This window comes from Lithobates pipiens, unplaced genomic scaffold (assembly GCF_037356315.1).
Source record: "Lithobates pipiens isolate NorthernLeopardFrog02 unplaced genomic scaffold, aLitPip1_a1.2 Scaffold_10, whole genome shotgun sequence".
Lineage (NCBI taxonomy): Eukaryota > Metazoa > Chordata > Amphibia > Anura > Ranidae > Lithobates > Lithobates pipiens.
The window spans coordinates 72,288,864-72,339,547 of record NW_027507686.1 but is presented as its reverse complement, the minus strand read 5'-3'; the positions used below and the strand labels follow the sequence as shown (position 1 = coordinate 72,339,547).

The following is a 50,684-nucleotide window of genomic DNA, read 5'->3' as shown; positions in this document are numbered from 1 at the left end:
TGAAAACCTACTGAGGGGAAAAAAAAGCAATATTTTTTTCCTCAGTTTAGGCCGATATGTATTCTTCATATTTTTGGTAATAAAAATCGCAAAAAGCTTATATTGATTGGTTTGTGCAAAAGTTATAGCGTCTACAAAATGGGGATAGATTTATAGCAATATTCGTATTACTTTTTTTATTTTTTTATTTTTTTTTTTTATTTTTTATTTTTTTTTACTAGTAATGGCGATCTGCGATTTTTATCGGGACTGCGACATTATGACGGACACATCGGACACTTTTGACACATTTTTGGGACAATTGACAATTTTATACAGCGATCAGTACTATAAAAATGCACTGCTTACTGTGTAAATGTCACTGGCAGGGAAGGGGTTAACGCTAGGAAGCGATTAAGGAGTTAACTGTGTTCCCTAGTGTGTATTCCAACTGTGGGGGGAGGGGACTGACTATAGGAGATGACAGATCAAGGTTCCTAGCTATTTACACACGACGTACAGCAACGACGGCTTGCGGGATCATGCCGACCTGCCGCAGTATGATGACGGCGGCTGGTCAGCAAGCGGTTAAGGTAAAAAATTTCCTGCCTTTAGGACCCCTTTTAAGGCTGGCTATATACTAGTAGAATTTTATTCAAAAGTTTTAATTTTAAGAAAGTTTATTTGATTTTCTAATGGCTAGTGGGGTCAAATTTGATGCCTGTTTTCAACCACGACAAGAATATTGGAAAGAGCAGGATGGAAGATTGTTCTCGGACAAACAGACTTCTAATAGTGCATATAGTTTTCATTTGGGAAAGTACATTCATTCCAAAAACGAATGTTGAAAGAAAATGAAAATTTGAAGTACTTTTGAACAACATTCGTCCAATCATCAAACATACAAAATTTTGGTAAGAACGCTTATTCAAAAATCTGATGTATCGCCAGTTTTAAGCCTCATACACACGATCGGATTTTCAGCAGGGAAATGTGTGATGACAGACTGTTGGCCTAGAATCCTACCGTTAGTACGCTCCATCAGACAATTGTCCAACTTTCCGCCAACAAATATTGGATGGCAGGCTAGTAAATTTTCGGCGGACAGCGGTCTGTCAGATTTTCCTATCATGTGTACACTAGACCGTCACACAAATGTTGAAAGTATAAACATCCATGCTCACCAAACAGAACATTAGCAGAAGGTGCCCAAAGGGTGGTGCTCAAGAGCTGAACTTCCTCATAGTACGTCACTACGTTCACGTTTGTTGGCCGACAATTGTGTACCGTTTGTATGCAAGACAAGTTCCTGTCACACGCCCTGCGGACAAAAGTCTGACGCTTTGTTGGCCAACAATCAGATCATGTGTACCAGGCTTTAGTCCCTAACCTGGAACAATCATGTTCATTTCACATTTTCAGCATGCCTCATATGTAAAGACTTGCCAGTGACTTTCCAAGCAGGAAAGAAAAGAATAACATCCCTGAAAGCCGCACCTTTATAATCCAAGTGAGTAGTGGCAGCTTCAACATTTTTATTCTGTCGAGCTTTTTTAAAGGCAATATATTTGCTGTATGTAGTTTAATATATTTCATGGGTTGTTTCTCATAGAAAGTCTAATATTCAAGCAAACGGAAAAGCCATAACTACCTTCCTGGAATTCTGTGCCATCCTCTTAGCTACATTATAAACGTGGCAGCTGTAATGTGATTGGTTGTGGTGGATGACACCTCTACCTTCTGCTCCAGTTTTTATTAATGGGGCCCACTTTATTTATAAAGGATATACTGGCCAAAATATTGTTCTATTTAACTTGTCTTCATTATTTATTTGGAAAGAGTCAGTCCTTTTAGGAAACTGAAATTGTGGACTTTGTGTGCTGACTCCTTGAATAAACAATTTACAATATGCAAACTTGTAGCTTTTCTTTATTTCAAGCTTGCATGCTATCATGCAAATTTCTCGTAGTAGTTTACTTTCTTGAAATGTATTTTTCTGTGTTAAATATGCTGGTCTTCATTATGTGTCACATACATTGCTTACGCCTATAATCTGAAGGAAAGTACATACTTTGTAGCACATGGTAATATATATATAAAGGATCAGCTCACAATGCCAAAATTGTGTATTTTTTTTCCAATGCAAAAACCTACAATATCAGCAGAGTAGTGAATTTGTTTATAAACAATATAAGGAAAAAATAATCACATTAAAATATGATTTTTTTTTTTTTTATTATTTATTAATACACATAAAAAAAAAAATACAAGGAAAAAATATCCAATATAAACCTACAGTGAGACCCCACTTATTCTGTTAACAATTGAAACTTCATCAAATTCTATAAGTTTTAATATGCTGTGTTCTGCTATAAAATATACTACAATATTCCTAATGTAGTATATGACTATTATTGGTTTGATACATCCAAGATTTTAGTATTTCCACCGCAGTGGGGTCCCATTGTTGGACTATATATTTATTTTTTTCACACTTTTTAGATGGGTATCAATAAAGATTTTTCATATTTTATGTGTTGGTTTGTTTTTCCTTACATTGCTTTTGAGCAAATTTCCCTAACCTGATATTGCTGAACCTAGTTTTGCTGCCACAGTAACCGGATTCCGTCTGCCATTTTTCTAGTATGAATTAGAATTCGGAAGGGAGATTATAGTCATTAGGAGATGCAGGGACACATCCCCTTTCCTCAAGATTTCATACACAATGTCTGTATTTGTAGCATTGGTGGGGGATTTACTAAAAGTGGTGCACACAGAAATTGGTGAATCTGTGCATAGTAACCAATCAGCTTCTAGGTTTTAGCCCACCCAACCCATCGGGCTGATTTGACATGTCAAATTGCATGCCAAATCGGCGGCTATTGCCAGCAATGACAGCGTCCGAATCGGTGCGACACCGACTGTGTGGCTCTGCACGATTGCCAAAAGTAGTTCCTGTACTACTTTTGGTGACTTTGGGGGCGATTTGAATAGACCTCTGTATAGGAACCCGCACATATGTCTATATAAGCGCCCCCGAAGTCTTACTGCATTGCCTGTTTGAAATTGTGTGTGTTCAGCTGAACTCGCACGATTTATAACCTGTAGTCAGTGTGAACCTAGGCTCAGGCTGGGTTCACACTGGTACGACACGACAGTCGTACCACTTTGGATCCAGTTTTGCCCTGTGACTTGAAGTTCAACATGCGTCCGACTTCAATGAACAGGGATCCAACTTTGATCCCGACAATACCAGGCACTGTCTGGTTTGAATCTTTAGGGGGAACTCCACGCACAATGTAAAAAAAAAAAAAAAAACATGTGTTCCCCCATCCAAAAGCATACCGAGCCCCAACGCCAAAAAAACTGCGTGGGGGTCCCCTCAAAATCCATACCAGACCCTTATCCAAGCACACAGCCCAGCAGGCCAAGAAAAGGGATGGGGATGAGCGAGGGGGGGCCCCCCTCCTGAACCACATCAGGCCGCATGCCCCCTCATGGGGGGTGGGTGCTTTGGGACGGTGCCCTGCGCCCCCCCACCCCAAAAGTACCTTGTCCCTATGTTGATGAGGGCAAGGGCCTCTTCCCGACAACCCTGGCCATCGGTTGTTGGGGTCTGCAGGCAGGAGGCTTATTGGGATCTGGAAGCCCCCTTTAACAAGGGGGGCCCCCAGATCCTGGCCCCCCCACCCTATGTGAATGAGTATGGGGTACATTGTACCCCTACCCATTCACCTAAAAAAAAAAAAGTTTCAAAAATAAAACACATTACACAGGTTTTTAAAGTAATTTATTAAGGCAGCTCCGTCGTCTCTTCAGATCTGTTCCCCCCTCTCTGACTCTTCTGTGTCCTCCGCTGACGTCTTCTGCCTCTGCCGGTTCTTCTCCCCTCTCCAGTTCTTCTCCCTCAGTCTGCTGTCTTCTGCCGGGTCTCTGCCCCCATCTTCTCGCTCTTTTGCTGGGTCTTCTCTGCTGTCTTCTCCCTCTGTTCTTCTTCCGATGTTGACTCGATTTCTCTCCCGCTCTAATGCCGGGTGTGCAGTGTGCCACTACTTATATTGGCATGGGGCGGGGTCACCGTCTGACATTCGTAGGCCCCGCCACTTATTACATCACTGCCTGGGGCATGATGGGCAGTGAAGTCATAAGAGGCGTGCCTCCGGTGACCCTGCCCTATGCCAATATAAGTAGTGCCACACCGTGCACCCAGCATTAGAGCAGAAGAGAGCGCGCGTCAACAGAGGGAGAAGACCCAGCAAAAGAGTGAGCCGATAACAGAGGAGAACCGGCAGAAGACAGCAGACAGGGAGAAGAACCACAGAGGCAGAAGACGTCAGCGGACACAGAAGAGCCAGAGAGTGGAGAACAGATTGGAAGAGACGACGGAGTTGCCTTAATAAATTACTTTAAAAATATGTGTAATATGTTTTATTTTTGACACTTTTTTTAGGTGAATGGGTAGGGGTACAATGTACTCTATACTCATTCACATAGGGTGGGGGGGACCCGGCATCTGGGGGCCCCCTAGTTAAAGGGGGCTTCCAGATTACAATAAGCCCCCCGCCCGCAGACCCTGACAACCAATGGCCAGGGTTGTCGGGAAGAGGCCCTTGTCCTCATCAACATGGGGACAAGGTGCTTTGGGGCCCCAAAGCACCCACCCCCCCATGTTGAGGGCATGTGGCCCAGTACGGTTGGGGGGGCGGGGCGGCATTCGCTCATCCCCACCCCCTTTCCTGACCTGGCAGGCTGTGCGCTCCGATAAGGGTCTGGTATAGGCTTTGGGGGGGAACCTCAAGCTGTTTTTTTTGGCATGGGGGGGGGGGGGGTTCCCCTTAAAATCCATACCAGACCGAAGGGCCTGGTATAGTCTTGGAGGGGGAACCCATGCCATTTTTTTTTTTTTTTTTTAGTTTATTTGGCGTGGAGTTTCCCTTCAAGACCATCAAAACACAAGTCGCATGCCAAAGTTGGATTAGTCAAGACAGCGATCCGACTTCAGTGATATTCAATGGGCTGAAGTAGGATCAAAGTAGTGTAGGGAGCATTTTCAAAGTCGAACCGACTTGTTTCGCAAAAGTTAACACAGCTCTCATATGGAAACATTGATTTTCATACGTCATGCGACATGTGCTCCCAATGTCGGAGCATTTTTTTGTACCAGTGTGAACCCAGCCTCGTTGTCAAAGCTTAATTTAAGCAGCTGAAGTTAAAAGCTGATTGGTTACTATGCAAAGCTGAACACAATTCTGTGTCCACCAGTTTTAGTAAATCCCCCCTCATTGTGTCTTATTTGTGTATGTCATATTGTCCCTCCCCATAGCACAAGACATCGGATTGCAGTCTTTTCTTTATTTTCGCTCTGCGGGATCTACATTTTGGCAGCTACAGCTGGAAGGAGACTGCCGCTCCTGAAATTACCCCACTCTCCTCACTTCACTGGGCAGCTGCAAACACAAGCAGGACCTCAGGGTCTTCCATACAGAGGGCAGTATACAACAAGCAGCCTTGGACTACCTCTACAGACTATATACAAATGAATCTCTAGACTGTGTCTCAATCTCCCCAATCTGTGATGTGCTTAGCTAGCAGGGCCCTCCTCCCCCCCACCCCCGGTTTCCCCAACACTGGACTTGAAGAGGGCTTTTGTTTTCTCTAGATTACTGCTAATGGTCTCCACTACACCCTTCTCCAGCAGGAATCCTTCGGAATCAGTCTCAACATCTTCAACACCAGTAATCTTGTCCATTGAAGTCTGGAGAAAGCGCATGCTCACTAGAACTGAGGCCTGCAAAGAAAAAAAAAAAGACATATTTGCATATAAGACTTACATTTGGAAAAGTGGAAACCCATGTAAAATTAAAGGAGAAGTATGGCCAGATCTATTTTGGCTCTACTTCTATGGACCACAGGAGTGCAGTTAGTGGGCTAAATTCTGCTGTCGGCTCACGTCACTCAGCGTGTCCAGGTGCTTACAGTTGGGATCCACCCAGATACCTGGACCGGCAGCTAGCTCAGCCTCTCAGTGAGCTGCTGGAGGAGTGAACCAGCCACTGCCACCCCCTCTACAGCCCAGCACTCCAATGAGCTCTGGAGGGATAGAACCGGTGATATACAGTCATCACTCAGGGCAGAGGATAAAACTGAACAAGCTGTAAAGGCATTACATAGGGGTGTTGCAAAAATGAATGCCCTTTGTTGTTTTTGTATACTGAATGAGGCCACGCAGCAACCTAGGCAATGCACATGGTTGGGGCACAGATTTTTACAATGCCTGTCAAATGCCCTCTACAGAACAATCTGTGGTGGATCACTCTTCAGAGGGCTGATGCAAATGTAATCAAGGACTAAAAGTAAGGTGGAATATTAATGGAACACAAATTAAATGCTGACATTAAAAAATACGTATGGGGTTGGGAATACTCACCCTGGTGGATGCAGCATAGCCTCTGCCTAGGGGGAGAGCGTAGTTCCCATGCTCCCCACCTGTGTGTCTACAGAGCCGAGCTCCATAGACTTACACAGCGGGACTTAAGCCCATCCCCCTGCTTCCTCCTCACTGCATTTGAATGACAGCAGCAAGAGCCAATGGCTCCTACTGATGTTCAAATGCCTTGTAAAGAGGAAGGAAGGGGAGAAAAGATGCAGCCGTACACAGTGCTGATCTATTCTCCCCTCTATTCCCCTTCACATGGGAAAGGAGAGGGCACAGGGACACTGAATTTTTTTTTACTTTAAACAATGCATTAAGGAAAAAACATTTTTTTAGGTTTTAGGTTCAGTAACACTTTAATGGGGAGTGGCTGGGGTGTTAAAACCATGGCTCAGCCCCATGTCGTCACCTCCCCTAATATTTTGGGATTGCATATAGGGATTCTTCAAGAAATAGTGTTGGGGGACAAAAAAGAGAAAAAGGTTTAAACAGGCACTGTGCAAAAAAAAAATAGGCATTGTACACTTTCAAATGTTTTGTTAAAACTGGGTACTAGTGTGGTTATGTTGCCTGTGTCATTTACTTGCCTTTCTTGTAATGATGGGCTCACATTTTGTGACTGCAGTTTGTAGTGTTGTGGGTGGTTGATTTTCTTATGTCCATGTATTCATTCGCCTAGCTTGTCTCTATTTGCATAAGGGGCAGGCAACGTTTTGTTCTGGGTCATACAGCATCCAATCAATGCCTTGACATTTCTTTAAGTTGCATCTCAAATATGGGAGTTCTAATGTGATAAAAACACATCTCTTCCCTTCATTGCTCTACTGTACCTGCTTGTTGCTGTTTTAGGTCTAATTACCGTTACGTTGCCACCTGTATAACACTAGACTGAGAGACCCAGGGATTGTGGGATATATAGTTTCTTCACAGGAAGTGTCTTTTTAAAAAAAATATAGACAGACGTCACACATTAACCTGTGCAGTGCCATGCTGTATGGGTCATGTTTGAACACAAAGAGGAATTGCTGACAAAAGAACGATTTACTCTAAGTTATGTGCACAGGTCAAAAAGTGACACCTTGAAATGACATGACCAATGCACATGTTACGTGGGTGAAAAGCACAAGGTGCCGGTAAGAAGGTTATAAATTAATTTATTAATATTTACCAGTGTGGCTAAAATTTTTTTATATATATATATTTTAAACGCATTTTGGTTTTACCTCTCAGCCACTCCATCAATATTGTAATGCCCTGTACACACGGTCGGACTTTCCGACGACAAAATCGGTCTGATTTTTTCCAATGGATTTTGGCCCAAACTTGTCTAGCATACACATGGTCGCACAAATTTGTCGGAAAATCAGATCGTTCTGAACGCGGTGACGTAAAGCACGTACAACGGGACTAAAAACGGGCCTGTAGCCAATAGCTTTCATCTCGTAATTTATTCTGAGCATGCGTGGCACTTTGTCCATCAGAATTGTCTACACACGATCAGAATTTAAACCATTGGATTTGGTTGTCGGAAAATTTTAGATCCTGCTCTCAAACTTTGTGTTTCGGAAATTCCGATGGAAAAAGTCTGATGTAGCCCACACACGATCGGATTTTCCTACAACGCGATCCGATCGCACATTTTCCAGACCGCATGTACAGGGCATATCCTGTAGTGAAATAGCTCCTAGCAGGTGGAACCAAATCACCCAGAAGTATGTTGAATGCTGAAGATTCTATGGGTGTCATAGTTCTGCAAGAAAGCGAGGAATCCCAGCCAGCTGGACTAGTAAGTATCATTAATTAAAGTGATAATAAACCTTTGCATAAGCCCACCAATGTGATTACAACCCTCTCACCTCTACAGCTGTTTAAAGTGCACAGATTACGCAGAATTTCAGAATTTCAGGTGGCAGAGAATGGTGGTCAAACACACTGCACAGCACAGAGCCGAGTGTAATCTGAGACCTGAGTGGAGGGAAAAAGACACCCTCCCTCTTCTATACAGTCTCACAGGAAATATACACATCTGAAGCTGTCATTCACTTCTTTGTGCTAAAGGAGGGAAGGTAGAGCGGCTGTCATCATGGATTGTCTGGTGTCAAGGAAAAGAGAAGTGAGTCATGGAGATAACTGAAGAAAGACAGAGCAGTCAGTACACACTACAGAGCAGTGATGGTGAACCTTGGCACTCCAGATGTTTTGGAACTACATTTCCCACGATGCTTATGCACTCTGCAGTGTAGTTGAGCATCATGGGAAATGTAGTTACAAAACATATGGGTTGCAAAGGTTCGCCATCAATGCTATAGAGAATACAGTAGCTTTTTTTCTAGGGTTTGGTTAAAGACACTATCAATTAAAAAAAATAAAGCTGCTGGTAGGTATATACTGTGCTAACACTTACAGATGCATGCGTATACCTGCAGCAGGTTTCACTACAGTTAGAGTAAAGCCGCGTACACACGGGCGGACTGTCTGGCCAACTTAGTCCGCCGAAACACATTTCAGCGGACAGTCCGCTCGTGTGTGGGCTTCAGCGGACTTTTTCAGCGTGCAGTCTGGCGGACTAAGTATTTCGGAATTTCCGTAATACTGTCCGTCGGACTCGCATTTCGGCGGACAATCCGCCCGTGTGTATGCCAGTCCGCTGTACTTTTGAAATGAGCGGACTTTTCCCACCCGGAGAAAAGTCCGCTCATTTCGAGCGGGTATCCAGGTAGGCGGGGCCCGCGAAGGAGACGTCGCTGGCCCCGCTGCCTGGTATGGACTTAAAGGGGAACCCCAACGGCGAAAAAAATCGGCGTGGGGGTCCCCCCCAAGTCCACAACAGACCCTTGTCCGAGCACGCTACCCGGCCGGCCAGGAAAGGGGGGCGAGCGAGCGCCCCCCCCTCCTGAGCCGTACCAGGCCGCGTGCCCTCAACATGGGGGGGTGCGGGTGGGGGGCTTATCGGAATCCGGGAGCCCCCTTTAATAAGGGGGCCCCCGGATACCGGCCCCCCACCCTATGTGAATGAGTATGGGGTACAATGTACCCCTACCCATTCACCTGTAAAATAAAAGTACAAAAAAAAACACAACACACGAGATAAAATACTTTATTGCACAGCTCCGGGTGTCTTCCGTCTTCGGGGTCTTCTCGCCGGACTCCTCCGCTATCGAAGAACCGAAGAGGGGGACAAGACCCCCGAAGTCGGGAGAAGAGGCCGGCGGCGAGGAAGAAAGCCGGACTCCTCCGCTAGCAAAAGAGCTACAAGAAGATAGCGGAGGAGTCCGGCGAGAAGACCCCCGAAGACGGAAGACCCCCGGAGCTGTGCAATAAAGTATTTTATCTCGTGTGTTGTGTTTTTTTTTGTACTTTTATTTTACAGGTGAATGGGTAGGGGTACATTGTACCCCATACTCATTCACATAGGGTGGGGGTCGGTATCCGGGGGCCCCCTTATTAAAGGGGGCTCCCGGATTCCGATAAGCCCCCCGCCCGCAGACCCCGACAACCAAGGCCAGGGTTGTCGGGAAGAGGCCCTTGTCCTCATCAACATGGGGACAAGGTGCTTTGGGGTGGGGGGGCCGCTCGCTCGCCCCCCTTTCCTTTCCGGCCGGGTAGCGTGCTCGGACAAGGGTCTGTTGTGGACTTGGGGGGGACCCCCACGCCGATTTTTTTCGGCGTTGGGGTTCCCCTTTAAGTCCATACCAGGCGGCGGGGTCAGCGACGTCTCCTTCGCGGGCCCCGCCTACCTGGAGACGCGCTCGAAATGAGCGGACTTTCCTCCGCGTGTGTGGGCGAGTCCATTCATTTCAAAAGTAGGGCGGATAGTATGGCGGACTTAGTACGCCTTATTAGTCCGCTCAAAAAGTGGTGTGTGTGGTCAAGTCCGTTCATTCGAAAGTATGACGGACTGTCCGTCGGATTGTCTGACGGACTAAGTTGGCCAGACAGTCCGCCCGTGTGTACGCGGCTTAAGGGTAAATTAAACACTGATCATAATGGGAGTTTAAACAAGCTTCTAACAGGCTTTAAACACACTTCAAATAGTGCCGAAGCCTGCTTATAGCTTGATTAACGGGTTTGTAAACCTTTGATTTTTTTTTTTTTAAATAACATACATGTCATACTTGCCTCCACTGTGCAGTTCCTTTTGCACAGACTGGCCCCGATCCACCTCTTCTGGGGTCACCCGGCGGCGCTGGCAGCTCCTCTCCACCTCGGGTGTTCACGTTGGAGAATCGCTCTCGTTGCTGGCACGCTCCGAGGACCTGCTTCTGTGTGTATTCAAACAGAAAGCCGGACTCGGCACGTCCCCCGGCGTCCACGTCATTGGATTTGATTTACAGCAGTGGGAGCCAATGGCTGCGCTGCTAGTAATCTATCCAATCAAGAGCCGAGACAACAGGCAGAGAGGTAGAGCGTGTCTCCGCCAAGGGAACGAACGGGATCAGGTGAGTTTTCACCTTAATGTATAGGATGCAATAGGGTGAAAAAACACAACGGTTTACAACCTCTTTAAACTGGCAGTCAGCAAATCCTCTAAAATCTATCATTGACCTCCTCATACTGGAGCTGAAACGTGCATTAAAGGCTTCGACAAAGCTGCTCAAAGCATACTGACAGCTTTGCACAGGCCCTGGTCCTATATAAGCTGCAGCCCAAAGCAGTATAAAACCCAAAAGGAAATATTTATTATATTGCAGCTTGCCAATTCTTAGAAGTGGTGGGTGCATTTATTTATTTATTTTTTCTTAGGTTTTCTGTCCTTTATTTTCACCCAAGCTGTCCTGTAGCAGTAAGGCCTGGTTCACACCTATACAGGTTGCAGTTTTCATATTTCAGGTGCATTTTGTGTTTTTCAATACACGTTTTTGATCCATTGAAGTCTATGGAACCAGAAACCAGAAATAAAAGTCCCTGGCCCTTTCCATAAAATGTACAGATGTGAATGTGATCCATAGGAAACCATGATAAATGGACTGTAGTGTGTTTCTGCAAAACAAAGCACACTAAAAAGTGCATAGGTGTGAACCAGGCCTAAGAGGGTTGAGACAGACCATTTACCACCGACAAGGGTGTTTATAATGATCAGTTTTAGGCTGAATTCACACCTATGCAGTTTTAGTGCTTTTTGCATTTTGCAGATTTGCACTTCAGTCCATTTACCATTCCTATAGAACACTATCTGCAGTGCAAATCTGCAAAATGCAAAAAGCACAAAAAATGCATAGGTGTGAATCCAGCCTTAGTTGTGTAAAACCCTTATCCTGGAAGGATAAAAAAAAAAAAAAACAGGTGCTGTAACTGCTGCCAGGGCATTAGCTGGAGTTTGACTTTAATTTGTTTAGTGTATTTAAATCTACTAGTGCATCTGACACTCCCCTCCTCAGACTGACGATGCTGCTGTCCAAGGTGTCTCTGTTGCTCCTTCATCCAGAGTGTAGGCACTTTAATACAAGAGGTATGTTACTGGCCAGATCACCAGGTGAAAACTGAGGATAGAAAGCTTAAAAACAAAAATTAATGCAGCCATCACATCCTTCCAACCTGTTGTAATGCCTGCCTTGAGAGGCAGCAAATTACATTTTGTGCAACTGCCTACTCTCAATCCAAGCTGTTATTGACAGTCATTACCCAATAAGAGTGGTTGCTGATCATGTGATCCCCATGTTAGCTATGACATAAATATCACTTGCAGGGTGCAGGCTTATTTGATAACGTAAGCCTGCAGATGAGCATTGATGCCTTTAAGCAGGTATACCATCAATTTAATAGTGTAATTGTAAGATGCAATTACATTACAAAAATTCATTAATTAAAACCACTCTCCAGTTTTTTGCTCTCTATGTCTCATTGAATAGATTTCCTTTAATTAGACGCAATAGGAAGTGATTGATGCAGTTGCTATCAGAACTGTATAAAGTTTATTTAGCATCAGCTGCATACAGAAGACAGTGCTGTGTTCTGACAGCGGTACAGGGACTTCCCATCTGCTGCTGAAACAAAATCAAGTGCTGCTCATCCTTTCTCAAGAAACTTTGTATTTTTTATCAGTGAATACAAGGCTTCCTCTAATTGGCTGAGGTTGAAATCCTGATGTCATCCCGCCCACTTCTCCACCTCAGCCAATCAAAGAAAGCTCTGAATTCATTGATAAAAATACTTAACATGAATCTTTTTCATTAAATATGCTTTTCAGCCTTAATTATGGAAAAACTATTTAAAATAGTCACAACTAGGCAGTAAGGCAGTGACAACAAATCAGCCTTTACATTAGGAGTTCCCCCTTACATCAGAGTCTGCTTTTACATCAGATCCCCCCGTTAATTCAGAGTCCCCTCTTAACAATAAAATCCCCCATTCATATCTGAGTCTCCTTTCAAAACAGATCCCCCTTCACATCAGAGTCCCACATAACATCAGAATCCTTCCCTTCACATTAGAGCATCATATCTGAGTACCCCCATCATATCAGAGCCTCCCTTCACATCAGAGTCAGCCCCATCGCATCAGAATCCCTCTTCACTTCATGGTCCACCTCTCACATCAGAGCCCCCTTACTTTACAGTACCCCCTTCATATCAGAATTCCCCCCTTGCATCAGAGTCAGCCCCCATCACATTGGGGCCCCCCCCCCAACATCAGAATCACCACCTTCATATTGAATTCCCTCATCACGTCAGGGTGCCTAAATCACACCAGAGCCCCCTTCACCTTACAGTCTGCCAATCAGTCAGTCAGCCCCCCCCTCTTCACATTTCAGTCCCCATTCATATCAAAGCCCCCATCCATCCCCCCTTATCATCACAGTTATTCCCCTTCACATTAAAGCCCCAATCACACCCCTTCAACTGAGAATCCCCCTATCACACTAGAGCCTCCCCTTTACTTTACAGTCACTCTACCACAACAGAACTTCCCTTTCACATTCCCATCACACGAGAGTGCCCCCTTTGCGTTGATTCCTCCAATCACACCAGAGCCCTCCCCTTTACAGCACAGTCCCCTTTCTGCATCAGAATATCCCCCTCCCATTAGAGTCCCACTTTATATCAGAGTCAGCACCTATAACATCAATGAGAATGTTTTTTTTTTTAAACAATAACTTGTTTTTAGCTGTGAAAATAAGCAGGCAAAAATGTTTACTTTTCCCTCCATAGACTTCAATGGGTGCCAGGTTTGGGTTTTTGGACTTCATGCTGGATTTTCCAAACCTTCCAAGAACTGAACCAAGTTACACTCATCCATAGCCCATAGCAGCTATAATAACAGTGCATTGATTGAGCTCCGGTGGGCGGAGTGAAACCCAATAGGGGTGCAGCCTGGCGGGGGTTCAGGCTGAGACGGTCATTCACTATCACACAGAAGGCTTTGACTTGATGTGCGGCTCCCGGGACACCTATCACTCTCTAATGCCCTGTACACATGGTCGGACTTTCCGAGGACAAAATCCGTCAGATTTTTTCTGATGGATTTTGGCCCAAACTTGTCTAGCATAGACAAGGTCGCACAAAGTTGTCGGAAAATCCAATCGCTCTGAACGCGGTGACGTATAACACGTACAACGGGACTATAAATGGGCCAGTAGCCAATAGCTTTCGTCTCGTAATTTATTCTGAGCATGCGTGACACTTTGTCCGTCGGAATTGTCTACACACGATCGGAATTTAAACAATCAGATTTTGTTGTTGGAATATTTTAGATACAGCTCTCGAACTTTGTGTGTCTGAAATTCCAACGGAAAAAGTCCGATGGAGCCCACACACAATCGGATTTTCGAACTACACGATCCGATCGCACATTTTCCATTTGAAAGTCCGACCGTGTGTACAGGGTATTACAATGCATAGTTACTTTATTTAAATTGTCATTCCATTAAGAAACAATTTCACAGTAATATATTATTTCTTTACCTGAATTACTAGTCCCTATGTGGGAGACAGGCAAGCAATACCAGATTTAATTCATATCAGAGAAGGCCAGGTGATAGGAAAGCACCTGAAATGCCCACTTTGGAGCAGCATCAGAGGTTGCTGTATGGTCTGGATATCTTCCTTATTTCCCAATGCAGAATTAAATATGGGCATTTGAGTCCCGTCTCATACCCCTCTACTGGCAGATTTATTTACATCATATAAACAGGGATTATCATGCCTCACATCATTGCTCAGAATCACATTTTAAGCCAAACGGATTTTGTTTGTTGCCTACCTGAATGGGCAATTAAACCTTGACGGCTTGAACTAGATGTCTACAGGGCAGAGGCACTCCAGAGGAAACTTATAATCTTCGCTTCTCATCAATATTTTGTTGTTTTATGCCAATCATTGGTCAGCTGATCAAGCAAGCAGATAAATTCATATCTGTTCTGACAATTCAAAGAACTTTGCCAGGAACTCACAAGATGTTAGGTTACAAATCTGGATTTATTACTTAAAACTCATCAATGGAGTTAAAATAGAGCAGATTTTGTACACTAACACATTTCAGAGCCATGCAAGCATACTCTGTTTTAAGATCTTCAACATTTCAGTCCATTGTGGCCTACCACCTGGTAGACCTCATGGACTCCATCGAAAAGTTCTAAGTTTACAATCTTTATTCTAGAGTTACTCTAATTTGGAAAAGACATAAGATAAGGCAGCCAGCGAACAACAGAGAGAGAAAAAATATTTCACCCCGAGTGAAACCTATTTGGATGTAGTGTTAGAGAATGCAATTCATGGAAACCAGGTTTGGTCAAAATGCTTTTATCAAGATATGCTTGTTATTTTATTTTTTAAACACTAAAACACTATATCCAGTTTGGTTTAGGCATCTTGTATTCAAGTTCGATGACTGGAAGGATGCAGATTCATGTTAATGCATTTTTGGTGACCACAAATATGAAGAATTCACCTTGTAGGATCATTTAGTGGTTTCCTGGAAAGAGCCTCAGCTGATTGTTGAGTAAATCAGGTGGTACAGTCTTATCTAGAATCTCCTCTCCTTCAGGCATATGTACACATAAACTTATAGTCAGGATTCAACAGCTTAACATGGCACTGTACAATGTATTAGCAGTGAATAGTGCTGCTTCAGTCCAGTCTTAAATACTCAGGGATCCCCTAAGGCAGGGATATGCAATTAGCGGACCTCCAGCTGTTGCAGAACTACAAGTCACATGAGGCATAGCAAGACTCTGGCAGCCACAAGCATGACACCCAGAGGCAGAGGCATGATGGGACTTGTAGTTTTGCAACAGCTGGAGGTCCACTAATTGCATATCCCTGCCCTAAGGCCTACTTTCCAATCTGTCATATTACTAGAATAGGCTAAAAAGAGTTGGTTAATATAAAAACTCCTTTACCACCCAAAACCTCTTAAATGAATAATGATAATTGATACAGTCAAAAAAGAGAGTAGAGGTGCTCATAATATGCTAAATGTCAACATCATCAAGATTCAGATGGAATTTAAGTGATACCGCACTGATTTAAAAAGAAAAATCTATCTATCTAGGTATGTATTCCTAACTCTTCTTAAAAAAAAAAATACATCCTATTACTCTGTGCCTCATCCAAATCTTCTTATTCCTTTTTTTTTTTTTTTTTTTTTTTGCTTCTGTGATCCAATTTCCTGTAGGGTTACTACATTCGTTCACCATGGTCCCACTTTATGTAGACTTATAGCCACCCTCTCTTGCTTGGTCCCGGCATAGATTAAGAACTATGGCCTGTGGACTATGGGGTTTGTAGTGTGCAAAGAGCAGTGGCACATTACCACAATGACTCACACTGCTTGTTCTAAAACACCTTTCTGTTTTATAAGCAATTGGTCTTGTCTATGCCTCTCATTACTCACTGTTAGAATCAAGGTACTTATAATCCTGAAGAAAATGTGTCTTTCATTGAAGTTCAATTTTTTTTAGATAGTCTAGTCATGAACTAAAGGGGATTGTGAGAGCATTAGGCAGAGGATTGTTGGTCTATCTTTACCATGTAATCACATCAGTTCCTCTTGGGGTGCAAAAGGTAGCTACTAGCTTCTATCTGAACCACCTGTGTTTTGGGTACTAACAAAGATGTGAAGGTGGTAGTAGTAGGAAAGGTTAGTCATTCATTGACTGCCTTATGCCTTAGTGGTGTAGAAGATTGTTTTTATTTATTGCTTTTCCCTCGAATTAAACTTTAGAAGTTGCTATTGAAAATATTTCAGATTTGTACACGACTGCTGGCATGGAAATCAGAGCAACCTTGCAGCACCTACTGTATGTGACTAATGTTTTCCTTCCATTTAAACATGACGAGCATGATTCAAGTAGCTTACAGTCAGTCCCAGGTCTTCTCCATACCATGTTTCCAGTTCATCTAAACAATCACTGAGATGCTCACTATTTGATCAAGCCATCCAAAATACGTCTACCTCCATGTAGCTTTATTTGAATCCTCCTCTTGCTTTGTCAACACTTGAGCTTCCCACTTTGCAAAAGTTAAAAATCTTGTCACGTCTTCCTGGTTGTCAGTTATGGTGAAATTCAGATGTGAGATCAATATCCTTCAAAAGGGGTTTATAGCCTTTCATGTCGAAAAAAAAAAAATTGACTTTACTTTTTTTTTTTTCAAAACTGGTGGACAGAATAGACATTAATAAGGGAGCTGCCGAAGGTGGTTATCACTTACACCCATACACACGGGGTGAATAACGTCCGAAATCAGCCGCTGGGTTGAAATTTAAAAAAAATTATCGTGTGTACCCGGTTTTATTATTTCCTATCTTCCACATCATAAGGAAGAACTGGTGCAAAAAATTTAATTTCAGGACAGCCATGTCTCGTTCCTACGTCAAGTTTTAGTTGATGGCTGGACAGAGAATTACCATCACTTACAAATCCAAGAAAGCACAATCTTCTTTGACAGGCCATACCCATTCTACATAGGCAAGTGCAACATCATAGACCAACACAATATAGACTAGATGGAAAAAAAATAGGCATGTGCTACCCTTTCTAATAACTGTTATGGCCACCAATCTGTTTTCAGGAAAACCTCATAATTTTCATAAAAGTAAAGGCTTCTCCAGGAACTGGGAATATTAGCATTTCACCCTCCCCCCCCCCCCCCCACCCCATGATACAATGACGTGGTAAAACAAACTAAAATAATTCCAGCAATAACTACATTCTTATAAATATTTAAAGCATATCTGTGTCAATATTAATTAAGTACATTGCCACCAGGGCTATTATACAAGTGCTGTATATGTTTAGAAGTCTTCTTGGGTACCTCAAGTGATCTGAATCGCAGGGCTTTATATTATACAAATGTCAACACTTTCTGGCTGTGCTTAAAGCTGGCCTACCCCATCTGCCTCCTGGATGTTTCTGATAATCAGTAAGGTACCCATCACAGTAATGGGCCAATAAGAAAATGCAAGTGTTAGACCAACTCTACCGGGAAGTATTACAATTTAAAGAGTGCTCTGGGATTTTGGGGCACCTTAAAGCAGGTTTATTTCCACTGCAGGAGCGGCTATTATAACAATATGGCTTGTGTTAAATGCACGTTGCTTCTGAGAACAATTAGACTTCATTGCAGGTGTAGTTGTCATTCTTTTGACCTGCCTCCAGTGCTCTGGCATACTCATAGACTTGTATGGGGAGGGAAGCAGAAGTCTGTGGACCCTGGACCTTAGCCAGCAAATAGGTAATCTAGGCTGTTTAGGCTTAAAACCGGCCACATTATAGCATGATTGTATAATCTCCTTTGGATTTACCAACACCTATGTAGTATGAGAGCCTACTTGACCAGATATAAATTGAACTGATGTTTAGGTAGGCCCTCACACTACATGGTTGTTGGTAAATCTGGAGGAGAACATTTAGAACATTTAGAAAATGCATAATCTGTGTTTCCAGCTTTAGATCAATTAAAGCAGAATGTTTTATTCATGAAAAGAAAAGGTTAGTATTTGTTATTTAAAATAATGTGATTTAGTAATGCTGACGTGCCCCGCCATGAAATATTACTTTTCCAGTCAGGTCCACTTTAAAAGCGCTCCATTTCATGATATAAATATAAAGAGCCAAAAGTCTCTTGGAGTGCTGGAAGCATAGCAGAAGCTATAGAATGTGCAGCATCCCAGGTAATATACACCTCATTACACGTAACTATTTGTAACGCTGTGCAACCCACATTTGTGGGTGTTTGCAAGGCAATGGGGGTTACGTTTTTGTTTTTTTAAATTATTTTTTAAATTTAACTTTATTGTTATCACAAGGGACTTAGCAAACCCTCATATGATAGCATTGGACAGGTACTTTTTGTGGGAGGCATTGGGGTCTAATAATCAGGACTAAGTGCAGGCCAGACAAGTTCCCCCCCACTCCAAACTCGCTCATCTGTGTCTTTATGGACCTTGTTTTGTGCACTGGTGCGAAGTTAAGTTGGAACAGGAAGGGACCACCCCCAAACTATTCCCACAAAGTTGGGAGCATGAAATTGTCCAAAATATCTTGGTATGTTGACACCTTAAGAGTTCCCCAACATTGTGCTATATTCATGATTGTATGGATGTTTTAACTTTGTATGAGTAAAGAAATATATGAAATTTTTCTATATTGTATTACTATATGGGTTTGCCTTAAAAGTCCCATTGGAGGAGTAGCTACTTTGCATAATGCCAAACTACATAGTAATTTAGACATTTCTGTTACTGGCATTGCCGTTTAATAACATAGAGTTAGCATGGATAGGTGCTAGTTTCTCCATCTCATTCCACTAATCTATTTTTTATTTTTTTTTTAACAGAACTCATTCCACTAATCTTTAATCCATTTGGTAATATTTTGGAATACTAGACCACCTTAGTTCACACGAGCCTAATATCGGATGGCATTGGCCGGTTCAATAAACACATGATCAGAAATCTCAATGGCTGAGAGTGCTAACCCTTCTGTTCTGGCGGGTGGGCTGTCCCCCTGTCAGAACATAATAGTTCAGCGATGGAGATCGCTGTACTTACATTGCATAGTTAGTACAGTGGCTTCTCCTGAGAGCTTCCTTTTTTTTTTCATTCAGCCTGCTGGGTTGAAAGAAAAAAAAAATAATGGTCTTCCTGCTCAGTGGGGGATCTCTCCGCTGATCCCCACTGAGTAGGCGGATGGCAGGTCCTGTCCACTCCACTATGCAGAGCGGACAAGGACAGAGCCCGCTCCCCTCTATTGGGCGGTCAGAATGTCATCCAACCCACTGGACGGATATCGAACATAGCGCCATTCGTCTGTTCTCAGTGGATTTTGTCTGATCGGATGCCAGGCATGTGTCAGCGGACTCATGTCCGCTGACATTTGCCTCCCCTTAGATGATAATGGGTGGCCCGATCGGGTCCATCTGAAAAATGGACAGGCGGACTTGATCGATCTGATCGTGTGAAAGGGGCCTGATTTGGATACTCTATGTGTATAGCTCCAGAAAAAATTCAGAAGATCATTTTGGATCTGTCTAAAATGGGAATGGGGACAATGTCTAATGCCGTGTACACACGATCGTAATTCTCGTCAGAAAAAGCTCTGATGGTTTTCCCGACGGAATTCAGGCGGAATTCGGCTCAAGCTGTCTTGCCTACACACGGTCACATCAAATTCCAATCATTTATAACGCGGTGACGTACAACACATACGACGTGACTAGAAAAAGGAAGTTCAATAGCCAGTAGCCAATAGCTTCTGTCTCGTAGTTGAATCTGAGCATGCGTGATTTTTGGCATGTTGGAATTGCATACACACGATCGGAATTACCGATAGAAAGTTTTTTCGTCGGGAAAATTGAGAACATGCTATCAATTTTTGTCTGGCGGAAATTCGGACAGCTAAATTCCGATGGAGCATACACATGGTCTCATTTTCCGATGAAAAGCTCTCATCGGTCTTTTTCTGGCCGGAATTCAGATCGTGTGTACGCGGCATAAAAGAGATATAATAGTTTTAATAGACTGGTCATTCTGAAAATGTGGTAGGTTTTCCAAGTTGAGAGTAAGTTTCTAATGTCAAGATACTGTGGTAGGAAGTTTTCTTTGTAGAGTGCGGCATGGGTTAGTTTCACTCCCAGGAATTTCAGTAAGTTAGTCTTCCAAGTAGATAAATGTTTGCTTGTGCATATTGAGGGAAAAAGCCTCCATCTTAAAGTTGGTATATTATAGCCTGAGCCTGATGCCGCGTACACATGACCGGACTTTCCGGCAGACTAGGTACGCCGGTCTTCCCGACGGACTTTCAGTGGAGTTCTGACGGACTTTACGAACGAACGAACTTGGCCACACATGAATGGACTAAGTCTGTTCGAAAGTCCGATTCTTTTTGAACGTGATGACGTAAGACGGGACTAAAAAAGAAAGTTCAATAGTCAGTAGCCAATAGCTTCCCTTGTGTCGTATTTGGTCCGTTGGACCAGCATACAGACAAACAGTTTTCCTGATAGCAATTGAGCCCGTCGGACATATTTGAAACATGTTCTATTTCTAGGTCCGTCTGATTTTTAAGATGAAAAATGATCGGATTAGCCCACATACAATCGGATAGTTTGACGGACTAATTCTGTTGGACCTAGTCTGCCGGAAAGTCCGGTCGTGTGTATGCGGCATGAGAGTGAACCATATTGGTCCAATGATTTGTGGAGGTTGAGGAAGAAGTTTTCAGTTTAAATTCAGGCGTATGTCATCCATAAATAAAGATGTCTCAAATTCTCTGTCTTTAACTAGGATTCTGTGAGTATTGAGGCTTTTCCTAATGTGGGTCGCTAGGGATTCTATACGTAGGAAAAATAAATGAGGAAAGAAGGGACATCCTTGTCTTGTGCCATTAGAGATGACAAAGGACCCCGAGGTTGCATATGGGTTCCTCATGAGGACTGTGAGAGAGGTGTACAGATGAGTGATGGCCTGCAGGAAGAACACTTTAATTCTCTATCTAAGGGCATAGAGTGGTGTCCTGCAGGAAGGGGATCCACTTGAGCTTTGTGGATTAATGAGGGCAGGATCATGTTCAAGCTAAGATCTAGTAAGTTACTAAATATGTTTAAGCCGGAGCTCAATAAAGTTATTGACCTGTAGTCTTTATTTGGTTCAAAATGACCATGATGAAGGATGTTGGCATGTCCCTTGGTAGTTGGTACATATGTCTTACTAACAATCTCGCTGTATAACTTGATCATATGTAGCAATAAGGTTGGTAGAAATGTTACAATAAGAGGAAAAAAGTATTTGCTGATTTTGTATGTTTGCCTAAAGAAATGATCAGTCTATCATTTTAATGGTAGGTTTATTTTAACAGTGAGAGTCAGAATAAGAATAAAAAAGTTCAGATAAACTCATTTCAAAAAAGTTATAAATTGATTTTCATTTTAATGAGTGAAATACCATATTTATCGGCGTACAACATGCACCTTAATTTTAAGAGGAGTTTCAGGGGAAAAAAAATAGATTTTAACCACTTCCCGACTGGCGCACGCCGATGTACGTTGGCAGAATGGCACAGGCAGGCAAATGGGCGTACCTGTACGTCCCTTTAAATTTGCCGCCCTGCCATCGTGAGCACGTTGCGGGCGGCGCTCTCGCGCGTCAGTCGGGAACTCCTGTGAGTCCGGTCGTGGGTCCCGCGGACTCGATCACCGCGGGCATACCCGAGATCGCCTCACGGGGCGGCTGAACTAGGAAATGCCGTTGTAAACAGCATCTCCCAGTTCTGCCTAGCAACAAGTGTTGCTGATCTCTGCTCCATGTGATTGGAGCAGAGATCAGTGTTCACTAAAAGAAAGCCCAACCCCCAACAGTTAATAACACACCCCTAGGAACCCTTAACCCCCTACACTGCCATCCACTGGTTAACCCCTTCACTGCCAGTGTCATTTACACAGGAATCACTGCCTTTGTATAGCAGTGATTGCTGCATAAATGACAATGGTCCCAAAAATGTGTCACAAATGTCCGATGTGTCCGCCATAATGTCGCAGTCACAATAAAAATCGCTGATCGCCGCCATTACTAGTAAAAAAAATTATTAATAAAAATGCCATAAAACTATCCCCTATTTTGTAAACGCTATAACTTTTGCGCAAACCAATCAATAATCGCTTATTGCGATTTTTTTACCAAAAATATGTAGAAGAATACGTATCGGCCTCAACTGAGGGAAAAAAATTTTTCTTTATGTATTTTGGGGATATTTATTATAACAAAAAGTCAAATATAATGCGTTTTTTTCAAAATTGTCGCTTTATTTTTGTTTATAGCGCAAAAATAAAAACCGCAGGGGTGATCAAATACCACCAAAAGAAAGCTCTATTTGTGGGAAAAAAAGGACGTCAATTTTGTTTGGGAGCCACGTCGCACGACCGCGCAATTGCCAGTTAAAGCGCTGCAGTGCCGAATCACAAAAAGTGGTCTGGTCTTAAGCCAGCAAAATGGTCTGGGGCTGAAGTGGTTAAATAATGAACTTTGAAGCAAAATAGGGATCAGTACCCATCAATGCAGCCTTATCAGTGCCCATCAATGCAGCCTCACCATTGCCCATCATTGCAGCCTGATCAGTGCCCATCTTCAGCCTCGCCTTTGCCCATCAATGCAGCCTTCTCAGTTGCCCATCTGCAGCCTCACCATTGCCCATTATTGCAGCTCGCTCAGTGCACATCAGCAGCCTCGCCAGGGCTGCTGTAGAGATTAGTGAAGAGATTAGTGGAGAAATCACTGGAAATTGGGGCTATTTGAGAGGGGTGGGAATGAAGAGTGCCTGTTTTACCCTGTGGTGTGGTCTTACTTATATTCCCTTTCGGTTTCCTCATCAGGACTGTATGCACCTTATTCATACCTTCCAACCTTGTAACCTAAGAATAAGGGACACCTTGGGATTGTGCAAACATGTGGCACCCGGAGCACGCCATGACAAAAATGGATATGGCTAAAAATTTGATTATTCCCCCAAGGCTATACCATCCATCCAGTCCACCACATATAAATATGCAGACCAGACTTGGTTCCATAAGGCTCTGAGGAAGAGGAAAAATCCTCGAAACTTGTCAGCCAGCCACTCCACCTTATTACACCATGGGATATGGGTATTATATGACCTTCTAGAGGAATGATGTGATTTTATTCCAGTTACCAAATGTGAGTATGCTACTTACTTCTGTTTTTTAATAAAACTTTTTACCAAGGATAATTCACTAGGCCACGTGCCTTTTATTCTTTCTTTCCTTACATATGTACACATAGATTGAGAGTGAGAGAGTACAGTGCATGCCCCGCCACGTGTTTATACACAGATACAGTCAACATCTGAGGAACATTTGCCATTAATAGTGTGTAAAGCTTGCTCACTTCCCCATCTGTCCTTGCATTCTGTGCCTCCTCCTCCCCCAGTTCTTTCTCTCATCAGGTTTGCAGGGATGTTGTGTTTAGTCTGCAGCTGTTTCCATGAATCAGTTAAATAGTACAAAGCCAGCTGTTTAGTAATTGTACTCCATTATTCTAACTTGCATCCATTCAGAAGTCATGGAACTGCAGCCAACCAGGAAAGAGCTTTCACTGCCACACGGCAGTATCAGAACCTCCTGATTGACTGCAGTTCCAAACTTCTGAATTGTGTTTTGCTAATTTTTTTAATTAGACCGACACAAGGGATAAAAAAAATAACTAGAGTTCTATTTTATAGCAGAACTCTAGCTTTTAGGATTTAATTTAGTGGATTATGAGGGTGTCCCATCCATGAGCTAATCACTTCTCCTTTATATAACCCATGCACCAATGCTTACAATTCCTCACTATAGCAATGCCACTAATGACGCTTCTGGATGTGCAACAACAGCATCACACAGCAATCTTCGATCTTATCACCATGTCATTTACATACCCTTTGCAGTCCTCCAGGATATAGGGGAGAAAATGTTAGTATCACAAGACAACAATACAAACAAGAGCAATGTGTTATGGGACCTGTGGTCCCAATGCAGGTACACACCTCAATGACGCAAGCGCAACTGCTCTCCATACATACTCTAAAACGTAAAGAAATTATGATCTGAGCAGTCATGTTATTGCATCCATAAAAGCTAAAAAAGGTATTATAGTGGGGTAAACTACATGTAGAGGTCTGATATCCTCTACTGTCTGTAATTGTAAAAGCTGCTTATCATAATTATGCTTAGTACTTCCTGTCTCTGGGTGGTTGGGTTGAAAACCCCCATAAGGTGGAAGTAAAGAGAGAGAGAAAGTATGAGATACATGTCCTGTCCATTGGAAAGCTGCTGCTAAATCCAGACTAGATAGGATTATTAGGCAAATGCTCCTATGTTTAATAGTTTGCCCATAACTTTAACTGCAACTGAACTTTGCTACAACATTTATCTGGAGGTATATTTATTAATAACTATATATACCTGGGCAGTGGCGTACTAAGTGTGGGGCAGGGGGTGCGGGCCGCCCCGGGTGCCACACCCTGGGGGGGGTGCCAGGCCAGCGCCCTCCCCCTCCGACTGAAGAGGAGACAGCGCCGCGGGTTAGACTGACCACAGAGAGAGAGCTGCGGGCGGCATTGCAGGGGGAGGTGCGAGCAGCACCCGAGTGGAGTGACATCTGCCGGCAGTGATCCAGGACCCGGCGCAATAATCCCCTTCTCTCTGTGGTTGCGTCGCGCCGTTCTGATCAGTCTCGGGCAGCGGCTGTCACTCACAGCCGAGCAGAGTGAAACCGCCTCCCCCTCCTCCTCCATGCACAGCACTGTGTAGACATACAGGAGGAGGGGGAGGCGGCTTCACTCTGCTCGGCAGACTGATCAGAACGGCGCGACGCAACCACAGAGAAGGGGATTGTTGCACCGGGTCCCGGATCACTGCCGACAGGTGTCACTGGCTCTGTGTCCTCCTGGTACAGGTCAGTGCTGGTCATACAGAGAGAGACCAAGGGGGGGGGGGGGTGTGAAGAGATTCTCTGCAGCTCTTATTATGTAACCTCAACATCCCAAACTGCAAGATGTAGCTGAGGAGGACTACAAGTCCCAACATACCGGGCTGTATGGGCTTACAGTTCTCCTCTGCTGAGCATAGCAGCTTTGTATGCTTGGACTTGTAGTCCTCCATAGTGCAGCCTTGCATGCTGGGACTTGTAGGCCTCCTCTGTAGTACAGTGCAGCCTTCCATGCTGGGACTTGTAGGCCTCCTCTGTAGTACAGTGCAACCTTGCATGCTGGGACTTGTAGGCCTCTGTAATGCAGTGCAGCCTTGCTTGCTGGGACTTGTAGTCCTCTTCTGTAGCGCAGTGCAGCTCTGCATGCTGGGACTTGTAGTCCTCTTCTGTAGTGCAGTGCAGCCTTACATGCTGGGAGGTGTGGTCCTCCTCAGTAGTACAGTGCATGCTGGGACTTGTAGTCCTCCTCTGTAATGCAGTGCAGCCTTGCATACTGGGACTTGTAGTCCCATTCTATAGTGCAGTGCAGCCTTGCATGCTGGGATATGTAGTCCTCTTATTTGGTGGGGTCTACACTGAAGATGGGGGGTCTGTACGGTAGGGAGGGGGGTCTGTACTGTAGGGGGTCTGTGTAACATGCAGGCGTGAGGGGCTGTGTGATGTAAAGGGATGCAGAGGTGCAGGGTGCTGTGTAATGTAAAGGGGTCCAGAGGTGCAGTTGTGGAGAGGGGGGGTACAAAGTAGTGACAAAAATATATTGAAGGATGCAGGTGGCAAAGTGAGGTGTTTTTACATTTTAAGGTGGGGGGGTGCCAGGCATAGGATCCGCCCCGGGTGCCAAATGCTCTAGGTACGCCCCTGTACCTGGGTATATGTGCATAATTCCACCAGGATTCTTGTTGTTCCCTTTGCTGATAATACCTGTTTGTACAATGGACGCATTTGTTAATATTAATCTTTTCTTATGTATAGCTAGTAGTATTTCCATATTGGTGTGCATCTGTAAACTTATGGTTAATGTTATATATTGGTTCATTTCTGAGAAAGGGAAATCCCTCTGTTTACAGAGGCCCTGTCTTGGGTGAAGTCACTGCCAACTTTATTATCAAACCTACTATCCTAATTTAACTGGCCATTTATGATTCGAATCTTAGCCAGCTCAGCAGGGACCAGACAAGATTTGAACAATGTATGGGTTCCTGCTCATACAATTAACTTTCTTAATTTGGGAAATAAACGCAAATTTATAGATGTAATTTTACGCTATTGTGGTATTTTCTATCTTGCTGCCAAATGAGCAAATGGCTTATGGGTGTCCTTATTCTTACGGAAACTAATACTACTGTTTGGAATTACATGACTTGTCTCAGTATGTTTGAATACCTTTCTTAGTTTGTTCTGTGTAGTGTGCTGCTCAAGTGGCAGTGTGTTAATGATTAAAATTCAATATAAAAGATACCTGACTTAAATTGATGGGCTGGCTAATTGTACCCATGTCAATCCATCAATCAACTTAAGAACAACCAGCATGTCAGATTTCTAGCATGCAATTATTGCCAGCAGTTATAGCCACTAGGAAAAATAACTGTGTTCCTTGGCAGAGATGGCTCCCCGCACCCATAACCCCCCCTAAAGTTGGGAGAACACAATAGCTCTACAGCAGGGATTCATCCATCAACACTGACTGTACATACTCCTTCCACGTTATTGACTCAAAATGTATTAAAAACAGTGGATCAACATACTGTAACAGCCAGACAACTAGAATTTCTAAAACGTCAGCAAATGGCAGCCCCCTAGGGAAGGATTATTTTATATTAAATGAACATACAAAATATTAAAAGAAATTACAGTAGTAGATAGCGGATGTCTTAGTATATTTATGGGTAAAAAAGGGAGCCTGGTAATATTTAAAGGTAATATTTAGACCCCTTTCACACCAGGGCATTTTGCAGGCGCTATAGCGTTAGAAATAGCGCCTGCAATTCGCCCTAAAGAAGCTGCACCATTGTGTGCAGTGTGAAAGCCCCGAGGGCTTTCACACTGGAGCGGTGCCCTGGCAGGACGTCAGAAAAAAGTCCTGCCAGCAGCTTCTTTGGAGCTCCTCCACCGCTGCTCCCCATTGAAATCAATGGGGCATCGCTGTAAGGCCGCCGGCAAAACGCCGCTATTGCGGCGTATTGCCAGCGGTTTTAACCCTTTTGCGGGGGTAAAAGCGCCCTGCTAGCGGCCGAAATGCGCCACAAATCCGGCGCAAATCCGGTGGTAAAACGCCGCTAAAAATAGCAGCGTTTTACCGCCGACGCTATCAGCGGTGTGGTGTGAAAGGGGTCTTAAAGGCCCATGAAAGTCTCACTCCTTTATTGTTATGTAACTCACAAGCAGCTGGTCTCATACATCTAAGCAAGAACATTTTTACAGAACATTTTTTAGCAATTACACAGTTAATGGGGCAGAGCCATTGCGTTCCAGTGAGCTATGGAGGAGCAGAGCAGGGTGCACTGATTGACATTCACTGTTCTCTGCTGACAGCAGACCACATTAGTGGTCAAGTGATCTGTCAGCTCTGGTGTCATGGGGATGTGCAGCATGGTGGCGAGTATGTAGGTTTCTTTTTTTGATACCTCATAATTCTCCTTAAATGCAAACCTACAGTATCTCACACAAGTGAGTACACCCCTCCCATTTTTGTAAATATTTTATTTTATTTTTTATTTTATATAACAAACTTGGGCATGAAGTTCACCAGAGCTTCACAGGTTGCCACTGGAGTCCTCTTCCACTCCTCCATGTCGACATCACAGAGCTGGTGGATGTTAGAGACTTTGTGCTCCTCCACCTTCCAATTTGAAGATGCCCCAGAGATGCTCAATAGGGTTTAGGTCTGGAGACATACTTGGCCAAGGCAGTGGTCGTCTTGGAGGTATGTTTGGGGTCATTATCATGTTGAAATACTGCCCTACAGCCCAGTCTTCGAAGGGAGTGGATCATGCTCTGCTTCAGTATTACAGTTCATGTTGTCATTCATGGTTCCCTCAATGAACTGTAGCTTCCCAGTGGCGGCAGCACTCAAGCAGTCAAAGACCATTACACTCCCACCACCATGCTTGACACACTTGTCATGGAAGACCATGAAAGACACACTTGTCTTTCTACTCCTCACCTGGTTGCTGCCACACACGCTTGATACCATCTGAACCAAATATATTTGTCTTGGTCTCATCAGACCACAGGACATGGTTCCAGTAATCCATGTCCTTAGTCTGCTTGTCTTCAACAAACTGTTTGTGTTCTTTCTTGTGCATCATCTTTAAAAGAGGCTTACTTCTGGGATGACAGTCATGCAGACCAATTTGATGCAGTATGTTGCTTATGGTCTGAGCACTGACACGCTGACCCCCACCCCTTCAACCTCTGCAACAATGCTGGCAGCACACATATGTCTATTTCCCAAAGACAACCTCTGATTATGACGCTGAGCACGTGCACTCAACTTCTTTGGTCGACCATTACAAGGCCTATTCTGAGTGGAACCTGACCTGTTAAACCAATGTATGGTCTTGGCCACCTTGCTGCAGCTCAGTTTCAGGGTCTTGGTAATCTTCTTATAGGTCGACCATTGCAAGGCCTATTCTGAGTGGAACCTGACCTGTTAAACCAATGTATGGTCTTGGCCACCTTGCTGCAGCTCAGTTTCAGGGTCTTGGTAATCTTCTTATAGCCTAGGCCATCTTTATGTAGCTCAACAATTCTTTTTTTCAGATCTTCAGAGAGTTCTTTGCCATGAGGTGCCATGTTGAACTTCCAGTGACCAGTATGAGAGAGTGAGAGTGATAGCACCAAATTTAACACACCTGCTCCCCATTCACCATCTACACCTGAGACCTTGTAACAGTAATGAGTCACATGACACCGGGGAAGGAAAACGGCTAATTGGGCCCAATTTGGACATTTTCACTTAGGGGTGTACTCATTTTTGTTGCCAGTTGTTTAGACATTAATGGCTGTGTTTTAAGTTATTTTGAGTGTACAGAAAATGTACACTGTACACTCACTACTTTACATTGTATCAAAGTGTCATTTCTTTAGTGTTGTCACATGAAAAGATAGAATAAAATATATATAAAAATGTGAGGGGTGCACTCACTTTTGTGAGATACTGTATAAGGGTAACAACTAGATGCTTGCCGTTGCCTTTATTAGCTTCGTACATCCAGAGCACTCTCAATTATTAAAGGCTTATCAATGTAGCACCCTTCCAGTATAGGCTGCTAGGCAAATTTTGTTTTGCTTGCTCTTTAATCAGAGAAGCTGAGATTGATTGCCTGTGTCTGTTTATGGTTTTGCAGGCTCTGGCTTTGATTGTTTTTCCGCCTGCCTCTGTATATATTCTTCAAGTTCTTAGGGCGGGAAAAATCAAATGCCCAATCTAAATATTTACTATGCTTTGGCCAATCTTTGGGGACGTGTGCCCAAAAGGTGGTCAGAGAGGCAGTAAACAGACTGGAGCCCATGCAGACTTGTTTTTTTCCCCCAGATAGAACTGATCTGCGAGCTTTGGGGGAGGGGGCTGGTTGCCCCTGCAGCACTTTTGGTCTGGCTGCGGAACTCTCCTACACACAGGGCCTTTGACAGAGCTCTCCTACAGACAGGGCCTATGGACTTGTTCTGCTCTGGGATCTGTGAGTAGAGTCAAATCCTTGTGCTGTGAATGTGTGGACTGTTCCAGTCTACTTATTTATAATTATTATTATTATTATTATGCAGGATTTATATAGCGCCAACAGTTTCCGCATTGCCTTACAATATAAAAGTGAGACAATAGAGTTACAATACAATAGATGGTTAAGAGGGCCCTGCTCAGAATAGCTTACATTCTAATGCTACCAATTTACCTTATGGTCTTTATGGTACCTTCTGGTCCCCAGCTGTAAGGACTTGGACTGGTCTATTCTGCTTTTTTGTGCTTCCAATGTATCTTTTGCCCTCCAGCTGTAAGGACTCGGACTGTTGTAGTCCATTATTTGACTGTGCTGAGCTTTGTCTTCTGGTCCCTAGCTTAGTGTGAAAGACTTTGTTACTTCTGCTTTGAGAAAGCAGTGTCCTCTGCAGAATTGTGCTCAATTTAGAATATCCCATTCCCCATTGTCCTCCTCCTGTTACAAGTTTCTTCAGCAATAAATACTAAAAAGATATCCCCTAGACTGTTTACTGAGCCAGAGTGAATGGACTAATGCTATGTGCCTGGCTACCTCTGCACTGTTTTGGGAAATAATCTATTAAATCTTCATCAGCCCCTCCGAGGGTAGCTCTACATTAAATTTTCAGATTTTTTAGCTAAGCCCTGCCTCCTGTGGCTAGGCCCACCTGCCTGCTCTAACACTATCCAATTACAGTGCCAGAGTGATCAATAAGAGCACCCTTGCTGGAGGGTGCGGCAGCATGGTGACAGCTCCAGAGGCGGGGCTTAGACACTGACGTTGGAGAAGTCAATTTCTTTGTAATGGAATGCATCTAGGGTCAAAGGGATACATGAAAGGGGGCTATAAGTCAAATACAAGTAATAGCAAGCACTTTATGGTACTTGTTCTTAGACAGGCCATGTATTTTTTTACAAGTCTGAAAAAGCAGGAAATTTTCTTCAAATATAAGGTTAACAGTAGCAAAGCAGTGTCTGATATTCTCACCTGTAGAAGGAAGAACAAAGTGACAGCAGCCCCATTTGTAGCCATAATTCCAGTGTAATAACTCAGTAAGGCCTCCCGGCAGCCTCTGACCCAGATGTTTAGCTCATCTGTCTGGTAGCTGTAGCTGTAATGGGCTGAGTTATTGGTGATCTGGTTCTGGATGCAAGGCCTAGGAGAGCTGGGGTTACAGCAGCTGAATGGAACACTGTCCATTAGATATTTGCCATCCACATTGCTTTTTATACGACTGTAGATAAAAGAATAATAGCAATTATTGAAAAGTATGGCTAGCACAGAAAACATGACAGACGCGGAAAATTGTAAAACATCAAAGAAGTGTATACTATTTCAGCTATAGATACTATAGCAACCGCCAGTAAATGTCACATTGCACAATATGTGGGCTTTTCCGGGAGGTGAGAATAACCACTTTCTACTTCCTCGTTTACAGATTTCAGTAACATAGGCAGTAAAGACATTATAGAGCATCCAAGCAACAATGTTTGTTTTTCCTACTGATTTTCTTATCAGAAGGGCTGAATTTGCATCAGTGATGCCTATCTCTAAACACCAAGAATCTTTGGCTTTCCAACCATTTTACATGGCGTAATCAGATACGGGAAATTACGTATATGGACCAATAAGTCATATATGAATACAATGTTGTAAAACTATAATTGGTTTACTGGTGAAAGAAGTGGATGACTAGACTACTGTGCTTTTCCTTCAGTTGACCGCAGGCTTAAAAGATATTTAAACCCAAAAAGAAAAAAGGTAATATGTTGCAGCTTAGAAGTCATGGATGTAGTGGCTTCATTAGTTTTCTTTTTATCAGGCCAAGTACATTTTGTATACGTGCAAAAAAGTAGCTGTTGATCTTGCCAGAATTCTAAACTGATACCTTTTTAAACAATGTTATCCACTTTCCCAGCTATCGTCTTTGACGTACAGAACACCTCCTCTATTGGAGATGAGAAAGGGAGGAGGTTTTTGTAGTCCAAATCAGGAAAGCAGCCTTGGGTAACTATACTGTTCCGCCATAGGTACAGTGTTTTCATCCTATGACAGGAAGTTTGTTACTGGCAGGATTATCATGTGAAAATAAAGGTAAAAAAATCTGGGGAAAAAAATGAATATAACCACCACAGATAAGTAAGGTAAGCTGCAATATATTACATTTTTGTTTTTACGTTAAGATTAACACTTTATTTCCCAATTTGTGATTCAATGTTGAAAATGTCTCAGCGCAGTGACATCCAGAGGTTGACATGGGTGCTGCACTGTGACACATTTAACTAATAAGATAATAATGATGTCAACTGGAAGATAAATGGGTCATCACCTGAGCTGTCACAAACATTCAATTATTATTCCTTCTTCATTACGCCATTTAAAGAGTCATAGAGTATGCAATGGTTAACCTTTCCTTCTTATTGAGAGCAAATTAAATAAGTTAGAGCTTGCAGTGTGTATATTAGCCTACTAATCCAGATGCTAGAGACAAGCCTAAATTTTATGATTATAATTATTACAGGTTTCACTGGCATAGGTATACAGGGAAACATGGCTGCCTGATTGCATTAGAATTGCCCTAAATATATTTTACTAAAATATTTTAATTCAAAACTCACTCTTTTACTTCCTTGGAGGAGAAGTCCAGGTAACGGTTGCTGATCCATTGAACCTCAAACCAGTCTTTGTAGTGGTTGTTCCCACAGCACTGGAAGTCCATTTGCAACTTGTCCATGGTTCTTTTCTGGTAACAACGACCTGGGGTGTCAGTATCTTTGTAGAACCTAATGCCATTCCTCAAGCCAACCTTCAAGGATTCTTCCAGACTTCCTCTCATTACAATACTTAGGAAAAGAGCAGTAAAGCAGAGCAGACAACTCAGAATGGAAAAGAAAAAATAAGGAAGCATGAGAGACTTCCAGCGGGGATATTTGGCCATATCAAGTGAGTCCTGGCTGGATTTGCTTGCAAACAGACCAAGCAGGACTCCCACAAGTCCAGCAGTAATCACGGTGTTAGGGACAGCATGGGCCATAGTGTTGTCCATCACTTCATTGTGTATCCATAGTTGAACCTTTAGGAAGATCCCCAATCCAAAGGTCAGACATCCCACTAGGACACTGACCCATGAGAGAAGCCAAAGAGTTTGAGCAAGTTTTACCCTCTTCTGAAAAGTAAATTTGGTCTTGAAGAGAACCATCTTGATGGGGGAGACAGGGTAAGGGGATCTAACAACCCCTTTGTTAACCCCAAAGGGGTGGGATTTTGGGGGTGAGAGAGAGAGAGAGAGAGAGACCCAAAGGTTTTCCGCGTAGGACAAGGGAGTAGAGAGAGTCCGAGGAAGAAAGAGAATCGGATTAGCTAGTAAATAATCCAACACTCAGCTGTTTCTGACAAACGCTCATTAACACTATCCCCTCCCGTCCTGCTGTGCCTTTGTCAACCTGTATTCTATTTAACCTCCTGACTATCTCTAACTATCAGCGGGTCCATCTTGTCTCCCACATTATATTTAAACAGAAAATACCTAAGCACTATAGCCTACACATGCCATTATATTAGTTTTTATTACTAACTTTACCATACCATTTCTTAGTTAAATAAATATATTAAATTCAACTCTAGTTAATGCCTTTGGGGCTCCAAATTATTTTAATGACCAGCTTTCTTGACTTGAGTAATTGTCTTTGTATAGCTTTTCAGAGAGATCTTTTACTTTTTCACATTAACAGGTACATTAAAAACAATTGTACCGTGTCTGTGTCTTAGCTAACGGGATGTCATTAGGCCATTTTCAGCTGCTTTAGGCTCTCAGACAATAGAAAATGCATATCATGCTGAAATTACTTTCAGTCACACTAGAGATTTTAATCCATAATTGCTTGTTTGAAAAGTTTTGCTTGTTTGAAAGTCCTAGAAGCATAACAAATAATTGAAACTGACCATATTTTGAATCAATTGATAATACTTCTTTTTTTACTGGATGATCCTCTTTTTTTTATTTTTATTAATTAATTTATCATAATTATTGCCATCTTTTCCCATACATAAGGGTATAGGAAAATATACATAAAATGTAGACAATACAAAACATAGAGTTAATAATGATAATAGGAAGTACACGGACTTGTTTTTAGGTTTTATAAAATAAAATGGAACAGGAAGTATAAAAGAATTTTAAGGAAGAATAACCAGCCATGCATTATTCTACAATGGATTAAAAATTAATATATACTCAGTAGTCAGGGATGGACCTGCTATGCAGCTTATATAAATTGCCCTGGGGATACTGGGGTAAACTATTAATAATGGATTTGAAGCAAAAAGACATGACAATAAATATACTAGAAGGTTTAAAAATATTAGAGTGCTGTTTATTATTTGCATTAGGCCTTATTATATATACAGTCACCCACTAGCTTTTTTCAAGCCTTAGTCATCCTATTATAAAGATCTTGTCTGACAGGTATCTCCTCCCTGATTACTGCAGACACAATCTTGTTAACAGCTGCCAGCTCAATAATTCCATAATGACCCTGTTAACAGCTTGCTTGTTTCTCACCCATGTCTTCCACACCTTGTGGCAGCCACTTTCTCTCTTGATGTGTCACTTTCACTGAACCCTACTAGCTGTTTTCTTCGCCAAAACATGGCCACATTTTAGTATTATGGCTTGACTAACAAATGTATATACCGTACATCCGTAAAGTATTCACAGCTTTTCACTTTTTCCACATTTTGTTATGTTACAGCCTTATTCCAAAATACATTAAATCCATTATTTTCCTTAAAATTCTACAAACAATACCCCATAATGACAACATAAAATACATTTGTTTAAAATCTTTGCAAATGTATTAAAAAAACAAAAACAAAAAAAAAGATCTCTAACATCCACCAGCTCCATGATGTCATCATGGAGGAGTGGAAGAAGACTCCAGTGGCAACCTGTGAAGCTCTGGTGAACTCCATGCCCAAGAGAGTTAAAGCAGTGCTAGAAAATAATGGTGGCCACACAGAATATTGATACTTTGGGCTCAATTTGGAAATTTTCACTTAGGGGTGTACTCACTTTTTTTGCCAGGGGTTTAGACATAAATGGCTGTGTGTTGAGTTATTGTGAGGGGACAGCAAATTTACAAGGTTATACAAGCTGTACACTCACTACTTTACATTGTAGAAAAGTGTAATTTCTTCAGTGTTGTCACATGAAAAGATATAATAAAATATTTACAAAAATGTGAAGGGTGTACTCTATATATATATATATATATATATATATATATATATATATATATATATATATATATATATATATGTTGGAATCAGACAGGAATTAGTATTATACATCTACACAGCTGTTTGTACAGCCGAACTCAGCCATATTGATGCCAGGCAGTCTCACATGTTTAAAAGCAAGGAATGTGACACAATTTGAATAGCAGAATGAGTTCTATTCAGCCCACCTGGAATGTACTGAACTTCAAAGGCAGTATGGTGCCGACTTGTCTGTAAGAACAAAGGACAGCTGGTGGGGCGTCCGAGATCGAGCCACAAGATGGCAATCCAGTCGGAGCAGTTGCAATTCATGGGCAGACACTGCCCCCCAGAGGCCAAGTATGGCAGGACTGTACGAGGTAATTAGCCTGGGGGAGGAAACGCCCCAGAGACGCTGATTGGTCTACGGGAAAAGTAGGATGGGATATGGGGTGTGGTATGGCTGAGGTATGTTTAACAAAAAGGGTTGCAACCATGAGGTCTCCCTCTTCTCTCACTTCCATCATGAGGCGTAGCTGCGAAGGTCGGATAAGTATGGCTTATATTGTACTTTGATTGTATGCTATGTATTATTGTAACTTCTATTGATACCTTATGCATGCTGTATTATTTCCTTGGGAAATAAATGAGATTTGATTGATCTTAGACCGTGTATTGATTTCATAGCCAAGGGTGGTAGTATTGTGATATTAACAATAACATGTGCTTGGCGTATTTGAGGCTTAGCTGAACTATAGGGACTAGACAAAGGAATACATAACTGATAATAATAATAATAGATTGAAGTGATCAGTTACTTCATTTGGCACCCCAGAAGGCGTGTAAAACGTATTTTTACACAGAATCCACAAAAATCTAAGGTATTTTTGTTTGAGTCCCTGTAAGCACAGATGCTCAGACACCCAGAACTGAAAGTCATCTCTAGTGTGGACAAGATTGGCGCTGGCTCGCGAATTCTGAAACCACGCTTGGATGAGCAGGAAAATTCTGTGAGATATTTCACTGGTATAAACGCACACGTAAAACCTGGTGAGAACTGTGACTGATATATATATATATATGTACGTATTGTTGTGTTTGCTGCAAACTTGTAACCAGAGGGCAAATTGGCACACTGGCGAGATAAGGGACTGATCATCCCTGGTTATGTGATATAACCGCAGATTGACAGGATAAACCATACAATTTTGAGGGAAAAGTGGAAATATCCACGTGATTGTGAAAAAAAACTTTCTGTCCCAATAGAAATTCCCTATGACCTGCTATCGGATAGGAGGGCATTGAATAAGAGTGTGTTCTCCTAAAGAAATTTGTGGGTAAACGGATTTGTATTTGTTTTTTTTTTTTTTTGTATTTGGAGTGGGACTACAGGTCAAAGCTAGCTTCTAAACAGCTTCATCTGTGTCTTTGGGTGTTTGGTATCTGTTTGTTTAGTGTATTGCTCTGGTCCAATAGAAGACCAAGGCATTGATTAAGAGTGTGCCTTGTGTCTTGTATGCTGTAGAACCACAAGTCACTGGAAATTTAAACGGTTCGTATCTATTTTTATTTTTTTTTCGTTTGTTTGTTGGTAGGGATCTGTCTTTGTGGGGGTTATATAGTTGTTTGTCTGGTTTCTATTGTCTAAGCAACCGTAGTGTGGATAGGCTAATTAGCATATCAATGGAAGCCATTGAAGGTTTCATTAGCAAGCATGGTGGGATTAGATTTCAACTTACTCACGAAAGTAAATTAACATATCAATTCAATGAGCTTTTAAAACAATGTAATACACATAACAGTCTCATAAGTAATAAATCAAAAAAAGGCAGGAAACAGAGAATGGCCAATGCCTTATGCATGTTAATGAGAATGAAAGAAATTGCGGAACAAAAAGAATTAGAATGGTTTGCTGATAGAGAAAAAGTGATGGAACAGGTAAGTGATATAGCAATGGGGATTGAAAAGGCTGATGCGGATGCTTGTAGTCGGATTAAACAATTAGTGACTGAGAAATGTGTATTGCAACAGAGATTAGATGAATTAGAACAAACGTGCAAATTAAGAGAAAGTTGCATTGCCTCTTTGAATCAAAGGGAGGCTGAGAATTTGCAGGTTATCACAAGGCTTAAGGCACAAGCAGCCATAATGGAGTTATCCTCCAAGTGTGCAATAGTGGAGATACCCTCCGCACATGCTCAGTGTACAGAAAAGCTAGAAGTGAAACATGAAGAAAACCCGTATGTTATTATCACTGCAAATGATAGTACTGTGATGGGAATCGATGTGGAACAGGCAAATAAAGGTGGGATAACTGCACTTGAAATTGACTCAGGAGTTGAAACTTCTGATGACTCTTCAGACAACGAAAGTGTAAAGTCTGTGCATTCCAGTCGCAGTAATATTATCCAGCAATGTGGGTTTCCAGCGCCATATGCTAAAAAAATGGCCTATGCAGGGAAACCAGAACTAAAATGTTTTTTGTGTAAAGGGGGGGGGTCACACTTCAAAATATTGTCGGGCGGCGAATAATGATATCGAAAGGAAATTATACCTGAAAACGACCCCAAGGCTTCATGTGTGTTATTCAGCCAGGTGGGGTAGCCATCCACAGCACGGAACCCGTAGTAATCAAACCCATTTCCCGTGTAAAACGAAAATGCGGGGTCTAGAAACTAAAAAGCAATATGTAGGACAGTTGCTTAGAGTCAAAATGGAGATAGACGCATGGTTACTCAAATATAGCACTGGGGGAAACAATGTTAGCAGAACTTAGTGAGCTGCAAGCATGGTAAGAATATTCTGGTCAATGTTTCCCGGCTATGAAAAAGGTTTGATGCAAGTTTCAAGTTCAGAATATGATAGAGTACCTGGATATAGATATACATTTTTTTTTGTTTTGTACTTTTAGGGATAAACCCCTGAATTGGTATTGTGGTTTTTCTTTTGTGTGGTTAAAAGATGTTTCTGTTATGAGTTTTTTTTTATCTTGTGTTTCTTTACTCTTCTCTTATTGTCAGTCTTTGTAAACTTTTCCTGAGTAATATCCAATACTGCTGATTAACATAAGAATTGTGTGTAATCACTTGTGTGTTCCTTTTTCCAGAGACCAGGAAGAAGTTAAACTGGTTCGTATACGGACATTTGCATTTGTTTGCAGGTCTCTCAAAGTGAGAACAGTGGGAAAAATATAACAGAACAGGGGTTAGGTTATTGTAAATGCATAATCGATTATCACATGGTACCATGAGCTCATTAGTTAGTAATTGTTTGCAAACAATGAAAAATAATAGTACTAAAAAGAGTTACAAACGAAGCTAAAATGTTGTGATGATACATATGCTTTGTTGTGTTTTTCGTTTCCCCCATTAACTAATTGTATTTCAGATTGGAATAAGCACTCTTTGCAGGAGAAAAGTCCATGGATGTTGTCAACTAAAAGTTGAGTGTTTGTCATTGTTGTATGATGGTTGTCTTGTCGTATGATGGTTGTCTTGTCATGTTATTTGTGTGATCATGGCCAGATTTTTAAGTTTTTTACATTTTTTTTTTAGTTAATTTTGTTTTTTTTTCTCAAATTTTTTGTTTTTTATATTGGTTTAGTCCTCTATTTTAGTTATATTTTTATTCAGGTGGAAAAGTAGTAGGTCTAATCCACCTGAAAGGGGGGGAATTGACAATGCCCTCAGTTAGAACCAGTCACCTGAAAAGGGGTAGTGCATACATCGTAAAGATACAGATAGATGCATTGTTTTTTTTAGTTTGTAAAATTTGAAGTTTTTGAGAAGCAACACTGACGTTCAGTTTTAAACATTTTTTGATCATGCCATGGGGATCCATTTTACAGTGGGTTCAGCCTAAAGAGGTCATGGTTGTTTGGATAGTTTGGTCAGAGTTGCAGAAGCCAGGAATACTGAGATCCTGGGCTCCAAGGAGGGAACTATAAGTAAACATGGTAAGCGAGCAGATATTGTGGATAAGAATTTGATACTGCTCTTGTTTTTCACTTCCAGAATCCAAGTGGGGCGAGAATTGGAGAGGCTTCTGGAACATGGATGACAGATGATCATCTGGTTGGCAGTTTGTCTGTGCCACACCACGCCGCAAATTTGTTCTGATAAACATCAGGAGAGGAAAAAAGGAAAAACTTGAAAGATTCAGATTATACTTGTTTTTTTTCTTATGGACAATTTGGTGCGAATGCTGAATCTGAAAGACTGTGCCTAGCAAGAGAACTTGTGAAATATTTTTGCTGAAGTCTCTCCTGATGAATGCAAACATGTTATTTATACATGTGCAATGGGTTGGAGGTTGGGGAAGAATTATGACACATCCAATCCGTCAAAGCATGAAAATGTAAAATATGTGTTTTTTTGTTGGAAGGAGGAATTGAAAGAAGAAAGGTTTTAATGTATTACATGTATTAATGTAACAGAGACAATATGGTGCAGGTACCCAGGAGGCAGACTGGCGGTTATGCATAATAAGGTAGCTGTTGGTCAGACTAAAGGGTGCCAGGTGACACATCAATGGGGTGAAAATTTCCTCGTAGGGGTGGTGTCTCAATCCTAGCGGTCCTAGAGAGAAGCTTTCGGTTACAGGACATGCGGGACACCAGAACTAGACACGAGGAAGATACGCCCGGTTGTTGTCTCACCTGAGAAGTTGAAACCCTGCACAGATAATGCCAGTAAATGCCAGCGTGGTAAGACAATTGTGTACTGTTCCATAAGAGATGTCTCTGGAGCGCTCGTTGGAAACAACCACGCGTTACACAAGCTAAGGACTGTGCCACAGGTACTGGTTCAGAAGCACATGTTGGGAAACCACACACGTTAAGACAGTTATGGACTGTTCAAAAGGAGCCGTGTCTGAAGAAGGGTGGTATGCGCCTTTTAGGCGCAAAGCGGAATATGTTGGAATCAGACAGGAATTAGTATTATACATCTACACAGCTGTTTGTACAGCCAAACTCAGCCATATTGATGCCAGGCAGTCTCACATGTTTAAAAGCAAGGAATGTGACACAATTTGAATAGCAGAATGAGTTCTATTCAGCCCACCTGGAATGTACTGAACTTCAAAGGCAGTATGGTGCCGACTTGTCTGTAAGAACAAAGGACAGCTGGTGGGGCGTCCGAGATCGAGCCACAAGATGGCAATCCAGTCGGAGCAGTTGCAATTCATGGGCAGACACTGCCCCCCAGAGGCCAAGTATGGCAGGACTGTACGAGGTAATTAGCCTGGGGGAGGAAACGCCCCAGAGACGCTGATTGGTCTACGGGAAAAGTAGGATGGGCTATGGGGTGTGGTATGGCTGAGGTATGTTTAACAAAAAGGGTTGCAACCATGAGGTCTCCCTCTCCTCTCACTTCCATCATGAGGCGTAGCTGCGAAGGTCGGATAAGTATGGCTTATATTGTACTTTGATTGTATGCTATGTATTATTGTAACTTCTATTGATACCTTATGCACGCTGTATTATTTCCTTGGGAAATAAATGAGATTTGATTGATCTTAGACCGTGTATTGATTTCATAGCCAAGGGTGGTAGTATTGTGATATTAACAATAACATGTGCTTGGCGTATTTGAGGCTTAGCTGAACTATAGGGACTAGACAAAGGAATACATAACTGATAATAATAATAATAATAGATTGAAGTGATCAGTTACTTCAATATATATATATATATATATATATATATATATATATATATATATATATATATATATATATATTACACACAGTATTTTTATTTATTTTTTCCTCCCTCTCCCTCTTTTTTCCTCTACATCCCCCCACTGCTCCCTAGGGATGAATATTTTGTCTGCAAGAAGGTAATAGTTTCCCGGGGAACTATGAAATTGTATCTTCTTGCTTGTGGCTCTACCCAGCTTATATGAATAAAGAAATTTTCAGTATATGAGTAGCCTTGGAGGAGGAACCTCCACTGCATTTTTCACTTTTTTGTTCTTAATTTTTTTTTCTCTCTATTTCTATATCAAGAGTCATAACTGGCACAACCATACACCCCACGTAGGCCTCTCCCATTCCCATTGGGTTAGTTGGGGAGAGTTACACCTGTGCCCTTTTTTTCTCTCTTCTTCCCCTTCCTTTCGTTCACCTGTTCATCCTCCTTTAGGGAATATGACCATGGTGAATTGTTCCCCACAGGTATCGCTTAACACTCCAGTTGGGTTTACTTCCCTTAATGTGAAGGGCCTTAATTTACCTGAAAAAAGATCTAGGCTATTTCCCGACCTCTCAGAAATGCATAGACAGATTGTTTTTCTTCAAGAAACACATTTTTAAGCTGGGAAGATCCCTAAGTTGTGCAATAGTTCCTATCCAATGGTATATCACAGCCCTTCACCTATCACCAAAGCTAAAGGGGATAGCATTCTTTTGTTGAGGTTCCATGACTTCCGGGTATCTATATTGCAGATGAACAGGGAATGTATCTGATTGTCAAAGGCCTTATGGGGATACCTGTGTAACACTGATCAACATCTACTTTCCAAATACAGATCAGTTGCTTTTCCTTAGGATGTTGGTCTCATTGATATTGGAATATAGTGATTGCATGTTGGTTCTTGGAGGCGATTTTAGTTTTTCTTATGATCCATTGTTGGATATTTTCGAGAGGTGCCTCTCATCTGTCACACTCATGTCTGAAACGGCTGAAGGAGGAACTTCACCTCCTTCATCTAGTAGATGTCTGGCGCCTTCAACATCCTAATTTCAGCATCCTACATCCTAATCCTAATTTTCCTCAATACATCTGTATTAACCCTATTCTGTTGTCTGACCATGGTCCACATCACATAGAACTGGACCTGTCTAATGGAACCTCAATGACCCTGTCCTGGAGACTCAATGAAGCACTATGAAAACTTTCAATCACCATTTCCGAGGCATCAGAAGCAGTAGCAGAATTACTTTATTACAAATAATCAACCGGAAACATCCCTGACGGTAATTTAGGAGGCACATAAATGAATTAGAGGAATTGTTAGGAGGAATTGTTCTTAAACATGCTGCCAGGATCAAAAAGAGCAACACTCTGAAATTGCCTCTCTGTATTCACAGATTATACAGCTAGAGGCCATCCGTAAAAGATCCCTTGCCCTCCAGACACAGGAAGAATTATTTCTCAATCAACTTATGAATACAGGAGTCCAGGAGAAATGAAGACGCTATAGACAATCTTTTCATGCACTTGGAAATAAACATGGTATTATGTTAGCTGGGGGCCTTGAGAGGGTCTCAGAGGAAACCTGTAACCTCTATTGCCAAGGAATTTCAACAATTCTACAGTAGTCTTTATAACCTCCATACCCCGAATTCTCAATATCATCCTCTTTGTGCAGACTTCATTTTTCCTATTTATTTTTGTCAAGCATGCCCTCTCTACCTCCACAGGCCTGTGAAGAGATGGACGCTCCCATAACTAGTAAAGAACTAGATATGGTACTAGCCTCCTCTAAAACAGACAAGGCCCCGGGCCCCAATGGGTAAACTCTTATGCCACATACACACAAGCGGAATGTCCGACAGAAAAAGTCAGACGGAAGCTTTTCATTTTATATTCAGATCGTGTGCATGCCCCATCTGACTTTTTTTTTTTTTCGAAAATTTTGACGGACCTAGAAATAGAACATGTTCTAAATATTTCTGACGGAACCAATTCCTATCGGGAAAACCGCTCTTCTAAATGCTTGGACCAAAAACAACTCATGCTCTGAAGCAAATACAAGACAGAAGCTATTGGCTACTGGCTATTGAACTTCCTTTTTTCTAGTCCCGTCGTACGTGCTGTACGTCACTGCCATTCTTGACGATCAGACTTTGGTGTGATCGTGTGTACGCAAGACAGTTTCAGCAGAATTCCATCGGAAAAACCTTCAGAGTTTATTCCACGGGGAAACCCGGTCGTGTGTACAGGGCATTAGCAATTATAAAATCTTTCAAGTTTCTTCCCCCTTATTTTTTACATGCATACAATTCAGCTGATCATGAGCTTCCAGTAGACACTTTGAGGGCGCACATTACGGTGATTCTGAATCCGGATAAAGATCACACCCAGTGCGGAATCTACCAGCCTACAGCCCTTCTAAACGTTGATTTAAAATTGTTCTCAAAAAATTTTGAAAATAGGCTAGTTGTCAGGGCTGGCTTAGCCCTTCCTTCTCTAGGCTGGCTGCTCAGCTGTCAGCTAATTGCCAGCTCCCATCTCTCTCCATCTCTCTCCACAGTTACCAGCTGTTCCTTATCCAGCTCGTCTGACCTGCCTACTTAAAGCTGTCTAGCTCACTTCATATCTGCCTTCGCCTTGGTCACATCACAAGAAGTCATCTCCTGCGGTTTTGTTCAAAGACTGGATTGCTGACATCCCTTCTGGCTCCTTATCCTGCTTGCTGTTGCTCCACTTGGAAACTCTGGACTGGCTGACTACTCGATCCGGTTACTGGACTCTGGCCATGCTTTGACTATGCTTTCTCTATTTACCTTTTTATTTTTATTTAATAAACAAGTGTGATTTAATTGTACTTCTGTCTCAGTCTGATTCATGGTTTCTGACAGTAGGTCATAAATGCAGAAGATACAGTCAATCCACTTGTTATATTATTTTATCTATTTTATCTAATATTTTTTCTAGATTGAATGAGCAAGATCACTGCATAGATCAGTTTGCCTTGGCGTTACAAATTCTCCTGAGTCGCACGGCTCACCTGGAATCCCCCACTATGGCTGCTTTGGTACAACCTGAGTTGCAGGCCATCCCGGCTGCTGTGCCAGTCTCTGTGCAGGCACCCGCCTTGTGTATTACCTCTATAAGAGGTATGCCTGGTCCCGCTCCGCTTCCCCAGCGATTTGGGGGTGATCCAGTTCATTGCAGAGGGTTTCTCAATCAGGTTTAGATATACTTCGAGATGCTGCCCCAGGCGTTTCCCACGGACAGAAGCAAACTAGGTTTCGTGATATCTTTGCTTTCTGAGAGAGCCTTGGCTTGGGCTAACCCTCTATTGGAGACACATAAACCTGTTGTCTTGAGTTACCCTGAGTTTGTGGCCTCCTTTAAAAGGGTATTTGATGTTCCCGCACACTCCGCTTCTGTTGCCAAGTGCCTCATGTCCATCAAACAGAGTACGAGAACTGTTGCCGACTACGCCATTGAATTCCGTACTCTGGCAGCAGAGGTTGCTTGGAACAATGAGGCCCTCGTGGCTGCTTTTGCTCATGGTCTCTCAAATTCCATCAAGGATGAGATAGCAGCTTGAGTTATACCCACTGAGCTGGAGAGCTTGATCTCGTTTGCCATCCTCATTGACTCCAGACTCAGAGAAAGACTTTCTCTTAAGGAGCGCTTGCGGAAGCCTCCTGTACATTTGCCTCCGAGCTTTGTAGTCACACCCATGCCTCCCTCACCTCCCTTGCCTCCTGGTACCGAGTCGGTCAGTAAAGAGGAACCCATGCACCTGGGCTTCACGTGTCTCTCTGCGGATGAGAGAGCCTTTAGGTGGAGGGAAAGATTGTGCCTTTATTGTGGCCAGGCAGGTCACTTTTTGAAGTCTTGTCCTACCCGTCCAGGGAACGCCCGAACCTTGAGGTCCTGTCATGGACAGACCTTAGGTAGCGTTGTTTCGTCCCCAGTTATCCAGAAGGATAACCCCTGGTTTTGGTCACCCTTTCTTGGGCTAAGTCATCCATCGAGAAACAGGCTCTAATCGACTCTGGGGCTGCAGGCCTGTTCATTGATGCTGCACTTGTTTCGCAGCACTCGATTCCGCTGCAGCTGCGTGACACTCCACTTGCCATTGAGGCTCTTGACGGGAGACCTTTACAGCCTGGCCATGTGACTCATGAGATGGTTCTGTTGTCCATGGCCGTAGGGGCTCTTCACCATGAGATAATCCAATTCCAGGTTATTTCCTCACCCAGGTTTCCGCTGGTTATTGGTTATCCTTGGTTACAGAAGCACAACCCCTCTTTTGATTGGCTCCATGCTGAGGTTCTCTCCTGGTCACCACAATGCAGTGAGACATGCTTCCAGAAGGTATCCAAGGTACTGTGCACCTCTTCACTCCCCTCCCTGCCAGAGGAGTACCGCGATTTTAGCGATGTCTTTGATAAAGGTCAATCCGGTAGTTTGCCTCCACACCGGTCTTATGATTGTGCAATTGACCTTCCACCTGGTGCCATACCTCCTCGTGGCCGGGTTTACCCTTTGTCGGTCTTGGAGGATAAGGCCATGGAGGAGTATGTTGCTGACACACTTCTCGAGGTTTCATCCGCAAATCCTCGTCTCTTGCTGGTGCTGGTTTCTTCTTTGTGAAGAATAAGAGTGGTGAACCGAGACCTTGTATAGATTATAGGGGTCTCAATCGTGTCACGATTAAGAATGCCTACCCGATTCCATTGATTACAGAGTTATTTGACCGCCTCAAGGGAGCAACGGTTTTCACAAAGCTTGACTTGAGAGGGGCATACAATCTAGTGCACATTTAGGAGGGCGACGAGTGGAAAACTGGATTTAATACCAGAACAGGCCATTATGAATACCTCAAGGGTATAAAGTGTAAGCGCCCAACTTGTATATATATAACTCTTAAAGTGAAACAAGAGAACAGTAAATACCAATATGTGCGAACACCTATAACAGATGAACACAACGTGACCCCAAATGTGGGGATAATTATAACATATGATTGAAACACCAGGTAGTGAGTGTAGTGACGATAAAAACCTATATATCAATACAACTGGACATATAAGTATATATCTCAGTGAAAATTAACCAAAAGAGGTCACAATGTATCCTAATGCGACCCAAAAACTATTAAGTGACGACAAAGAATATACAAGAAAACATCAATGTAAACACATAAAAAAGTAAATAATAAAAGTGATAAAGTCCATTGAATAATGAAGTCAAAACGTGCAAAGTGTAAGTCCCAATGAACTTCAGTGTCCACAGAGGTCCCACGTTACTATGACCAAATGTTGTTCCACCCTGTGAAGCTCCCACCACCTTAAGAAGCGCAGGCTTACCAGATGGACATGACCCAAGTAGACTTATGCCTCAGGGGTCAATAATGGCTTGTAGTCCCGGCTAATGCAATCCTGGATTCAACGTTCAAATCCCACCACACACGGTTCATTCAATATGGACGACTGCATGTAATCACTGTTTTCGTATATATGGACAGCTCCGACAACAGTTCAGGCATAAAAAATTGAGAAATGGAGCCGACATAGCATAATAACGTTTTTTTAAAAAAAATTGCTTTAATAAAAAATATTCAAACTCACATTTCCATAGTAGTCAATAAAACATATCAGAGGAAAATAGGGAGGGACTCCGCCACTGCCTATTTTCCTCTGATATGTTTTATTGACTACTATGGAAATGTGAGTTTGAATATTTTTTATTAAAGCAATTTAAAAAAAAAAAACGTTGTCGGCTCCATTTCTCCATTTTTTTATGCCTGAACTGTTGTCGGAGCTGTCCATATATACGAAAACAGTGATTACATGCAGTCGTCCATATTGAATGAACCGTGTGTGGTGGGATTTGAACGTTGAATCCAGGACCTTGTTGAATCCAGGATTGCATTAGCCGGGACTACAAGCCATTATTGACCCCTGAGGCATAAGTCTACTTGGGTCATGTCCATCTGGTAAGCCTGCGCTTCTTAAGGTGGTGGGAGCTTCACAGGGTGGAACAACATTTGGTCATAGTAACGTGGGACCTCTGTGGACACTGAAGTTCATTGGGACTTACACTTTGCACGTTTTGACTTCATTATTCAATGGACTTTATCACTTTTATTATTTACTTTTTTATGTGTTTACATTGATGTTTTCTTGTATATTCTTTGTCGTCACTTAATAGTTTTTGGGTCGCATTAGGATACAGTGTGACCTCTTTTGGTTAATTTTCACTGAGATATATACTTATATGTCCATTTGTATTGATATATAGGTTTTTATCGTCACTACACTCACTACCTGGTGTTTCAATCATATGTTATAATTATCCCCACATTTGGGGTCACGTTGTGTTCATCTGTTATAGGTGTGCGCACATATTGGTATTTACTGTTCTCTTGTTTCACTTTAAGAGTTTTATATATATACACAAGTTGGGCGCTTACACTTTATACCCTTGATATTTTCCCAGCTAAAAAGATCCCAGTTTTAGCGTGTTAGCAGCCTTTGTTTTAGTTCTATTTTATTCCGTTGTCGACTACTGCGCAGTATTGTTGTATATATTTGGCTTTCCATTATGAATACCTGGTAATGCCTTTTGTCCTTTGTAATGCCCCGGCAGTTTTCCAGGAATTTATTAACGATGTCCTCTGAGATTTGTTGCAGTTATGTGTGGTGGTTTATCTCGATGATAGTTTCATAGTTTCATAGTTAGTAAGGTTGAATAAAGACACCAGTCCATCCAGTTCAACTTCAGTGAGTGTCTACAATTGTCCCTATCCCTGTACATTGCACACTCACATTGGTCCCTACCCTCAAGGAGCCCACAATCCAAGGTCCCCATTCATATACTAGGGCCAATTTTGGACAGAACCCAATTAACCTACCTGCATGTCTTTGGATTGTGGGAGGAAACTGGAGTACCCAGAGGAAACCCACTCAGGCACAGGGAGAACATGCAAACTCCATGCATTTGAACCAGGGATTTGGGATTTGAACCAGCGACCCTTCTTACTGCTAGCTGAGAGTGCTAACCACTACACCACTGTGCTGCCCATGATATCCTCATATTTTCCAAGTCCCTGCCACCACAAAGATGTCTGTCATGTGCTTCAGAAACTAAGAGAGAACAATCTCCATTGTAAACTGGAGAAGTGCGAGTTCCATCGTGAACAGGTTACATTCCTGGGTTATGTAATTTCCACTGCTGGTTTTTCAATGGACCCAGAGAAACTTTCGGAAGTCCTACAGTGGCCTCGACCCATGGGTTTACGTCCTCTGCAGCGTTTCCTGGGTTTTGCCAACTACTATCGGAAGTTTATTCGTAACTTCTCGTCTCTGATCAAGCCCCTGACTGATATGACCAGAAAGGACGGTAACCCACAGAGTTGGTCTCCAGAGTCCATTAAGGCCTTTGAGACTCTCAAGGCTGCCTTTGTTCCTGCTCCTGTGTTGGCACATCCTGATCCTACGTTGCCTTTTATCCTAGAAGTTGATGCTTCTGAGACTATAGTTGGTGCCCTTCTGTCTCAACGTCCTAACTCTGAGAGTGCTATGCATCCATGTGGCTACTTTTCCAAGAAATTGTCACCTGCTGAGTGCAATTATGAGATTGGTGACAGAGAGCTGTTGGCGATCATTTTAGCCCTGAAAGAATGGAGACATCTCCTTGAAGGTACCACAGTGCCTGTTCTTATTCTTACTGACCATAAGAATCTTACATTCTTGTACGAGGCTAAGCGACTCTCTCCCAGAAGGGCACGATGGGCTCTTTTCTTGTCGAGCTTTAATTACATTGTCTCATTCTTACCCGGTACTAAGAATGTAAGGGCCGATGCCTTGTCACAACAATTTTTCTCCACTTCCAAGTCGGAGTCGGTTCCGGTTCCTATGATTCCTCCTGAACGTATCTTGGCTACGGTTCGCACCAGTCTTACTTCTCCTTTGGGTGACAAAATCCTTGCTGTTCAGGTCCATGCTCCTCCTGAGAAACCTTGTGACCGCTGCTTTGTCCCAGAGAGTCTCCGTACTGCTATGCTCCAGACTTACCATTCTCCCAAGGCAGCTGGCCATCCTGGGAAGAATCAACTCTTTTGGGCCATTTCCCAACAATTCTGGTGGCCTAGTCTACGGGCTGATGTTACTGCCTTCGTAGCTGCCTGTCCCGTGTGTGCTCAGAGTAAGACTCCATGACGCTTTCCAGTGGGCCTCCTACAACCCATACCCAGTGGAGAGAGACCCTGAACTCACCTGTCAATGGATTTCATTGTGGAATTGCCCAACTCCCAAGGCAACACTGTTATCCTTATGATGGTTGACCGGTTCTCAAAGATGTGTCATTGTATTCCACTTAAGAAGTTGCCTACCTCTAAGGAACTGGCTTCCATTTTTGTTCAGGAGATCTTTCGCTTACATTGGCTACCCAAGGCGATTGTCTCGGACAGGGGCAGTCAGTTTGTCTCTCGGTTCTGGTGAGCCTTTTGTGTACAGTTGGGAATCCAGCTTGTGTTCTCTTCTGCATATCACCCACAGTCTAATGGGGCTGCAGAGCGAGCCAATCAGTCCTTGGAGCAATTCCTACATTGCTATATTTCTGACCACCATAACAACTGGTCAGACCTATTACCATGGGCAGAGTTTACTCACAACAGTGCCTTGAATTCTGCCTCCCGATTGTCTCCATTTATGGCGAATTATGGTTTCCAACCTTCCATGTTGCCTGACTCGTTTGTTCTGCAGAGTATTCCTGCATTAGAGGAGCATCTCCGTTGTCTTCGTTCCACTTGGGTACAAGTCCAGGAGGCTTTGCGTCATGCTAATGATAGGTACAGACTCCATGCTGACCGCAGACGCCTGCCTGCGCCTTCCTACCAGGTTGGGGACAGGGTCTGGCTGTCATCTCGCAACCTCCGGCTTCGTGTTCCCTCACTGAAGTTTGCACCTCGGTTTATTGGGCCTAGGACATAGAATACAGATCAGCAGAAATAATATCTGCAGGTGTGCAGAGATCTGCATAACCCCCCTGCACTTCCCACTCTTTTATTTCTATTTATTTTTTCTCTTGTTTTTTAATCTCCTTTTGTTTATTTATCCATTTCCTTAATGCTTTTGTTTTTGGTTTGGTTGTTCTTGATGGTAAGGAGGGGGAAAAAATAAAAAACTCTTATTCTTAATGTGATATTTCCCAAGACAAGTTGATCTGATACACCCCCCCCCCCTTTTTTTTTCTGTAATGATGAGGACTAAACAAGTGGCTAGACTCTGTTGGATGAGCTGTTGCCAAGAAATCTACTGCTTTTCGATGAGATGTTGGCATAACATAATTATTGTGTTTTATCATTGGAACCCCAAGCTTTGGGAGATTGATGTGTTAATTTGTTGCTACTGTAATTGCACAATGTATTAAATAAAGATAAAAAAAATTACTTAAAGGTGAAGTGTGAAAAAATAAACACAAATAATCACCTCCTTGCTGCAGCAATGCTGGTGTGATGCTGCAGCTGTTCTATGTCTGTACTAAGACTGAGAACTGAGCGATCACATGACTGCTGCTTGCTCCATACTTGATCTGTTTTGAGTGGAGTGCAGTGCAATGACTGTCAGTCACTGCTCTCTGCGCTGGTCCTTCAGCACTCACTGACAATAGCCCACTCTCAGTGGACTCTGGGCCACAGGAGAGC

At 42.6% G+C, this 50,684-nt stretch overlaps 1 protein-coding gene across 1 annotated transcript; it reads right to left on the bottom strand.

Moving 5' to 3' along the window:
* Positions 1 to 5,316: 5,316 nt before the first annotated feature.
* Positions 5,317 to 33,382, bottom strand: ROM1 (retinal outer segment membrane protein 1). Its single transcript, XM_077455853.1, has 3 exons — positions 32,652 to 33,382; positions 31,021 to 31,267; positions 5,317 to 5,767 (listed from the first exon to the last, which is right to left on the bottom strand). The coding sequence occupies exons 1-3, from the start codon at positions 33,230 to 33,232 to the stop codon at positions 5,561 to 5,563; spliced, it is 1,035 nt and encodes a 344-aa protein (XP_077311979.1). The 5' UTR covers positions 33,233 to 33,382; the 3' UTR covers positions 5,317 to 5,560.
* Between the last annotated feature and the right edge of the window lie 17,302 nt (positions 33,383 to 50,684).

Excerpts from the sequence above, each read along its gene's own strand:
- ROM1 (XM_077455853.1), bottom strand. The coding sequence starts at position 33,232 with ATGGTTCTCTTCAAGACCAAATTTACTTTTCAGAAGAGGGTAAAACTT. Across the intron at positions 31,268-32,651 it reads TCCTCCAAGGAAGTAAAAGA|TCGTATAAAAAGCAATGTGG; the intron begins GTGAGTTTTGAA and ends TTTTATCTACAG. Across the intron at positions 5,768-31,020 it reads CTTTGTTCTTCCTTCTACAG|GCCTCAGTTCTAGTGAGCAT; the intron begins GTGAGAATATCA and ends TTTTCTTTGCAG.